Source organism: Vicia villosa, linkage group LG2 (genome assembly GCF_029867415.1).
Source record: "Vicia villosa cultivar HV-30 ecotype Madison, WI linkage group LG2, Vvil1.0, whole genome shotgun sequence".
NCBI classification, from domain to species: Eukaryota; Viridiplantae; Streptophyta; class Magnoliopsida; order Fabales; family Fabaceae; genus Vicia; species Vicia villosa.
Window position 1 is genome coordinate 198,827,155 of NC_081181.1, and position 72,089 is coordinate 198,899,243.

General features: G+C 33.7%; 3 protein-coding genes and 1 long non-coding RNA gene across 5 annotated transcripts; 2 read left to right on the forward strand and 2 right to left on the reverse strand.

The window, feature by feature from the left end:
- Positions 1-8,746: 8,746 nt before the first annotated feature.
- Positions 8,747-11,116, reverse strand: LOC131647896 (myb-related protein 2-like). Of its 2 annotated transcripts, none has more exons than XM_058917711.1 (6): positions 10,780-11,116; positions 10,606-10,682; positions 10,353-10,416; positions 10,159-10,261; positions 10,003-10,084; positions 8,747-9,696 (listed from the first exon to the last, which is right to left on the reverse strand). In XM_058917711.1, exons 1-6 carry the CDS (start codon positions 10,985-10,987, stop codon positions 8,947-8,949), a joined length of 1,284 nt encoding a protein of 427 aa, XP_058773694.1. In that variant the 5' UTR covers positions 10,988-11,116; the 3' UTR covers positions 8,747-8,946. The 2 variants fall into 2 exon arrangements, with proteins under 2 accessions (XP_058773694.1, XP_058773695.1); XM_058917712.1 differs by having other exon boundaries at positions 8,752-9,696; positions 10,003-10,072; positions 10,780-11,113.
- Positions 11,117-22,751: 11,635 nt separating this feature from the next.
- Positions 22,752-24,628, forward strand: LOC131647897 (uncharacterized). The gene is made up of 5 exons (XR_009297989.1): positions 22,752-23,136; positions 23,212-23,300; positions 23,395-23,545; positions 23,634-23,736; positions 24,103-24,628. It is a non-coding gene; the product is annotated as an uncharacterized LOC131647897 (long non-coding RNA).
- A 14,179-nt stretch (positions 24,629-38,807) lies between these two features.
- Positions 38,808-42,221, forward strand: LOC131647898 (putative calcium-transporting ATPase 13, plasma membrane-type). Its single transcript, XM_058917713.1, has 3 exons — positions 38,808-40,176; positions 40,275-40,961; positions 41,086-42,221. Exons 1-3 carry the CDS (start codon positions 38,862-38,864, stop codon positions 42,141-42,143), a joined length of 3,060 nt encoding a protein of 1,019 aa, XP_058773696.1. The 5' UTR covers positions 38,808-38,861; the 3' UTR covers positions 42,144-42,221.
- Positions 42,222-58,528: 16,307 nt separating this feature from the next.
- On the reverse strand, positions 58,529-63,251 carry LOC131653542 (transcription factor TGA9-like). The gene is made up of 13 exons (XM_058923716.1): positions 62,926-63,251; positions 62,710-62,811; positions 62,534-62,622; positions 62,116-62,192; positions 61,634-61,891; positions 60,922-60,966; positions 60,755-60,814; positions 60,568-60,645; positions 60,424-60,472; positions 59,891-60,162; positions 59,497-59,718; positions 58,960-59,102; positions 58,529-58,853 (listed from the first exon to the last, which is right to left on the reverse strand). Exons 2-13 carry the CDS (start codon positions 62,781-62,783, stop codon positions 58,766-58,768), a joined length of 1,455 nt encoding a protein of 484 aa, XP_058779699.1. The 5' UTR covers positions 62,784-62,811; positions 62,926-63,251; the 3' UTR covers positions 58,529-58,765.
- Between the last annotated feature and the right edge of the window lie 8,838 nt (positions 63,252-72,089).

Sequence of the window (72,089 nt, forward strand, 5' to 3'; positions counted from 1 at the left end):
AAGTTAAAAGTAATATGCATGCCTTGATACTATGAGTGTAAACACCGTAACCCGGAGAGATTTTGTGAGAATGTGAAAAGCTTGCAGGTGATAGACGTGCTCGAAGGTGGGAATGCCATGGATAGTCGGAAGAAGGGAACCTTACACTTGATTGCTAAGTGTAGGAACCTTGCGAAAAACCTGGTTGTGTTGTGGAGAAAAGAATCTTGTCGGTGACCTTTTGTTTTGACTCGATACATCACTTGAGGACAAGCAATGAGATAAGTGTGGGGTTGTGATCGGTCACCATTTCTAGTAAGTTTCCACACCTTTTTCCGATCAAAAGTTGTAATCTTGGTAATACAAAGTGGCATTGTTTTAAGTTTTTATATAAGTTCCTTAGTTTTTCGGTTGTTTGAGCTTTTACATTATTAGTGTGTTTAAGCTTCATAAAAATGCCATTTTATGCGTTGGTTGTTAGTATGTTGTTGGCCAGGTTAATCCCGAGAAAGATGGCACTCCGAGGCGAGAAAAAGGAGCTGAAAGAGCTAAAGAAGAGGCCAACACGGGCACCCGTGTGCACCCACACGGCCGTGTCAAAAGCTGCCTGGAAAGTGGATTCTGGAGAGCAAAACAGAGGTTTTACACGGGCACCCGTGTTCCTGCACACGGCCCGTGTGGAAAAGTGCCCAGAAAGTGAATTTTGAGGTGAGGGCCAGATGGACAACACGGGCACCCGTGTTCCTGCACACGGCCCGTGTTGTTGAGCGCGGGCAGATGTTCTAATTTTGATATTTTGGAAACCTTGGGCCTCATTAAGGGTATTTCGGTCATTCCGGATACGGAGTGAGTGAAGCAACACTACTAAAACCTAACAGGAATAGAAGAGAGGCATCTTGGATCATCGAGGAGAGAATTACAGAGAAAGAAGAGTCAAGGGTTTTGGAAGAAGATCTTCAAGAGCACTGGCGATTGGAGATCATATCAACCACTAATTTCTTGTAATGACTTCAATTACTCTTGTTGTTTTCTTTATCATTATGAGTAGCTAAACAACACTATGCTAGGGGTGATGTCCCTGAATCTTTTTATGTGATGAATTGTCACAACCGTTGTTGATGAATTTGATGTTTAATTATAAATTGAGTTTTTGATTCATTGTTCTTAATGCTTTATTATATTGGAAAGTATCTTATCGTTCTATGGTTAGGGTTTGGCGTGACAAACCTCCCTAATGCTTGTGAATCAAAACACTTCCGGCAAATCGCTTAGGAATAAGGATTGCACTTTAGTGATCATTCATTCTAGACTCTAATGCATAAAAGACCTAATACTAAATTCAGTTATTGAGGAATTGAGATTGTCTAATTAGTGTTAAGGGGTTCTTCACTAAGGAATTAGGGAGAACTATTTATATAATTGATACACAGTTATAATTAAATCATCTCATGAACACGGTGGTTTCAAGGAGTTACATAGGATTCATACATCTACCTTAGCATATCTGCTCATATTTGCACCAAGCTATCTTTTATTTAGTGTTTTATTTATTTCTAGTAATTCTAATTAATCAAACAAACCAAAACAACCCCCATGATATTTTTGTTCAATTGAATCATTGTGAAACTTGTAGTTTACACGCAGTCCGCGAGTTCGATACTGGGTATTTACCCTTCTTTACTACTACATCGAGGAAATAGTACACTTGCTATAATTTCCCGATCATTCATATATACATTACATCATTCAATACAATCAATCATCATCACCATCATTACAGAACATACATGTATTACACTAATCATCATCATCATCAATACTAAGCATGTTCATATATACATTACATCATTCAATACAATCAATCATCGTTGTACAATCCTCAACAACCATCACATAATCATGTTTTCAAAACGCGTCTTATATTGTCACATCTCATCACATATGTCAACAATATATCATCCATCAAACGAACAAAGTATTTAAATCATACTCATATTATCACATGAAATATCTCATGAGTTCCATTACAAAATCAAACAAGATCATCATACGAATCATGTTTAAAACATAGCATGTATTGTCATATCTCATCATATATATGTACAATACATCATTCATCAAACAATAAATTCATAATTCAAAATTAATTGAAATCTACACCTCATTTTATCATTTAAACTCATAGGTTATCTCATAAGGTTCATCATACTCGAAACGGCACTAAAAACGGAGTTACGGATCAAAAGTTACGCCTCATTGAACTTTCGAAGAAAATCACAAAAACAGAATTTTTACACACAGAACCCATACGAGTATGGCACCTCCCATACGCTCCCATACGCGTATGGCCCAAACCCATACGCGTATCAGCCATCCCATACGCGAATCAACAGAACTAATTTTACACTGAGAATTTCCATACGAGTATGAACACACCCATACGCGTATGGCCTCATCCATACGCTCCCATACGCGTATCACCAAATCTCATACGCATTTCACCAGTTTTCTCCAAAAATATGCAATTTCGCACCAGTACGTTTTCCACTCGTTTTCACTCATAACAGGATACGATTTTAAGTCTAAAACAACATCTTTTTACACATTAACATATGGTATTCATCCAATTTCATCAATCTATTATCCTATGTCAGTTTTACACATTAAAACCTAACTTTCTATCCAATTATTGGAAACCCATAACTCAGATTTAGTGTTTCATGGAAGAACACAACAACACAACAATTGATATAATACCCACAACACAAACATCAATTAACATACAATTCTATATAGAATTCACAGAGGTATTCATCAATTATTCAACTTCTATTAAAATTATTCCAAAACCTAACTCTGACATATGATCAAATTGACTCAACAACACAACCAAACATGCACTATCATCCATAATTACAATAAGAGATGGTAATTGGAAGAGTCCCCCCTTACCTTAGCCAAAGATTCTTGATTGGTCTTCTTCCTCTTTGGTTCCTCTTTACGTTCCTCAGCTCTTCTCTTCCACTTCTCATTTTTCACGTTCTGACTCTATTTCCTTATTTTCTTTATTTTATGAAAACATAAAATATTTAGTAATGGGCTTACTCACTTAGCACCCCCATACTACTAATCTCACTATCCGGCCCAATGGCCCTTAATCCATAATTCTCCAATAATTCAACAAAATACTAAATAATAATTTAATTTCCGATTAAATTAAAATTAGAAAATATGGGGTGTTACAATGAGGGCCTAAAACCTTGGCCCGCCCCACACAAAAGTGCGGGCAAAACGGGCATGCACAACGGGCCGGGTCCGTTTTGCCACCCCTAAATATAACCCATTGTGATGGTAATAATAGTCCTGTTCATGATGGTTTTTCTTTCTCTTATTTGAGAAGATTATGGAATATGTTTAGGGGAGATTTAAAGATTATATTTTAGTAATTTCATATTTTTTGCTTTATTACCTTGTAGTTTTGCGTCTTATTTTGTAACTAATTTGATCCCTAAGGTGAAATTCCTTGGGCAATTAAGTAATTTTAGGCATATTTATTTGGTCGGCTCTCTTTATAAGTTGGTGGTCAAGGTGTTGGCTATTAGACTTGGGATGGTGATGGATAAGCTTTTCTCTAAACTAATAAACTTTTCTTAAAGATAGATTGTTGGTGGATGGTGTGGTGGTTGTAAATGATGTGGTATGCTTGGCTAAGAGATCTAGAAAGTCTTGCCTTATTTATAAAGTAGATTTTGATAAAGTGTAAGATTCAATTAGTTGGGAGTTTCTAAATTACATGTTTGTCATATTCAGGTTTAATGAAAAATGGAGATCTTGGGTGAGGGCTTGTGTGTTTGAAGGGGACTTGGTTGTGTTAGTTAATGAATGTCCAACCAAAAAAAAAATTCAAAGGGGGGTTGAAACAAGGGGATCCTCTCGCCCCTTTTCTTTTCCTTCTAGTGGTTAAAGGTTTAAATGGCCAGCTCAATAGGGCAATAGATTTGGATCTCATCTCGGGTTTTAGGGTAGGAACCTCTAATCTGGTGTTTTCTCATCTTCACTATATGGATGATACTCTTATCTTATTTGACTTGTTAGTGAGAATCTTCGTAATATTAAGGCTATTCTTAGGGGTTTTGAGTTAGCTTCGGGACTTCATATGAATTTTTCTATGAGTAGTCTGATAGGGGTTAATGCAAATCCTATTTTTTTTGGATTTAACGAGGGACTTTCTTCACTGTAAGCTAGACTTCCTCCTGTTTAAATACTCAAGGTTGTCTGTAGGGGTTATTCTTAGCCAATAGGTAACTTGTGAGCCTCTTATTAATATGATATCTAAAAGACTTAATTCTTATAAGCACATGTATGTTAGCTTAGGGGACCAAATTATTTTGCTTAATTTTGTTATTAATGTTATCCTTATCTTCTTCCCGTGTTTTTGGAAATTACCAGTGACGATTTTGAGGAAGATTGTTAGGATCTAAAGAAGGTTTTTATGGGGAGGTGTGAAGGGAGAAACCAAAATCTCATGAGTAAAATGAGAAGATGTTTGTAAACCTAAGAGAAAAGGTAGTTTGGGGGCTATAAATCTTTGATTCATTAACCAAACTCTTGGTTAAATGGAGGTTGAGGTTCATTTTAGGAGCCTCAGGTCTTTGGACGAATATCATGGTTGCTAGATATAGTGACCTAGTTGTATCCTCTTTAAGGGAATAGTAGAGTTTCAAGCTTAAAAAACGCTTCCTCGTGGTGGAAATGCGTTTTATTCCTTGGCTCAAAATAGGAAAATCCCTCAAATTGTGGATGCCATTGCCAAGAAAATAGGATTAGAGGTCTCAAACTTATTTTTAGGAAGATCCTTGGTTTTGTAGTATCCCTCTTAGAAGTCGATTTCCTCAATTGTTTACAATTTGTGATTATTTTAAGGGGAGTGTTGGAGATATAAGTCGGTGGGTAGATGAGATCCTTACTAGGGATTTTAGTTATAGAAGGTTAATCTTCGTTCATGAGGAACCATCTATTGCAAACTCCGTTGCTTTACTTTAAGATTTTTCCTTGGATAGTGATTGATGGATTTGGAATTTTACAAAGGATTGTCCTTTCTCGGTGTCCTTTGAATATCATGCCCTGTTGAATATTTCTAATTCTCCTGACCTCTCATTCTCTTATGCCAACCTGATCATTCCCTTTATTTGGGGTAGTTAGGCCCCATTTGAGGTAATTGTTTTCTTTGGAAACTTTTACTTGATAGATTCGCTTCAAGAGAAAATTTGTGTTATTACATGTGATTGGCAGAAATTTGTAGGTAACATGTTATGAAAGACGTTCTAACATTATGTGAGACATTTTGTCTCGAGCTTTTTAATGGCCCAATTGTTCTAGGCAACGTGTTAAGTAAACTGTTATTATATTATACGAGATATCTTGTATCAAGTTGATTATCTGAAGTGAAAGTTTTAATGGATTGAATCTCTCGCTTTCATGATTTATTTCCTTTTAGTTCAATCAAAGATCTGATTTAAAGTGCGTTATAGTTTGGAAAATATTTATTCTGAATTCTTTCATGCAATATTGGAATTCCTATTCAAAATTTGTTTTAATATTTAATTGGAGTTGTTTTAATCAAGATTCATAATCATCATTATGAAGATTGATTTCTTGTGCGCTTTTTGGAATCCATCTGCATTCACGTCAAAACCCTACTAGGGTTTTATTGTCGGGTAATTGTTACTACCTAAGGAGGTGTTCTATGTATGTTGAGATTCAGGCCTTGTATTGTGAAGCTTTGCGCTTTTATTTGTTATTGAGTCTTTGTGTTTTGGGTTGTAATACTTTATTCTTGGGATATATTTCTAAGTTAGGAGAATATAATATTTCTGTTGTAATCGTGATTAATCACTTCATATATACTTTTGTAATTGTACAAACACTTGGGAGAGTGTTTGAGTAAAAGTGAGAGGGGAATCAAATTCATAGGGAGCCTGGATTGAAGTTCACGGGTAGTATTAGAAAAAAGCACTGAATTAGAAGAGTTCAGATGAAACCAACATGTACTATTGACTACTAAAAGTGACTTTACTTTCATTAGGTTGAAGCCCTCCAGACGTATATGACTTTGCACTAAATTGAGGTAACAATTACTTTTGCTATTTATTATATGCAATTATTTCCTTGTTACAAAATCTTGTTGTCATACACTTTGTTTCAATATTGTGTGTGACATTTTTTCATCGATACAACATGATTTCATTTGGCATCAAAGCAGACACCCTGTTATGATTGGGTGAGCTCCGTGGTTTTCTATACATCATGTTCATTATGGAAAATGCAAAAGATATAGTATCTGTGAATTGACCGCCAATTCTTGATGGTACAAACTATGATTATTAGAAGCCTCATATGATTGGTTTTCTCAAGTCAATGGAAAAAAAGACTTAGAAAGCCGTCATAAATGGATGGACTCCTCCAAAGGTCACAACTGATGATAACATTAAAACTTTGAAGCCTGAAAAGGATTGGCCAAAAAGAGAAGAAAATGATCACTTGGTAATTATCCCGCTCTTAATTCTAGTTACAATGGTGTTTTGATAACACGAAATTATATCATATATTCGACTTGAATCACATGCATTTTTAGTACCATTTTTTTTATTTATGTCTTGTTATGCCGGTATTATTGTCATATTTCAGGTACCTCAAGTAGAAATGGCTAAAAAGGATATTTGAGTAAAAAGGAAAAGAAATGAAGAAAAAGAAGAAAGTGCAAGAACAAGTACAAAGCAAGAAGAAACGAAGCAAAATTATTGAAGGTGGCCCCCACCACACAAGGGTGGCGCCCACCACACAACAACGTGGCCCCTGCTGTAACACCCATATTTAATATTTTGTATTTTATTATTTGTGAATTATGTGGATTAAGTGTGTATATGTGCTTATGTGGCTTTATGTTATTTATTGAATTTCACTAGTAAATGACATAAGTTGGTGATCAGATTAGTTATCGGGCCTATGATAGGATTATCATTAGAGAGATGTTAATTAGGGCCCATTAGCAATTAGAAGATAGTAAGGTTTAACAAAACAAGGGTTTTAGAGAAAAATAGAATTAGAAGCTCATTTGGGGATTTTGGAGAAAGAAGAGAAAAGAGAAGAGAAGAAGAGAAAGAGAGATTGAAGATTAGAGTTGGCTTCAATCCAAATTCCAAGGTTAGGGTGAGATTCTTTCATGCTAAAGGGATGTATGGTGATGTTTAGGGTGAGTTTGATCATATGTTGTTTCTCCATGAATGTGTGATTTGAAATTGATAGGGTTTGTGATAGAATCCTTTAGATTGTGCCATTAATCATGTTGTAGATATTTGTATGAGAACCCATGCCTAGAAACATGAGTAAGAACCCATAACATGTGGTAAAATGATGTTTGAAATGAGTTTGAATGGTTAAAATCGAATTTGGGATTGATGTTGGAAGTGCTGAAACGCACATACTTTTCTGGTTCTGGTGTAGAGCGTCGGGCGAGCGTTTTGCTTCGTCGGGCGAGTGTTGTTTTGTGGCATCCGTCGGGCGAGCGTGTTGCTTCGTTGAGCGAGCCAGCGCCTACATGGTTCCGTCGGACAAGTTGAGCGGGCGAGCGAGAGTTTTTGTGACCAAGTTACTGTCTCCGTATTGATGTAAAATGTAGAGAATATTCAAGAATTTTTGATATATATATATATATATATATATATATATATATATATATATATATATATATATATAGAGAGAGAGAGAGAGAGAGAGAGAGAGAGAGAGAGAGAGAGAGAGAGAGAGAGAGAGAGAGAGAGAGAGAGAGAGAGAGAGAGAGAGAGAGAGAGAGAGAGAGAGAGAGAGAGAGAGAGAGAGAGAGAGAGAGAGATTTTAAATGAAACATAAAAGAATATTTTTGTATTTTAAATAACTTGTATTATGTACAAAAGAGTATTTTTCACAATTTATATTGTAAATATTAATAAATGATAGAGATTTTAAATGAAACATAAAAGAATATTTTTGTATTTTAAATAACTTGTATTATGTACAAAAGATTATTTTTCACAATTTATATTGTAAATATTAATAAAGGATAGAGATAAAGAAAGAGAAAATATTTTTAATAGAACATAAAAAAGTATTTTTATATTTTAAATACTTTACATCAGGGGCGAAAAAAATATTTTTTCTTATTTTTATATTATAAATATTAATAGATAAGAGAGAAAGAAAGAGAATGCATTTTAAATAGAAATTAAAATGGTATTTTTGTATTTTAAATAACTTGTAATATGGACAAAAGAGTATTTTTGTATTTTTCTATTTAGAATAACTATGAGGAGTGAGAGAATATTTTTAGTAAAAAAAAAATATTATTTTTGTGTATTAAATAACTTGTACTCACAACTTCCGCAATAATCGTAACATCCCCAACTGCAACTATGCAATTTAAAATCATGAATAAGACAAATTGATGCTGTAATAAAAAAACGGTGGATTCTTATCTACCCAACATAAAAAGTTGGGTAGAGTTACCTTTAGTGTAAAATTTTTAAGAAACAACCAAATATATATTATTTAATAATTAATTAAATAAGATAAAATTAAATGATGCAATCTGATTGGTGGAATGTAAACTACCCAACTTTTTATGATGGGTAGAGAAGTTGTCTCCTAAAAAAACTAGTTCGTCATCTTAATGCCATTTTAATGATTAATATTTGAGTTGAAAACATGGAATTACGCTCGTGAATAAACAATGCATGTTACGTACTATATATGATATCAGATCATAAACTTAATTTGAATTATCTAGAATAAAATTGTATCAATATTATACAGGAGCTATCTCCTTCATAACATAATGGTTGATTACAAATTCATCATTGCTCTAAATTTGTTACATCAACTTATTATCATTTGGCTAAAATTCACTCTCTATATCCCTTCAATCTCATCATCTCAGTTCCAACTGAACCTATTCAAATCAAGTTGTTTACAGCTTGTAGCACCTTCATTATTATCTCCACGACTGTTTAGATCCAATCTTGAAGCTGAGAAGTAATTAGAAGGTTGTTGTTGAATCTTATTATTATTATTATTATTATCATCCACTGATTTCATTGTTTCTGTTCTTGCAGTGTTTCTGTGTTGAAACTCACCAACAACATCTGAGTGATTTTGTTCAACTCCAATGTTCATAGACAAGTTTCCATGGTTTCTTTCTAAAGGGGTGAGAAAATTACTGTTCTTTTTCACTTCATCAACACACCATTTTAGTACCTCAGTGTTTCTAAGGTTTTGCATAGAAGCCGCCGCTTCGGTTAATTGTTGTTCTTTTCTTTCCATGAACACATGACTGTTGTTGTTGTTGAAGTGTCTTAAACCAAACCCTCCTTTTTGAATGATCTCTTGTTCCTTTTGTGATCGTTCGCTCGATGTTAAGCAACTACTGTCCATCGAGCCGTCGTTTGGTTGGTTTGTGATTTGTATTTGTTGAGGACAAAAGCCTTGTAACTCCTTCATTTCTGAGAATGTTGAATTTAGACACTGTGAGGATACTTTTGATACAAGCTCTGAAAGTTGAACTTTTGCAGCTTCAAGTCCCACTATTCCTAAGTTCTGTCTACCAAGTGTTTCTTGAGCTTTCTCAAGCACTGATTGAAGGTATTTTCCTTGCGCCTCTATCCTAAGCTGCAAGTGTCTTTGTACCTGCACAAGGTTTACAAATTGTTTCTTACAATTCAAGAAACAAAAATTGAAGAGCCATTAATTGTCTAAAAGCAAAATTAATGTGTTTGGATCTAAGCTATTAGATACTATAAGATCTAACAGTTCTATAACCGTTGCAGAGGATCTGATATGATCCAATCCAACATGTTTTGATTCTCTGCAGCGGTTGAAGAACTATTAGATCTTAGATATAAAATATAAGATCAACAATTTTGCGGTCGTTGGAGAGGATCTTATATGATCTAAAATGAACATGCATATAATAGTTAAGTTGCAAGGACTTACCTCAAGTTGTTCATTGAGTCTTCTCTGAACCTCAATCTGCATTTGCAGCGCCTCGCTTATGTGTAAATCTCTACCAAAAGGGCTACAAAAGTTAGCATAAAATCTTAAACAAGATATCATGAAGAGTGTAATTAAAAAGAGTTTTGTTTTTCTCACTTGTTGTTGTTATTCGGTTGCGGTCCAAGGGTTAATTTATTGATGTGAGTTCCATTGGTTTGATCCGAAAGTCTCTCATCAGTTCCCGAAGCCGAATGCGTGTCTGATGAATATAAAAAGTATATGTTGTTATACAATAGCTCTCTGATTAATTAACTTTAGATTTGAAGAAATGAAAAAGATTGTTCTCTTACTTATTTTGTGTGTCACGTTATTATTGTTGCTTTGTCCATGCAGATTCTTGCTCAATCTGTACTTCTGAATAACAAAAACGATAACATGATCATTGATCAGTAATTGCACCATAGAAACTAAGATAAAATATGATTCTTAGTTTGTGGCTTTATCTATGAGACACTGACACAGACGCAGACATCAGACACGGATTATCTCTAACGACATATCATTAAATGGTTTTGATATGATAAAGTTCATTGATGTTTTTACCTGAAGATGGCTCTTTAGATGATATAAGGTAAGTCCCGGAATTCCCATGAGTTTCATCACTGTTTTTGGAGTAGCTTCTGCAATAGAAAGAAGGTAATTAAATTCCTCGAGATTTGTTGATCCACACCGTATGTATGTAGGTATGTATGTATGTATATATGTATGTATACTTACTGTCAGCTCCACCTAACTGGTTGACAGCTTCTATAAACCTTGCATGAAGATCGGGTGTCCATTTTAATCTAGGCTTAGCATCAGTTGAGAGAACAAGTCCAGAATCACTAGATCCATTCCCAGTTTGAAGAAACATGTGCCTCTCAGATGGAATTGACATTCTTGAAGAAGAGTGAAGATTTTTTGCTTGGTGATGATGATGATACATGCTGTATGGTAGATAGAGTAGAGCCTTGTTTTGAGTGTTTTTGTGGTTGATAGTATCCAATATATAAGAGAACTTTTGAATGTTTGTGTTGAGCTTGCTTGGTTCTTCTTTTCAGCAGAAGTCATGCTGAGACTTGTATTTATATACACAAGAGAGGTTGAGCCATGGAATCTTGAATAGAACCAATTGAAAATTTAAAGTTAATCCTTCTCTAAGGGGTGACCTTATTGAATAGATACTATTCCTTCCTACTTTTGTTCACTTGTGGGGGCCATTTCTCAACTTACACTTTCCATTCTTAGATAGTGCTCTCCATTTTAGCTTCAATAATTTCTCTCTCAAGTGTGAATTCATCCATTCGTTAGGTATACACTCCTAAAGCGGAGTCTCTTTCACCACCGTTGACTCTGATATATCAACGAAATAAGTAGCCTGACTACCTAATTTTTAGGACGACTTCAGATACAAGAATCTAGTCACCTTTAGTCGAACTATTGACTCTAATACCACAATTAGATAACAAGAGAAGCCTAAAGTTATTGGGTTAGTCACATTCGACTAAGAGCCACCACTCAAATAGTCTAGAAATCACGTCTTCACTCAAAAAATGAGCTCGTATTCGTATTCGCTGAACCCTTCTCATTTTCAAATTTTGAGGAGTCTTTTTAATGTTTGAAGTTTGAACTTAGCCTAATTGTCAAATTCTATGAGAAATCATTTTTATATATTTTTATATTTTTTATTTTCCTAACACAACTTTTATTCACACATATTATGGGTTTGAGGTGCATGAATTGTACATGAACTGAAATATTTATAATATAAAGAAAAGAAAGATATACGCAAATATCAATTTTCCAAACTGCATTAGGTTCCAGAATTGATCCTTGAAATTTTAACCCAATATGCATTCTTATTCTTTTGCCAGATAAAAGTGAGAATCATATGCTCAAATTTTGAAAGAGTATATATTTTTTTTCTTCTTTTTCATATTATAATAACTTGGTTCTCAAGAATCTGATATCCTCTCTACTTGGAACAGCCAAAACCCATCCTTTATTTTTGTTCTAGAGACGAAGATTCTAAGAACTTATAAGCCTACATATTTTGTTGTTAATCTTTCTGTCATTTTTACATGTACACATATCGATGAATAAATGTTATATGATCTATAGTAAAGTCTCAAGAAAAAGACACAATATATAAATTGGATTCTATTGACTAAACCACCATAACATGCAAGATTGGATATTAACAAAAGAAAAGATGCTTGCTATATTGGAGTGTTTGGAGGTAAAAGAATAGAATAAGAACACATTCTTTTTTGTCTCCTTCAATAAGTTTGGTACTTATTCAGCTTGCACCATTTAAAATATAAGTAAGATGGACCCTAAACTTTTAATTCTTTCTTTGGCACAAAAACACAGTCCCTATCCTTTGGAATCCTAAGCAGCCAGGACTTAATAAAAAAAGGAAAGAGAGAATTGTACTTGCTTTTATACTTTCATCATTTTGTTAAATACAGTACTAGTTCATGCATTTATAGGACCACTTATTACCTTGCATTTGACTTGTACCATAGTTAATGTTGCTGATTCTTAATGTAAGAATAAGTACTTTTGTCATTCAATTCCTTATTATGTTATATTATGTTATGTAATGTAACTATACTTATATATAAATTTAATTTTTTTTTGTATATAGATTTGTTCTTATCCTTAGACAAGTTCCACTAAATGGCATATACCATACTAAACCACACTATGAAAACAATTTTTAAAAAAATGTATTAGAATCTGATTCAGTTTTGTTTAAAACCATGCAATCTATAAGCATTGCATGTGTCAGTTGCATGCAAATCTTGATTATTATTCAATTTGAAAGATGTTATGAAATATTACACTGATTGATTAAAATTCTTCTTCCAATAATCTATCATCAGACACAACATATAGAAGTAGAGGGCTATTAACAAAACCATATCTGAATAAACATATTATATAGGTACAAAACTTTTATAATAAAAAAAAATACATGTAGCAAAAGATTCCTTGAACAGTATCTTGATATCACTTCTTCTTGTTGTTCTTGTTCTTGATTCTGATATTTGAGAATATTTAATGCTGCCAAAGGGAATCATGAGAGACTTTAGGCAAAGTTAAAGGTAAGTTCCTAAGTAGTTTTCTTGCATGTGGATTGGAATAATATGGGCAAGAGGATTGATTAATTTAGTACCTTTTTTTTTCCTTCTTCATATCGAATTTTCTCCTTAAATGGACTTGCTACAACCACTTGTCAAGAGCATTAATTCATAAATGTTGATACATAACAAGGTAGTTATTAGTTATTAGAAGAGAATAAAGAGAACTAATTAACCTTTGTGGTAAAGTAAAGTCCTAGTTTTAGCCTTGTCTGTTTAATTTTATATATCCTTGTTGACCATACAATTAGAGGCTTATTTTTGGGTGTGTTAATGACAACTACTTAGTATTTTCATCTAATCAAAATTAGCCATACATAATCTGGTCTTATTCTGTTTGGATTAATATAAAAAAGTTTTGGAAACCAAAACCATAAATGGAAGAAATTTTTTTGTGCAGGTTTGATACATAAATATATAATGTTGATGCTTTTAAAGAACAAAATTTCTCATATTAGTAGTCATCTTTTACTTTATGCTAGCAAACTGTCCTTCTACTTTCAAATCTTTAGCATCTTTAAAAGAGTGTGGGTTTGTACAGAATAGAGGGTTACTTATTTCTTTCTAGGAGAGTATCCAATTTGGCTTTACCTTCCAATGTAGTGGATGTCCCACCCTCTTCTCATATGGGATATATAATCTACTTTTTCTATTATATTTTGTTCCATGTATTTTTTTTTTAAAATTATATATATATATATATATATATATATATATATATATATATATATATATATATATATATATATTTTAAATTAATTATATATGATTTAAGTTTCAATTTTCATGGTGTATATTTTTATGTTTAATTCTGAATTAGAGAAAGAATAGTGTTAAAATCTATTTTATTATGGAACCAGAATTGATTTGACAACTCCAACGTCCAACATCCAAATTAGTATGTGAGTGAGATGAATGAACGCAGTTTAAATTTGAAATTGTTTACCGGAGAATGATACACTTTCATTTATATAGTGGAGTGGTTGTAACCACTTTTATTCATTAGGCGTAGGATACCGGGAATAGTTGGATGTATCTTGGACCTAAATCTGTTATGCTTTTTCCCAAGGTAATGCCCATACGTTGCAAGTGCCTAAACGAATTATTGCCTTCTCTAGGCCGCTGTCGTTGGTCCTTCTGGTCGGTCCAGAATAGTTGTCCCCAACTCTCAACTCTACTTGGCATTGCGAGGGCTTGTGCCGGATTCACCCTTTGTGTCGGTCACAACCCAATTGATATGGAAATTCGCGCCATTAATGTGCCTCATGCTACAAATGTCTTTTGTAGGTTATGTCATAATGGTCTTTGGAGACTGAAATACTCAAGTGCTTTCCTAAGGTGATTTGGAGTGTTGATAGTGCTTATTATTTTTTGGCAAGCCATTGCACAATCTCTCAAAAGTTAGTTTTTCATTTTCTTGAGACGTTACCTTTGCTTCTTTGTCACATGTATTTCTACAATGTATTGTCATCTTTCAATAATTGAAGAAAGTAGTGTCTATCACGAGTCAAAAATCAAAAGAAGATATTATTGCTTCTTGGGTTGATCCTGCCACTTCATATATTGTTTCTATCTTTGCTCGAGAGGGAAACCTTGATAGCACCTTTCTATATGTAGGTCTTTCTACGGATTAAGGTGTTTTGAAATAAAGGTTTTAAACAACTAGATGATCGCTCCTTCGCAGCTGCATCCTGTAAGTTAGGCGTAAAGTAAATTCTTCCAATACTTGTGTGAATATCTAGGGAAAGCCTTCTTTATCCCTTTTCTTCCACCTTTTTAGAATAAAATGTAGTTTTGTGAATCATATGCGGTTCTAGGGCTTGATTAATATCGTGTAGGTCATTCGCTGTTTCAGAACGTTTTTGAAAACCTTGAAGCATTTCGAAAATCAGTTCTTCTTGCTTGCTCCTCTCCACAAAGAGGCCTATTCAAGAGTATGTACCATAGGGACCGAGGTGGAAAATATGTGTACTGGTCTGTTTCACAAGTATTGGAAGAAAGATAATTTCTTGATAGGGAATAAGTCGTATGTCTATAAGGAGAACGATATGTCCTAGGATGATATTTATTTGAAGAAACGACTCATTACCTTTGTGAAAGAGTTGAGTCATGATAATGGTGTTACTTCCCAGGATGAAGCTTCAAAGAGACGTTTACAATGGCTTATTGAAACCCGCCTGTTGATGGACACTCGTACTAAAGAGGAGAGGAAGGTCATTTTCGGTGAGTTCCCAAAATTCTTGCCTTCCCCTACTACTAATTTGGCTGTCTATAATGCTTTTAAATTTTAGCTATCATTTTTTGAATATTCAATAAAGAACAAATATGCATTCTTCCAATTAAGACGGGGAATTAGAATCACCCCATCTGCTACTGCTCCTTCAAATGCTTCGATGTCGGTCGATGTTTCTCCTTTGTCGGGAAGAGAGAGGATTTTATCTCAGCCCTTTCAACCAAATTCTCGAGGGAAAACCTCCTCAGGGTCTCCTAGGGGTGTTTGTATCCTTGGCTATTCTCGACGGGATTCGTGCAAGACATGTCCTCGACTCCTATCATCTTGGCTAGACCAGATGTCTATTGCATATGAGGATTGCTCTTATCTTGCCAACCTGATCGACGAGGATCTCAGGGAGGATTGGTGGAATCTGGCCTATCATACCCAACGTGCTTCTTCCACCCTGGCCCTCAGTGGGCTGGTCGTTTGGAATCTTTCATGTCTAATCAACATCACAAGGAAAGAAGTTGTAAGAAGTATAAAAAGCTTTTATTTCTCTTACCAGGATAAATGATTCCTTGAGTTCCTCCAATCTCCCTGGATCGTTAGTCGATCAGGTAACACCCTGGGTGAGGGATGTAGTAAGTAAGGATAAAGTTATGACTTCTACACGAGCTACTTTCTCTACTACGAAGGCATCTCTTTTTAGTGTACAAGGAGACCTTTAAAACCCATGTCTTAAGAATGTCTCTCGGGCTTAGAAATTAAATGATTCATCCACCGCTGGTCTCCTAACTTCCTCACAGTCATTTGAGAACGCCTTACAGTAAGTCGAGCATTTTCACTTTCCTCAAATTATTTCTATGGAGCAATGTATCCCCATGTGTGAGTATTCGTATCTTTGAACGCTTGCAAGTCTAACCCTTCATATGGCCATAAATTTTCCTTCTTGAGGCCCATGTTTTCAAACAACTATGAATACATTATGTCACAAGAGATGCTGCCATCGACGAGTATCCACAACACGTTTAAATGGAAGACCATATCAGTTATGACCAGAGGGAAAACATCATTTGAGTTCCTTCGACTTTCTCATTATCTCAGAACCTGAGCATTGGTTGATCTAGAGTTTTTGTCGAGGTACTCCCATCCTTTTTATGGACGACCATCAATTCAACAATATTCCTCTTCATTATTGCTTTTAATGGGACATTCTCCCAAGACTCTCCTCTAGTGATGGCTGCAATATGTTGGTGTTTCCCTTGCTTGCTCCTTTATATTCATTATTGGTTCCCTCACCATTATCCACAACATCCACAATCTTGTAAGGGGACTTACCCTTATACGAATCTTCTTTATCTCTATTGCCCCCTTGGTATACTCGGATAAGAGACACCTCTTTATTAAACCCTCAATGGTATCCTTCAGTTGGATGTAATAATTAGTGGTGTGACCATGGCCCTTGTGAAAGTGACAATATTTTGTCTTGTTAGTTCTAGAAAATTCCCTGATAGGGAAAGGGTTTATGATCCCAACTTTATCAAATTTCGTGTTGGTACACTCTTGTTATATCTTCTCTCAAGAAGTGTTAAAAGGAGTGAACTTGTCAAACCGGCCACGGGTTCCGCAGTCGGATTCATCTCTCCACCTGTTGGAGTCCTTTCTGGATGACCGGTTGGACCCTATACATCTGCCACAACTGGGGTTTCAAATCGAGTAGTGAGTTTCTCTTTAAGGTTAATGAAAGGTTGTGATATGCTGAATAGTTCCTTCATATCATGGGCCTCCTTGTGCAATGATTTCTCCCTAAAGGAGCTATACTACCTCAAACCATTCTCAAAGATCCAACACAACCTTTTTCAGCTTCTTCTACCTCCATAGCTACTTGTGTAAAAAGGTCGATGTATGACCATAATCTCTCTTTTCCCCCCTGCTTTATCACGTAAGGGTAGATATTTTCATTAGTTGCCTTTTTCGGATGGTGAAATGAGTGGTGAAGGTCTCGCACAGATGACTCCACGACTCAGTTCTCTCGTTCGGTAGAGTTTTGAATAAGAGTCTCACAAATCCCGTCACTGATAGTGCAAATAACTTTCCCTTTATTACCTCGTCAGCATGGAAATAGTTTAAACGTTCATCAACGAGTTGTACATGCTTGTAGGGATCTACCTTTCTATCATAGTTCTTTATCTTTAGAGAGGATACTAGTGTCTAGGATACAACCACTGAGAGGATGCTTCTGCGAATTCTTTAATTTCACTTTCTCTACTTGTTCCTCAAGGGGAACGTGATTTCCTCGGCTTCCTCTAGGACTCTGAGAAGGAGTTTGATGTCTTTGTCTATTCTAGTAATAGGTCATAAAAAATATTTTTAAAAAAATTAAAAGGTGATAAAATATAGTTGCTAGGATTCGAAGATGTTTCCTCTAAATATTTTACCCCTCCGTTTTCATTAAAACAGAGGTAATAAGTCATTAAAAAAATTTTAAAAATTAAAAGGTGTTAAAATGTAGTTGTTGGGATTCAAAGGTGTGTACTCTAAATACTTTACCCCTTAATTGTCAGTTCAACTGAGGGAATATATAGTATTTTTTAAAAAAATATTAAAATGTAACGCGTTTATGGTTTACACCTCAATTTTTTGTTGGGTGAGGTGAAAGTTCCATCGTAAAATGTATTATTTGTAGTAGTGAAGTTACAAATTTGAAGATTTTGAAATTCGGAGTTGATATGCTACTAGAATATATCGAAAAAAGTGGATCTAAAATTCAATCTTTGAGACTCTGATTTATTAGGTTGAGGAAACTTTGAATTCGAGACTCTGATTTGTTAGGTTGAGAAAACTTCTAATTGATGAATTGGAATAGGAGTATTCAATTGTGGGAAAGTGGAAATCAGAAGTCGATCCTCATAGACAACGTCACTGTTCTGTTATGGAACCAAAATTGATAGGAGAACGGAGGTTGCGAGATGCAACAGTAGACTTGAGCTTCTGATGCGGTGAAAGAGGGACTGACATGCAAGGTTAACACTTCAACGCTCAAGTTAGTATATGTGTGAGATGAGTGAATGAAGTTTGGATATGAAATTTTGTTCATGGAGATTGACACACTTTCATTTATATAGTAGAGCGTTTGTAGTCACTTGCTATTTGTTAGGCATAGGTAACAGGGAGTCGTTGGATGTATCTTGGACCTGAATCTCCTATGCTCTTCCCTTGGGTAATGCTCCTACGCTACAAGTGCATGGACGGATTGTGGCCTTTGCTAGGTTGCGGCCGTTGACCCTTCTGGTCGACCCAAAACAAGATCAAATTTTGAATTAGGGAAATAATCGTGTATAATCATTATCGTGTAAATTTAATTTTTGAAATAATTGATTTCTAAGAATAAATTTGTCCGAAAAATGTAGAATTAAAAACCTAATTGATTAGACTAAAGTGTTGCTGAGGGTTGTGAATAGTTCCAAAAGCCTGAGATAAAATTTTGGATAAAACAATTTTTGGTCGGATTTTACTTATCGTGTACTCAAACTCAAGATTAAATTATAAGAGTTCATTTTTCTCTTATTGCTCCTTATAACTCGACAAGTGTTGAAGAGGTTGAATATATACTAGTTCTGTTTTAGGAAAATGTGTTTTAATATCAAATAATAATCATGATATCTACGCTCATACATTCTTTTTAATATTTATGGTTTTTGCTGCTAAACATGGGAGTTCTAAGTTTTTTTAAAATCCTTAATTTTTAGGTGGTTAGACCTAGGGGTGGACAACACAACACCACCCGACCGAACCGAATGAAAAATTAAGCACCGGGTCGGGTTGTAACGGGTCTGCGGGTTGGGCGGGTGAAAGGGGTGGTTATAGTAGGGTAAAGATGGTCGGGTTCGGATGGATAATTTGGGCCCGTCGGACCCCGAACCCGACCGAAGTTGTTTTTATTATTATTATTATTTAATAATAATTAATATCAATGGCCCATTAATATGTAAAAGGATAGGCCCATGCGCCCAGCAGCCCAATCCATTAACTCTTCTCTGTCCATTAACACAAAACTTTCTCTAACCCTAAAGTAAACACAATTACACAATACAACACAGCGCCGTTATCTCCAATTCTCCATCCATGGCTTCAAACCCTAGCCGCCGTCGCAGCCACCATCCACACACCGTCGCCACCACCATCCACACCTTTTCTTCCTCAACCTAACATTGTCACAACTCACAATAATCTCAAGCTTTCTCTTTCTAATTTCACGAAATCACAATCCTCTCAACCTCAACCTTTAAAGTCCAAAATCACGAAATCAACTTTCAAAATCACAACAATCATTCAACCACAAGCCTCAACCTTCAACATCCGGTTGTCAGCACCCATCGTTCATCGTTCATGTCAGCACCCATCTGTTTAGAGTAATGATTTTTCTTTTCGTTCTCTCCATTGGTGATTTAGAGTTTAATGTGTTATTTCTTATCATATTTTCAGATAAATCAAGAGAAGACATATTTTCGACGAACTTATGCAACTCAGGTGGTTAGTCTTAGCTTAATTTGTTATTTCTTAAGTGCTTCAGTAGTTGTAAGTTGTAACACATTAAACACATAAAATTATTACTGCTTGCACTACTTTATAACCTGAAATTTAACTGCTTTATGTGTGTTTAATGTGTTTGAACTACTGCTTGCTTACAATAAAATAGTTGGATTACTAACTTTCATAGAGAGCTTACTTGACTTTGTGGGGGGTGTTTTGGCAGGTCATAGGAGCTTTGAAGACTAAAGGAAGTAATATACAACATCAAACCTGATAAATTTTTTGTAAGTTATTGATCTTTAGACCATTTAACTCAGAATTTTCAATTGTACTGAATTACTTTATTGATATGCAGTGTTGTGTAATTAGTCAGTAATTTTTTTTTATATGCAAGGAGTTCGAGATATGCAAGGAGTGCGAGATATGCAAGGAGTTCATGAAAATACGCAAAATAACGGTATGTTTAGGCTAAGTTTTATTCATGAATAGGTGTATGTGAATTATGTGATGGTCTATCATTAAGTTCAACAAAGGACTTCAGTAAGAATAAGAATTCTTATAATAGAGAGGAAATACTCCCAGTGCCTCACGTTAATCATAAGAATATTAGAATATTAGCTTAAAGAATTCTTATAAGAATTCTTCAATATTTAACAAAGTGTTAGCATAAAGAATATTAGAGTGTTAGCATTATTCTTCAGTATAAGAATTCTTCAGTAAGCATAAAGAAGGAAAAATACTCCCAGTGCCTCACGTTAATCACTACCCTTAGAATATTAGCTTGTCTTGGATTATTTAAATATTTAAAAAAGTATTAGCTTGTCTTAGATTGTTAAAACAATAATTAAGTATATTAGAATAAGAAAATTCTATTGTCACTTTAACAGTGTTGTTTGGCACTTTAAGTTTCAGGTTGGTTTTTTAGCAGTGCGTTCCAAGTTGGTTTTTTTAGCAGTGAATTGTTGGAACAGCAGTATCTATTCAGTTTGAATTTATTAATCTATTCAGCATAACTTGACTACCCCTTTCTCCTTTATTAATTTATTTGTTTTGATATAACATGTATTTTGTTACCTATTTTTGAAATTGTTATCTATTCAGTTTGAACTTATTATGTATTTTGTTTCAGCTATGGAACAAGAACCTCCAGCAGCAACCACAACAGCAGCAACAACACCCATTGAGGTCTGCACAAATCAGCCTCCTATTGGTCGGAAGAGAAGAAGAGCTAATGCAAATGCTATTAGAAAGAGGTCTGAGGTATGGGACCATTTTAACCTTATTCCTGATAGTGATCCCGCTACTGCGGCATGTAAGTACTGCCATCAAAAGTATATGTGTGACTCTAAGAAACACAGAACGTCAAATTTAAAGAGTCACATGAAAACATGTCCTAAGTATCCGTTGAACCTTTCAACCGACCCTACCCAAACCGTATTGACATATTCAACAATTCCGGGGGTTGGGTTGGTTCCAACATCTTCTAGGTTTGATCCTGTAGGTTGTAGAAAGGGGTTGGCTTACTTTATTATTTTAGATGAGAAGCCCTTTAGAACAGTTGAAGGAGAGGGTTTCAAGTACTTTTGTTACCAAATGCAACCCCAATTTACAATACCATCAAGAAGAACCATAGCTAGGGATTGTTTTCAGATATATCTTGATGAGAAAGTGAGGTTGAGAGCATTATTTAGTTCTGATTGTAGTAGAGTGGCAATTACAACAGATTGTTGGACTTCCGTTCAAAATCTAAACTACCTGACCCTCACTGCTCATTTTATAGATAGGGATTGACAATACCAAAAAAGGATAATCAGCTTTGCGATTATACCAAATCACCGAGGTAAAACAGTTGGTAAGAAGGTTGAGGATGTGCTGAAGGAGTGGGGGCTGAGAAACGTTTCAACTATCACGGTAGATAACGCGGCATCAAATGATGTTGCTGTTAAGTATTTAGAGCAGAAGATAAGAAATATGAATGGACTTTTTATGGATGGATTTGGGTTTCACATGAGGTGCTGCGCACATATACTGAATTTGGTCGTGAGAGATGGATTAAAAGTAGCTAGCACCTCAATTTCAAGTGTTCGAAATGCGATAAGATATGTGAGATCTTCACCCCATAGAGCGTTAAAGTTCAATGAATGTGTGGGCTATGCCAATATTACATGCAAGAAGTCGGTATGTCTTGATGTTTCAACTCGTTGGAACTCGACGTATTTGATGTTAGATGCAGCTGAGAAGTATGAAACAGCTTTTGATAAGCTAGAAGATGAGGTTGAGGATTATAGGGATTTCTTTGAAGGTGATTCCCCCCTAGTAGTGAAGATTGGGAGAATGTTAGGGTATTTATTAAGTTTTTGAAGAATTATTATGAAGCGACAACTGTTTTTTCTGTTTCAACAAAAGCAAGTTTGCATACAGCTTTCCCTTTCCTGGCTGGAATTTACGTTGAGCTTAAGTCATTAAACTTGGACCTAAATGGACTGTTTGCTAGTGTGGCTAAGGAAATGTTGGATAAATTTAAGAAATATTGGATTGATATCACTAAGATGAACCAACTCCTCTATTTGGGTGTTATTTTTGATCCCCGGTATAAGTTACGATTTGTGGACTGGTGCTTTAGTGATATGTATGGACCACTTTCAGAAACTAAGAAATCTTTGTTAGAAGAGATCAATAACAATCTCTCAAAAATCTTCATGGTTTACAAACAAGCCTACGACAATGTCGAAGGACCTGTCCCAGCTATGGCAGCCACTGTTTCTAATGGGGAAACTGCTTCCAACGTCGAAGTACCGGCACATGTAGCTAGACAAAATGCTTTTCAGCAACATTTGAAGTCTATGGATTCGGTTGAAGAAGTAACTGAGCTTCAGAGCTATTTAAAAGAAAAATGCATAAGGTTTAATGAAAAGGATAAAGATAAGTTTGACATTCTAAGTTGGTGGAAACATAATGTTAGAGAATACCCAGTTCTGTCCCAAATTGTTAGAGATATAATGGCTACACCAGTTTCAACTGTGGCTTCTGAGAGTGCTTTTAGCACCGGTGGGAGGGTTTTAGAGGTATATAGAAGCTCTCTCAAACCTGAAATGGCCGAGGCTCTTATTTGTGCACAAAACTGGTTGAGGCCTTCATTAGATCAGTTCAAAGACTTGGAATTTACTGAAGATTATGAGATTTCTGAAGATGCTTTAAAAGGTATATTGTTTCTATTTGTCTTAAGTTTTAATTTTAATTTTGTTTTGTAATATTTTGCTAATTTCTTCTTTATAGGATTTGCTGAACTTTCACTCGGAAGTGGAGCATCGTCTTCATCTCAGACTCAGTCACAGCCTTCTGGCTGTGCCTAAACACTTTTTGAGGTTGAATTTATTTGATTCTGCTTCAAACACTGGTTGACACTTTTTGGTGCTTTAATGTATGTGTTATTTCTAATTTTTTGTATGATATTTGCAGCTACTTTTTTTGGAGTCATGGATGACTCGTTTTTTTGAAGCCGACATTAACACAACCAACACTTTTTGGAAGAATGTCAAAAACAGTCCTGCACAACCAACACTTTTTGAAAGAATATCAAAAACATCCCTACACAACCAACACACCTTCGGTAATTTACGTGTTATGCTAATTATAACCGAATCAATTATTCACTGAATTAGTTTGGTTTGTAATTGTGTGGATTTTGTGTATGTCAGTGTGATTGATGTTATTGTTGTTGAGGAAGTTAAAAAGAAAGAGACAAGTCCTAATGCTGCTGCTGGGAATGAGAAGAATTGTTGTTGCTGTTGTAGTTTAAAGGTAGGGTCATACCTCATTTTATTTAGCAAAAAACAGAATTCCATGTTCATGATATGATATTAGTTCGAATTTCCTTCTGAACCATGTGAGGCAGCACACAATAGAAACAATAATCATATGAGCAGCCCGTAATAAACTTCATGTATCTAGAAGTATCCAGTTAGTTAAGCTGCATATGGTCATGGACATTGTATAGTTGTATTTAGGTACATTTATTTGTGCACTCTGCTTAGTCTTACCATTGTGTACTGCTGCTTCTCTCTTTTTTTCCCTCTGGATTATTTTAATATGAATATTGATTTTTTGTTATTTGTTGTCCAAAAATATGCATGGCACATGTTGAACCTTTTTCCTCTCTAATGACAGATGCAAGGTGTGGTTAACTTTTCTGGCCGAATATCAATACTCATATACCAGAACACGCAGGCTTTCCATTTGTTCATGATTGCAATGCTCCAGGTTTGGTGTTTATCATTCTCTTGTGATTTATTTATTTGCTAATTGTGTATCCACCTCCTATGGTTTAAAGATTGAAATTAAAGTCAAAAAATGAAGTCGTATATATTCTATTTGTGTGTTGTGAATTGTGCATTTGTGTTGGTTGTGTGAACCTGTCTCAATTTAATATAATGGTTGCTTACTAATTCACTACTATCATTTGATTTATGATTTACTTGGTTTTAAATATTTACTATGCACATGATAAATTGTGTTATATACTTTGACAGATGTTTTATCCATTGTTTTTGTGTTAAGTAAACTCTTGCAAGTCTCCATGTGGAGTCTAAGACGATTTTATGAGGTTATGTAGGCCCCTGAGCTTGATTTTTAGTTTATTAAACAAATCAATTTCTCATATTGGAAAGTTGGTGAAAATGTTATCCTTTGGATATTATCAGGTAGCATAACTTCTGGTGTTAAATTATTTAAAAGGGATAGTTTTTGGACACAAATTTTTTGGATATAAATTGTATAATGCTAATTGAGGTTTGTGGAATCAATTTAAGAGAATCATTGAATCAAGAATAATTGTTCTTCTGATTGTATGTTGCTTTCAATGTTTTCTTTGAAAGATACTTCCTCTTCCTATCTAAAGAGACCAAGAAGAAGTTACAAGGAGAAATTGACGAGTTCTCAGACTCTTACTACTTGGATCTCAATCTTGAAGACATCAAACAGGTAAATTTTTTGTATATAATTCATTGAATGCTTATCCACTGTTATAATTCACTGAATTTTTTGTATATAATTCATTCAATGCTTATTTGTTCAAATGAATGCAGAGTTTGATGGAGCTAGAAGGAGGAGCTTGTCTTAAAGGGAAAAATGAAAGAATTTGATGCTGGACCAGGAAGTTGTGATGATGGACATGAATTAAAAGTTATGTTGATTGTGTTATTATGTAGCTTGTGAAGCTTATTTGTTAAATTGTAATGAACTTGATGTTAGATAATTTTAACCTCCTGAGTGTGTTGCTTGAACAATTGAACTTGATGCAGCAGAATTTGGTTCAGTTTTAAATTATGTGAAAACAGTCTTAAGTATGGTGAATTTGAATTTAATCAGAATGTCAAGTCTGAATTCAAATGTTTATGGCAATTTTTTTTTAAGTAAATTATTGTAAAGATAAGGCACACATTCATCTTAAAATTTAACAATAGATATGTGAAACAAATAAGGCCCAATTTAACAATTATAGATAGATTTTAAATCTGAATAAAAAATTATTGGATTTTGTTATTTGGGCTAGATTTTGAATTGGGCCAACAACAGTTGATATCCGAATTTACCCGGCCCAGTTACCCGATCCGGATGAAACCGAACCCGAACATAACCGATACAAATGTAGGATTGATATGGGCCACACTTTGTCACCCGAGGGTTGGGCCGGATTGGTGTTTTGGGCCCGAATCCGACCCTACCCGACCGCTTGTCCAGCCCTAGTTAGACCTTGATAAAAGACTAAGATCTAATATATTATTATAATTATGGATAGTTAACTTTAAATTTTATTTTGTTTCAAACACCTAATACGCAAATACCCACACCTAATAAAAGAAAAAAATATTCTTACATTCAATTTTAACACCTATACCAATACCATATAATTGCACATAATACCTATCAATTTTATTTTTTAATAATTTTATTTTTTTGATTTCCATTCAAAAATATTTTAACCTTGTTATTAGATACGTTGTGGTGGATACGGTGGAAGAAAAAATTGTCAAAATAGCACACTTCTAAATAAAAAAGAGAGATATTGCAGATTTGAACATGCACTCTAAACCTTAACACATCAAATGTCTACAATTTTTTACATTTTTTATTCTATTTTATAAAATATTTTGATTTCTTAATTTAATTACCCGAATCCTTTTAAAGATGAATAAATAGAATGATACATATTCAAACTTCCGTCTATGTAATTGATATCTCAGTACAGCTATCAACTGATTTGGTTACGCTACTTGTTAAAATTTCGTTATATATAGATTATTATTATTTACATGTTACATTATAGTTATTATTTACATGTTACATATTAGTTACACATATTCACTTTAAATGAGAAGAAGAAGACACAATGAGAATCGAGTTGTAGAGTAAGTGATTAATCATGAGCAAAAGCCATATGGCATTGTGATATTTGGTTGAGCACACATGATGGCATTGGTTGAAAAGAAAAGCAAGAAATGACCACGGAATGCTATTCCTCACGGGGAAAAGGTGAAAAAAAATAAAAATTAAAATAAAGGGAAAGTTTCAAAGATTCTATAGAATGAGAATATGAGAATTTTAACTTACATTAAAGCCCTATATATCATATTCTCAAGTAAAGAATTTTGTTATTCTTCTTCTTTTGAAACCACAAAAAATGGATTCTCTATTCCCCACCTATCTTTTTTTTCTTCTTTCTCTAATTGCAATCAGATGCTTTTTCATTATTCATTATGATTATCAAGTACTAAATAGTATTAACATAAATTCTTAGAGAATTGCTATGTTTAGATGTTGTTTATGATCTAATAATTATTTCCTTTTAACTTTTATTCCATCTGAGAAAGTGACTTGGTTGGTTGATATTTGGACTTTACTAGCTCATTGGTGTTTAGTTGTTTGTTCCCACTTGGATAACTCCACTACCTTTTCTGATGGCTAAGTCTTCAAATTTGATTATCAATAAGTGTATGATATTTAGTTTGATCATCTAATTCTATTTTTATCTTCTTAACATTGCAATCTATCATTGTTATAGTCTATGACTATGTTAGATTTGATTTGACTAGCTACTAATTTAATTGACAGGGCATGGTTTAAAAATGTCATGATAAATCTTTTAAGACTAGAATATGATTCTATGAAAGGGTTACTTAGAGTGACAACCAGTAGCATTTTTAAACTAATTGTCATGGGTAGCTATCAAGGGTATATAGTTGAGGAGTCCATTTTTCAAAATAAGAAATAAATAAATAATTCGTTACTATTGTGAGATATTTTACAAACAAAGACATGGAGGGAAAGAGAATTTAGGATGGTTATACTAGGAGGATTTGTGGGGGGAGGGTTGTAAGATATAGGAAAATTTCATGAAAGAAATTATGTTAATTAGGCATTGCCAATACTTGCAAAAACTCATCCCATTTTGATTCGATTGATTTTGTATATATTATAAACTTTAATCTCTTCTTAATAGAAAATATATTTTATTATTGTCTGAAAAATAATATCTTATTATAATTGTTCGGGTTTGTGTCGATGCTTACCTCATGAAGGCCCAACGGAGGAAATGATCTAGGTAATGAGAGACTAGATGTCTCGTGAAGCGATATGAACCGTCAAAACGAGACAAGCCAAGATCTGAGAATATTTGTCCCTTGAGACAGGTGTCTTCAAAGCAGAAGGTTCTAGGTCCTTAGGAATCCTATTATAAAAGCATAACGAAGACCATTCAAATACATATTACTCTAACCCTAAATAACTTTCACTTTCGAGCGTCAATGACTAGGACAAACACAAAATTAGTTATAGGAGTTCGTCATCAGATCTTAGTTTTTTTGTTTCACTTGTGAAATAGATAGGTTTTTCCGAGACTAATTGGTGTCGTTCATGGGAAACAATGTTTATACTCTCTTTCACTTTGATGACTAATTTCGGCGAATTCTTAACAAGAGGTTCACCCTAGAGAAAGAGCATAAAGGGTTTATTGGAGAACTCCTCAAAGAGCACCCTAAGTCGAACAAAGCCTCATCAAGACCAAGTTAACCATACCAAAGAAATAGAGCGGAAGATAAGGATGACATAACACCTACCTCCCCATATTCAACTCCCCGATGGGATTTTTAACCGTTGGGTAATATCCACACCATAGTCAGTGCCGCGCGACAGTTTTGCACTTCTTTGGAGGACCTGTCCATAAGCGTTCTGGCTAGGAACAAAGCAGAAAGCTAGACCCAATCATTTGGCATTTCTGGGGGTATTCCCCATCCAAAAAAAGAAACATATTATTCCCTTAAAAAGGAGCGTGAAGGAGGTGAATATTTAGAGAGATGAAGACCTCCCTTGTCTTTATATGATGAATGATCAACGACGTACCAAACAACCATATAATGATACTAATAAAGACGGTAATGGTCAGTTTTTGAGATATGTTGTGGGTTGGTAGATAAAGGGAACTCATATGACACCATGCATAGAAGCGTATAATAATTTAGGTTGGAGCAGGCGTTAAAACCCATTACAAAAAAAACCCTCTAGGATTTGTATGGCTCCAACGCAAAGCCTTTGTGGTACATTTAGTTACTGGTAACGGTCGGGGAAAATGATCATATGAGAGTCATCATAGTCAAATTTCTTATCATTGGGGTGTAAATTTGTTTAAAATTGCATCATGGGAGGACTAAGGTTTGCATGAATGTGTGCAATCTTTACAGAGATCCACCTGAAGGTAAAGTTTCACACCAACACCGTGAAATTTCAATCACCGTCAGTTTAACTTTAGTTTTGATGGTTTGTTAATTTGCGTGTATATGTAATATTTGACTTATCTTGTGTTTGTACTTTGTTCATTATATAAATTTATTTGCATTGTTGTTGTAATTCATTTGGAATAATAATTTTCATTCGTTCGCTTCAGCTATATCTAGTCTTTGTACCTCTGAGAAACCTCTCCATTCATTGTCTTAGTTATTGTATCCATGTTATTGTCTCCTTTTTAGCCTAGTAATTGGTTTTGTATCAATATATTGAGTATTGATTGAATCATAAGTTAGAATGCTTGAATCAAGACTACAAAGGTGTATGATTTGAATCAGAGTAATGAAGTCTCATGAAAGTTGAGATTTGGTTCTTCTTCATTTGAGTCGAATCAAGGAAGAGTGTGACTAGAATCACAATGGAACCATGACGTACATGTAGCGGTAGAAAATTTGAGATTAAGCTATTAATTAACTTAACTCACAAATAAGCAAGAGTCGTCACCAATCTTTATTATTTCCAAACGAATGGGAAAAGAATGAATAAAACTCACAGAAGTTTTAAAACCAAGCCAATAAAAAGAGAGATCAAGGTATGGAGTTGGTTATGCAAGAGGAAAGTGTTAGCACCCATCACATATATGCTACTCCATAAGAACCTCTTGAAAATCTATTTAGCTTAAAATTTGATTGTTTGCAAAAAAGATTATGGAGATAAGAAAAGAATTATTTTTATGTACATTCGGCAAGACGTCACATTCTGTGTCTACATACCCTTTTTGTGCAATAGATAAATTGCATATAATCTAAAATTTACAGAAAATTCTACCGGTCACATATTTTTGCAGCAAATTTCCAAACAAAAAATCAAAGAGTTACAATATTATTAAAAAATGATTTTTTTTATAAAATTTGGCACCCCACATATATATATATATATATATATATATATATATATATATATATATATATATATATATATATATATATATATATATATATATATATATATATATATATATATAATTGGATATTTTAAACAATTTGATAAGTTTTTCAAATCAAATGGTATTATGATCTATTCAGGGTTATGTGGGGGGTGTTATCAGGACTAATTAAAAGGGTGCAGTTAAAATTCTCCATCCGCTTCATTGTGGGCTAATTGAGGTTAATCCAAATACGGTTATCCAGCCCAATTTGAGTTTGTAATATGTGTAAGGACATTTTGGGAATAAAAGTAATAGAGGGGAAAAAGAATTGGCATATAAAAAGAACACAAAACCTAAGTTAGACCTAAACACTACTTGATCTTATCTGAGCAGAGAAGCCGCGGCACATTTTAAATCTTCAATCTCACTCTTGTCGGAGACGTTGACGGCGGAGCCTCCGTTTTCGTCTGACTCTGCCCCGTATCCATCCCGAGTGTGAGACGGTAGATCGTTTTGCCGTAGGAACTCTGCGATGAAGACTGCCCGCGGTCAGAGCCCCTTTCGTTTTCAATACGTTGGGGCAGTGATGGCCACGCGGGCTGCCCAAATATCATGTTCCTTAATTTCTTTCTGCTTTTTTTTTTTTTAATGAATTAGAATAAGAATATACCGACACCTTTCAAGTGTGCTTATTAATTTTTAAGTTTTTTATTTGTTTTTGTTTTGATTTTTTTGATAATCACACAAATGCAAGTTTGTTGCTCTTTTGTTTTTGCAGGTTAACATGCTGTCTGGTAAAATAACTTGAAAAGAGACCATTGGAATTTGAAGCACTGGGCAGAGGTCGTGTGCTCACAAATACATGCTTTAATCTTTGTCTGTCAAACTTAATAGTAGTTGTTTGTGTTTATTCCAAATACTGGCTGTATCTGTACTCTTTGAAAATTAAGAGAAAAAATGCATTTGGTATAAGTTTTATAAATAAGGTTTGGGTTAGATATGGATTATTTTATTCCGGTTCGGGCTCAATGTTGTTGGAAAATTGGTACTACATTACATCTACCAGAAACAGATCATATATTATCATCTCAAAGAAAAGTTTCGAAATTTAAAGTAATGAAATTGATTTAGCAGAATGTTGGTATACAACAAGTAAAATAGTTTGATTTGATGAGTAAAGAAGTAGGGGTATGCATAACTAACTTAGGATTTACTTGCCTTGATTAAAAAATTCATCTATAGAATAGAAGACGAGTTTGGTAAATAGGGAAGCTAGTTATTTTTTGCAATACTTGAAAAAAATCGGTTGAAAATCCTTGACGTCGAATCAAAACTATCGAAGTGTTTTGGGTAAATGCAAGGATGATAATTGATTACATTTATTTTGGTGATGTGGTTTCTCTTCATTCAACATATTGTACAAATAGTTTGTAATATTTTCAAGATTTAACCATCATTGAAGAGCATAATCATATTTGGGGCAGCATAATCATATTTGGGGCAGCATTATTATATGACAAACAGCTGAGTCTTTCAAGTGGCTATTTGAGAAATTTTAGAGGACATAATCAAAAACCTCCCCAAATCATTAGCCAAGTCTTTCAAGTGGCTATTTGAGAAAATTTTAGAGGACATAATCAAAAACCTCCCCAAATCATTTTTAGAGATCAAGAACATTCCGTGGCAAAAACACTTGTTGAGGTTATGCCAAAAATTTACCACAACCTAAGTACATGGCACCTGATGTAAAATGGAATGAAGTACTGATACTCCTTGAAACGAACAATGTTAAGAAAACCCGTTATACTCCTTGAAACGAACAATGTTAAGAAAACCCGTTGGTTGCAGAGAGTGTATGAATAAGTATGAATGCATATATTAAAAGTTTTATGAGCGTTGACTTGAATATCAAAGTTTTTTAAGCGTTTTTAAGTTGTTGTAGAAGAAAAGCATTATAACGAATTAAGGTGTGAATATGAAATGTGCCAACAAACACCAAAACTAAAATCTCATATTCTAATGTCTTGCAACAAGTGTGTGGATTTTATACGCCCACCCATCTTTGATCTATTTCAACATGAGTATGAGTTGTTTTAACATGTTTTGTGAAAAGCATGAATATACAAACATCACCATTTAAGTTTGTTATTTCTATTGCAAGAGATTTGGGAGAGTGTTGATTTGGATAAAAATTTAATTTGTTATTCTTGTTGTAAGTTTGAGAGATTTAGTATACTTTGTTGTCACTGCTTAAATTTTTTTATTAATTTGGATGTCGGATCAGTGTTCGATCACTATATCTTGAAGAGGTGGACAAAGATAGAAAGCAAGAGAGCTTTACCATCTATTGGTATTTATGATGTGGCTGAATGTGTGGATGTATCCCCAACAAAATGTTTTAAGGAGATTTACCCTCACTTTTATTAGAATAATCACTGAGACATGTAGAAGTCCATAAACATTCATATTTCTTAGCGAAGTTGCTGATGAATTGGATAAACAAATGCTAATGTTTCAAAAATAATTACAGTATTACTCAAGTGAATGAGATCTCTAACAAAGTTAAAGGGGGTGCAGTTACCGTGCATAGATAAAAATCTATGCACCATGCATAGATTATTATGGACCCTTGGATCATTGGATCAAATTCTAGACATCAATTGTTATTACTCAATACTCACCACTCAATACTCAATACTGGATTAAAAACATGATCCAATGGCTTATGTGGGCTTATGCATGGTGCATAAGTAAAATCCTTATGCATATTAGCCAAAGCCGTTAAAGGGATATCAAGCGATAATGATGATTTAACAGAAGTAAAGGGATTTAAGACTTTTTAATTTGTAACACCCGTACTACATTAAAACAATTAACAACTGAAATTTGTAACATTTGTAAATTGTTTCTCCAAAAGTGTAACATGTACGAGTATGAGCACTTACATACCCAAAAGGCACGTGTACGGGTGCTAAAGTTGTTACCCGAGTAAGTATAGGCTCGGGTAGGGGAATTTTTTCCATCCGCGGGTATAAGGATGATTACTATAGTACTCTACCCATTATCAAGCGATAATGATGATTCAACACAAGTAAAGGGATTTAAGACTTTTTAATTTGTAACACCCGTACTACATCAAAACACTTAACAATTGAAATTTGTAACATTTGTAAATTGTTTCTCCAAAAGTGTAACATGTACGAGTATGAACACTTACATACCCAAAAGGCACGTGTATGGGTGCTAAAGTTGTTACCCGAGCGAGTATAGTCATAAACAAATACTCAGAGTAAACATGCATATAAACAAGGGGCGTCACAAGAATATTTTCAAAAACTAAAAGCTTTTAAATACTCATGCATTGTGTAAATGATTCATGTTCCATACCATGATCATATCACAAATATTATCCAAGACAGAAATCATAACATCATATCCAAAATACTTGGCACTAAGGCCTCCCGCAACAACAAATAAACATCATAAGAAACATAAGATAGTATCAAGATACCAAAAACCAAATCAAACATGAGTTCAACACACCAATCCTATCCCAGTGTTACATGACCAGAGCATCGACTCACTACCTAATCCAAATAAAGACTCGGAGCTCCTCGGCTAAATCCTCGGACAAGCAACTACTCGTCTGAACCTGCACGTTACCAACAAAGGACAACATTCAAACAAAAGGGTGAGAATTCAAATTATCATAGAAAATATAATAATGGAAAATGCAACATAAACAAGCATACATTTTACAATTCATCACTCTTCATAAAACATGCATATCCATCAAATTTCCATCCACACATTCATATCACATAATCACACATAATAACATTTCACACCGACACGTGCGACTCAAGTGTAACTCTATGTAATATGCATGGGGATCCCCCGTTATCATTTCCGGTCATGCCGATTGTCATTCTCTCTAGACTAGATAACCACCTCAAAGCCCCATACTCGTTATGTTTTCAAACCCCATACTCGTTAGGTTTGGGACAAGTAAATAACCTTCACGAGATTACCCAACACTGCCACTTTCAAAGACTCATGCTTGTGTATATGTGCAACAAAACAAGACCCATGCATTTAAGACGATCACACTATCTCTTCAACTACACAATCACATCTTTACAACTTTTCACAACACTACACAACATGGCACTCAATCCAATCTCAATCATCAATTAGCATTTAGCAATCAATCACATAATTCATGATTATCATACCATGTACTACATCCATGAACATTGATCATAAACAACTCATCCATAACATACATTCATAATTACATGATATTCTCAACTAACATCATAATTAATTAAACAAGTGCCAACCAATTATATTATATCATATAGACAATCACATTAGCTTCAACATGCTTCAAACGACACTTAAAAAAGAGTTACGGATCAAAAGATACAACATTTCAAAGTTTAGAAAAAGTTCCACAAAGCAGTGTCCGCTCAGCGACCGTCAAGCGGAACTATGCAGTAACTTCAATTTTCGCAGCTCCGCTTAGCGAGTCAAGGGCCGCTTAGCGGACCTGCGATTTCTCAGAAAAACACAGCAACGTTCAGAACTGCGAAATGCACAATCCACTATTCCAAATCACTTCCAAACATCAATAAACATCAAATACAACCAGTATTAATCATTATTGAACAACATTCATCATCAAAACCATGCCTAATCATGTAAATCCATAGAAATTAGCACAAAAGTTAGGGTTCATACATTTTCATGAAATCTCAAAGATTGAAGACAACACATACACAAACACATTACCCAATCATAGATTCTACAAGAATTTGGATTCTAACCTTTACCTCTAGCTCTTAATCCACCCTCTTCAAGAAATCTACAAATCCCCTTTTTCTTCTCTTCTATGTTCTTCCTCTCTTCTTTCTATCTTTTTCCTTTTTTCTTTCTAATTAGGTTATGACACATAGTTCTCTCCTCATTCTCATTATTTCATTGGGCCTAACCCATCCAATACTCTTTCTCACTCAACTAAGCCCATTTAGCTAATTTCTAATAAAACTCTACTATTTATTAATTAGCATAAATAACATATCACCACACAATTAATTAATTATCACTCAAACAATAATTAAATAAAACACACAAAAAATTATCAAATATCAAATAATCCTAATTAAATAAATCTAATAAAATAGGGTGTTACATTTACGGGTGCTAAAGTTGTTACTCGAGCGAGTATAGGCTCGGGTAGGGGAATTTTTTCCATCTGCGGGTATAAGGATGAGTACTATAGTACTCTACCCATTGCCATCTCTAACTTGAATGTTAATAACTTCAATTTTTTTACATTTATTCTTTACTATTTGCCATTTTTTAAAAAGAGATCAGTTATCATAATTTTTGATAGAAAGTTGGTTTTCGTATAAATAGATATATCGAGAGGAGGTGAGGGAGGGAATTCTTGTGTGCGTGGACTAAAAAAAACAAACAAACAGATATATTTATCACAAAGTTACAAAAAAGTTTATATTTTGACCTGTGTGCGTACTAAAAAAAGCTAACAAACCGTGTCCATAATTTGGACGCTAGTGTATGAGAGTGAGGATAAAAGTAGCTGCCCTAGCATTTTTTTACTCAATTTATAGATTTCAAAATTAGATTTTAAGTTTAAATAGATTTCAAAGCAAATAATGATAATATTAAATACAAATCAAAACAAATTAATGTGGTTTATTTCTAATTAAAATGATTTTTTTTTGGATTTTTTTGTTTATTAATATTTCAAAAGAAAGATAATGTTTTTGGATTTTTTTTATATTTAATTTTTCTTATTTTATAAAATAAATGATTTTTTAGATTTTGTGATTAAAATAAGTAAAATATGAAAAATCAAATTAAGAAAAAAATAATACTATTTTTTTGGATTTTTTTAAATGAGTAAAATGCATAAAGTGTGTAAGAACGAATAGAATGAAAAATTGGAATTAGAATGAAATGGATCGATTACATTATCTTGGAAGAGGAAAATTGTGATCTAGCTAATGGTGAGAAGTGAAAGAGAGTGAGAAGTAAAAACCTTAGAGCAATAGCCCAATACTGGATGCAATGTATCCCCATCCCCGAGGGTGTGATCAAGAAAATAGAAGAGATTTGCAGAAGATTTATTTGGACTGGAACTCAAAACATGAAAAGTAACAAGAGCCCTGTGACTTGGAACAGGGTCTGCAGCAGTTTTAAGCAAGGGTGACTGCAGATTACTAATCTCTAATGCTAGAATTCTTCTCTTTTGTATGATGGGTAAACTGTTATTATCTTAAAGGAAAGTCCATTTTAGAGTATAATGTGAAACTGCACAATAGCTGGATGTTCAAGGGTATTCTAAAACAAAGAGTGAACATTGTGAATATACAACAGGTTTGAGACAAGGCCCTGCAGCAGAACAAATTTAAAGTCACCAATTTCTACAATTGTATGATTGATGATGGGAATAGAGTTCCTTCGTGTAATATGGTGCAATACAACAAGGCTAGGCCCCGAGCAGTTGTGTGCCTCTGGATGGCATGCCATGGCAAGCTACCCACGAGAGAAAGATTGAAACAGTTTGGTACTATACATGATATTAGCTGTGTGCTCTACAATCTTAGCCCATTTGGAAGGAGATTCTTAACTGGTTGGAGGTGGATCATAGACCTCAACAGTGGGAGGAGGAATTAGGCTGGCTTATCACAATCACTACGGGCAAGGGCTGGAAAGCCACTCCACTTAAAATGGGCATTGCTGAAACTTTATACTATGTATGGAGAATGCACAATAGTATATGCTTTAAAGAGGATTTTGATATTACTTGTATAGCTGATAGAATTAAAGATAACATTGTTTATAGGGCTTGGCAAAATATCAAGATTAGGCACCATCTTGCTAGAATAATGATGTAAGTTTGGGTCGTGTGGTCTGTTTGGTTGGATCTGTTAATCACCATGGGTTTGTACTATTTTTTGAATTAAATATCAATATATATTCTTTTAAAAACCTTAGAGACGAGGTTCATTGGTTATTAAGAAATCCACAAATATGTCAATTCATGTTAAGGGATTCCTTTCGCGCCACTAACCGTTAATTTTCACAACAACAATTTTCAATGTTTGTAACAAATAAAATTAGAAATTCAAATAAATGAATTTTGAAGTAAAATAAAGAGCAAGATTGTAAACCTCTATTGAGCCATGGTGACAAGAACATAAGGGTCATTGTTGTTTGTAATAGAACTTACAAAATAATGAACAATAGCAAAGTAATAGAATTTAGTGTTTATAACCGTTTTTCACGATCAGATCCTTTACAGTTTTTCTTGTGCTGCCCTTTGTCCAGCCATAACTCTATCCTTTAGATTCTATTTTATGCCAAGCTGTCTTTTACATTTTTATTCTTTTCATGCTTTTCAGCCATTGGATTTGGAGCTGGATAAAAACTGAAGAGAAAAAATAGAAGAGGATCCATTCTCGTTTTTCACACTTCACTGAAGGAATAAAATATTTTAAGGCAACTTTTCGAGAATTTAACTTTGCACCCCCCAAAATGAATGAAATGACCTAAATATCCAAAAAAAATTCATTACCACATTTTAGGAAATTTACGTGAAACACTTGATTTTTCAAATCTTTGGACGATACCGAAAATTTGGAAAGCGTATAAGAAATTTGGCGAAAACAAGTAAGTTTCCGGTAGATTTTATGAAATTTCAGGTAGTTTGTACCGAAAATTGTGAAACTTATGGCATTTTCTATCGAAAATTTTGAAATATCCGGTATATTTTACTAGAAATTTCACAAATGTATTGGTGCAATTAGGACTCTCCAAAAGTGTCGGCAAAATCTTAACCGTTTAAAAAACCAAAAATTGAAAGATACCAGAAATTTAGTTAATTTGAAAATTCCGGTATACCGGAGATTTGAAAATTCCGGTATACTGGAAATTTGAAAATTCTGGTATACCGGAAATTTCAAATTAACTAAATTTCCGATATGTTGTACCGGAAATTTCCTTCTAACTGAAATTTCAGGTATTTTGTACCGGAAATCTTGAAGTGCATACCGGAAATTTGTTTCGGAAATTCTTAGTTTCTCAATTTTTTTTAACAAGAGTAAAATTGGGTTAAGAAAAAATGAGGGGTGACAAGTATAAAAAAGAGGGTGGCACGTAGATTCTTCAAATTTTCGAAAGAATGTGGGCTTTATGCCCAACTTTTTCTTTTAAATTTGTAATATTTAATTTTAAATACATATTTATACTTTTAAATTTGTAACATTTAGTTTTTAAATACATATTTATAAAAAAAATAATTAAAACTATTAAAAAAAATTATTATTAAAAAAAACATTTTAAAAAATAAAATAATAAAATTTTAAATATTTTTAATGACGTGCAACATTAAAAAAAAATACTAACTCACATATTTTAATGCTGAAAGTGAAAATGAAGTTATTTTTTCATAGAGGGCCATCAAAAAATATAAAATTTAATACTAAGGGATTATAAAGTTGTTTTTTTTTTTAAAATGGAGACCAAAAAGTTACCAAAATAAATATAGGAATCAAAACTGTGTTTAAGCTAAATTTTTAAAAAAATATAAAATTAAAGTATTTTTATTTAAAACCTTTATAAACTAGAAATAAGCATGGTCAAGATTTTTTACTTGACAGTCTTAAATGGAGATTCCTGTTCGGAATGCTCTAAGAAAGTTACATTCATTTTCCATGAGTTCTAGGATTGGGTTACACTTGAAATTTCTCATAAAATACTACTGTGAATTTTCAAAATATTTTATGACCAATCCGTTATATTGGGAATAATAGCATTTAATGTAAAATCATAAAATACAATTATAAAGTAACTTTAAATTGACTACTTGTCAAAAAAAAGAAGAAACGCAGCTTCATCGTTGCTGACTATGTTGTCAAACATGTCCCACCACTTCCTAGCAACATCCTTCTTCCTTAAAACAAGAACAAAATAAACACGTTGTAATCCTATCTATATCTATATATACTTACCTTACCTGTTAAGGAGTATATTTGATTTTATTTATCGATAAGTTACCGCGTAAATTGATACGTTAATCATCTTTATTTAATATCTTACACCATCAATCCTACTTTCACAATTCATTCATTTTCTTCTATCATTCATCATAATTCCTTGTTATCAAACAAATCACATTGTTCTTGAAATCATGACTTTGACCTTGTTCACTAACATGAACCATATTGACACGCTTCTCAATGCACCAAAAACCAAACACAACAAAAGATGGCATAATGCTTTCATCACAATCTATTGTTCTAGAGCTTTCAACTCACATTTTACCAACAAACCTAAAATCACACCCATCCCATCTTTCACTGTCCTTGATATCAACTCACCTCACTCTTTCACCATTGATCAACAAACTCTTATTCATCTTGTCAAAGACAAAAACATTGAAACCCTTCATACACATGCTGGAGGACTTGAAGGTATTGCTTCATCTCTTCAAACCAACACTCAGTTTGGTATCAATCATGACTCTGAACACATTGCAATTAGAAAACAAGTGTTTGGTTCCAACACATACAATAAACCACCTTCTAAAAGTTTCATTCATTTTGTTCTTGAAGCATTTAAGGATGTCACAATTCTAATCCTTTTGGTTTGTGCTTCTCTTTCACTTGGCTTTGGCATCAAGGAACATGGAATCAAAGAAGGTTGGTATGATGGTGGTAGCATTTTTCTAGCTGTTTTCATTGTTATTTCAATGTCATCCATAAGTAACTTCAAACAAAACAAACAATTTGATAAATTGTCTCAAGTTAGCAATGATATTCAAATTGATTTGGTTCGAAGTGGTCGCAGACAAAAGGTGTCAATCTTTGAGATTGTTGTTGGTGATATTGTTTGTTTGAAGATTGGTGATCAAGTACCTGCCGATGGATTGTTCGTAGATGGACATTCACTCAGAGTTGATGAATCCAGCATGACAGGTGAGAGCGATCATGTAGAGATTAGTAAACACCATCATCCTTTTTTGTTTTCCGGAACAAAAGTTGCTGACGGATATGCGAAAATGCTAGTTACATCGGTCGGTATGAACACAACATGGGGACAAATGATGAGTTCTATAAGCAATGACAATGATGAAGAAACACCTTTGCAGACAAGGTTGAATAAGCTAACATCATCCATCGGAAAGGGTGGTTTGGCCGTGGCGTTTTTAGTTCTTGTTGTATTGCTCATTCGATATTTCACCGGGAATACAGAGACTGATAACGGAGTTCGAGAATTCAACGGAAGAAAGACTAGTTTTGATGAAGTGATGAATGCAGTGATTGGTATTATTTCGGATGCTGTTACTATTGTTGTTGTTGCTATCCCGGAGGGTTTGCCATTAGCTGTGACATTGACTCTTGCTTACTCAATGAAGAAAATGATGGCTGATCAAGCTATGGTCAGAAAACTTTCTGCATGTGAGACTATGGGATCTGCTACTACTATTTGCACTGATAAAACAGGTACTGTTAAGAAATATATAAGTTAGTTGCAGTTTGTTAATAGGTAGTTAGTTATCGATTATCGGTTACCTAAACCTATTTTGTGTGATTTGTAACAGGCACACTCACTTTGAATCAGATGAAGGTGACAAAATTTTGGCTTGGTCTAGAACCATTGGAAGAGGGTGCATATTTAAATGTTGATCCATTTGTTCTTCAATTGATCAAAGAAGGAGTTGCTAATAATACAACTGGTGCTGTTCATGAATCTAAATCAGACTCTGATTCAAAATTTGAGTTTTCTGGTAGTCCAACAGAAAAGGCAATATTATCTTGGGCTGTTTTGGAATTGAATGTGGAAATGGAAACTTTGACAAAAAGTTGTTCTATTATTCAAGTTGAGACTTTCAACTCAAAGAAGAAAAGAAGTGGAGTTTTGTTGAAAAGAAATATTGACAACAAAGTGAATGCACATTGGAAAGGAGCAGCAGAGATGGTACTAAGAATGTGTTCAAAATACTATGATGCTAATGGTATTGTGAAAAATCTTGATGATGAAACCATGTCGAAATTTGAAAGCATTATTCAAGGTATGGCAGCTAGTAGTCTTCGTTGTATCGCTTTCGCATATGCTGAAGTTGAAGTTCAAGAGCTAGGCGATGAAGGAGAAAACAGCAAGATAGTGGTAAAAGACAATGGTTTAACATTGTTAGGACTTGTTGGTATTAAGGATCCGTGTCGTCCGGGGGTGAAGACAGCGGTGGAAGCTTGCCAACATGCTGGTGTGAATGTCAAAATGATTACAGGTATTTCTGAAACATCCCATTTATTGATAACTTGCTCAACAGTTATAATAGTCCAGTTTTAACGATTTGTTGTTACAGCTTAGTCCATTAACTTAATATTAACTAACTTTATCTCTAATGACAGGTGACAATATTTTCACTGCAAAAGCTATAGCATTTGAATGCGGAATTCTTCGAGTTAATCAAGACACAGATGAAACCGTGATTGAAGGCGAACAATTTCGCAACTTCACGCACGAAGAAAGGTTAGAGAAAGTTGAAAAAATCAGTATGATGGCAAGATCATCTCCATTTGACAAACTTCTAATGGTTCAATGCTTAAAAGAAAAAGGGCATGTAGTTGCTGTAACAGGAGATGGTACAAACGATGCACCGGCATTGAAAGAAGCTGATATTGGACTTTCAATGGGAATTCAAGGTACAGAAGTTGCAAACGAGAGTTCAGATATTGTTATATTAGATGACAATTTTGCATCTATAGTAACAGTTTTGAATTGGGGAAGATGTGTTTACAACAACATTCAAAAATTCATTCAATTTCAGTTAACAGTGAATGTGGCTGCACTTGTTATCAATTTTGTAGCAGCAGTATCAGCAGGTGAAGTTCCATTAACAGCAGTTCAGTTATTATGGGTCAATTTGATTATGGATACATTAGGTGCTTTGGCTCTTGCAACTGAAAAACCTACTAAGGAATTAATGGATCAAAAACCTGTTGGTAGAACAAAACCTCTTATTACCAACATTATGTGGAGGAATCTTCTGTCACAAGCTTTCTACCAAATAGTAATTTTGCTGACTCTTCAGTTCAAAGGGGAGGCTATTTTTGGTGTGACATCAAAGGTGAATGACACATTGATTTTCAATACATTTGTTCTTTGTCAAGTGTTTAATGAGTTCAATGCAAGGAAGTTGGAGAAGAAGAATGTTTTTGAAGGGATATTTAAAAGCAAACTGTTTATCGGAATAGTTGGTGTGACATTGGTGCTTCAAGTAGTGATGGTTGAGTTTTTGAAGAAATTTGCTGATACAGAAAGGTTGAATTGGAGAGAATGGATTATTTGTATTGGTCTTGCTTCTGCTTCTTGGCCAATTGGTTTTGTTGTGAAGTTGATACCGGTTTCAGATAAACCATTACTTGATTTTCTGAGTTTGAGGAAGAGACTATATGAAGATTATTAGTCCATATTGTTAAGATGGAATCTAGTTAGTTTTTGTGTTTATAATTAGTTAGATTAATTTCTTATTTTATATCTTGTCAGTTAGGTGTGGTTTCCTCTTATGTAAGGAACCAACTATATGTATTTTTATATTCATTCATTCAATAATAATGGATCTCTCTTTCTATTTAATAGATGTGTAATTTGGTATTAGTAGATTACACTTTTTAAATCACTTTTGTAAATAAATTTTACTTTGTGTAGTTCTACAATAAATTTTTGCACCACACCACTTAACTTAATTTCACTACAATTGCACCCATATTTTCATAGAGAGAGATTGAAGAAAGATGTGGGTAGTTAGGATATGGAGGTATCCAATTCCTTATCATTTTGGAGGTTTATCATTTTTGAATTTTTAGTTGTTCTAATTTTTGTGGCATTAGTGATTGTGTCTGCTCATACAGAAAACATGTTTCTCACTTCTCAGTCATCAAATGAAGGTACAGAAAACATTTTGTCCATTAGAGATTTGGCAGACATTAATTTGATGTTACCAATGACATTAAATCTGCATGGAGAATACAAAATTGAAGAACATAAGAGACAACAACTCAAGATATTTAACCAATTCACAATCTTATTTCACACGGCTTATTAAAAAGAACACAATAAAAAAATAGGGTTAGTCGTCATTCTAAATATCTCATATTTCACTTTTAGTCCCTTAAAATATATTTCAGACCATCAAAACCGTTAGACTAAAACTTGAATTATATTGATGGATTAGGCTTTTGACTACCGCCGGGTTCCTACCACTACAACGAATAACATTTTTTTATGACAAAACTTTCATCTCGAACTTCTTAAAAGTCGAGAGTATATGTCTTGGGAGTGCCATGCATGTTTGACTTTCTTAATAAAATAAACAACATTTTACCTCGTTGTTATAAATAAAAATAATAATAAACCTATTCTCTCGATTTTTTTGAAGAACCGAGGTAATATATAAGGTATCTCGCTTCAAATCCCATTTACCGCATTAAAAAAAATTTCAACGATTTATAACTTGGCATCTTTTCCATATTCCATATTTTTCTTTGTTAATTAGTATTCTCAAAATCTTTGTTATCAATAAACAAGAATAGGCAATAATAGAAAAAAGAAATACTTCATTGATAATTAAAAAACAAGACAAAAGAGAAAACTATTCCACGTATTCAAACTTCTCAGTCCACTCAACTTCAACATTATGCCTAACTATCCCTAACTTAGAGAAAAGTTCAAAAATAACTCTTCCATATGGTATGAGGAAAGTCATTTCCTTCCGAGAAATTCTTATCATTTCCTTCAAAAAGTTGAAAATAGTAAGAGAAAGATTAACTTTGACGTTGTAGGTGAGAAAATACAAGATATGCTTGTCATACTAAGTAAGCGTTTCTAGTTGTTTCTCTCTTGTACGAAGATTTGCCACTAGAAGTTGAAACCAAAATTTTGCAATAAGGAGTAGAGAAGCAGGATTGGTGGGCTTATCTTGGTTGGCATAAATTCGGCGAAGGTGGGTTGAGTAAACATTGTTGAATTTATAATGTTCAACACAACTAGCTGTCTCTTGACAGTTGATTGTCATAGCAATCAATGATGGAGTAATGAAGAAATGAGAGCCATTGACATAGAATTCGATGACTTCATCATGACCAGCTGGCACAAGGGAGGCATTCATCCAGAAATCTTTAACAAGATTAATGTATATGGACCATGTAGAATGTGAAAGTAACCATTCAACTTTTGTTTGTTAACAACTTTCCTTGGTTCAAAATGATCGAAATAATTGAAATCAACAAACTTTTCATTGATAACGAAAAAAAATATTTGCATCCATTTTTGAATAAAAAAATACTTTGAAAAAAGGAATCAAGACACAGAGAGTTTGAAATGAGACGTTGAAAATACGAAAAGACTTTGAAACAAGGTTTGAAAACACAAAGAGTTGGAAATGAGACGTTTCAATAGCTCAAAAGCCTCATTGAAAATCCAAAAGAGATGTTACGACTTGAATATGATGATCATTTATATTCTAGAGATATAATTCCAATGCATGCGAGCCACGTTTTAATTAGTTTTTAAAACAACATATTACCTCAGTTTTTTGCATAAACGAGAGGACAAACAAAACCAAAACCTCTCTTTTTATTATATTTTTATTTGTAAATTAAATGATCTAACCCGTTAGTTTCTTAATAACCGAGGGGTAAAAAAATCATATTTTACTATAAAAACACTCCTTAAATAGATTTTACCTTAATCCTAACTCGTACATATCATTCGTTGGGATAAATGCTTATCATTTCCTTTAAGAAGCTTGAAAAAGAAATCTATGATGGATTGTAAGTGCAGAAAAACATTTTTCAATGGTTGGAACAGACATCTTCTTCAGAAGTTGGATGCATTCAACCCATATAACATTTTCCAATGTTTGGAATAGGTAACTCCTCACAGCTAAGAAGTTGGATATGTTTCAATATTGTGTTTTAATATTTTTTGTAAATAATGTAACTTTAAAATAAAAAAATTTGCACCTCGCTTTTCCTAAAAACCAAGGGGATAATTTAGAGTTAAAATTGAGGATATTTATCACCGTATTTAATCTAATCCCGCCGTCCATTTCATGACTCTCAATGCTCAAGACACTATCATTAGTGATCCACGTGAAACATAAATAACTTCCATTATAAAAGCATTATGAATATAAAAAATTTATAATGAAACATCATGAAGCACTTGAAACTATCTTCCACTTTAAGGTTTGCAAGAGTGTTTGCCATGAAGAGTTCTCTATGATGGATTGCAAGAGGAGAATATTATGCATCCATCATTTGATCTTCCCCATAATTATATGATTTGAAGATCTAAAATCTATATATTGGAGAAATTATTTTTTCTGTGTACACAATGTAATATTCTATAGGTAAACAATGTTGTTTGTAAACAAATTATTTTATGATTTTTCTGTATAAATAATGTAACGAGTTTTAATTAAAAAAAACTAACTTACTCCATGGTTTTATTGATAATCCGAGATGTATGAGGTGCTAATATTGTAAATAATAAAAGTGTAGATGACGGGGTTCGAACCCATGCGCAAATAATTTTGTTAATTCTCTTTGTTTTGGTTGACATTATGTTTGATAAAACTAACTTATGGATACTTGTTGAACAAGATGTTCTATTCATTTCAACTGAAGAAGACATGTCGAGAAAGATGTCCTATGCAGGATCCATTCGACATCATGTCTGTTAAGTTACAACTGGATCTGTTGCAGTCGGTTTTATGTACATGTGCATAATATTTTGGAATATTATGCAATCCTATGTGGAGCTTGATTTAGGGATAAGATATTGTCTATGTTTTCAGGATATTTGATTGGTTTTTAAATATGGAGAATATTTAGGAAACTAATTATTTGAAGCCCTATCTTTATGGAGAAGATTGTTGAGTATTTTCTAGAGTGCCTTGCAGCAATTTGAAGCCCATGTCTAGTCAAGAAGATTGTTTTAAATAGAAAGCATCAAACCTAGTATTTGTGTGGAACTCACATTGTTGTGTGTGTTAGGGTTTGTGCAATCTTGTCTATTATAAGCCTCTCCAATATCATCTTGATAGAAGATTTCGGTGTTTTCATTGAGTTGTAAGTTTTGTGTTCATTCATAATCTTTTAAGAATTGAGTGACTGGTTTTTGGAAGTGTGTCTTCTAATATTTTTTAATTGATCATCACGATTGTGATTGAGGAGAGTCTCATACCTAGGCGAGTCTTAACTAAAATTATAGCACAGGTAGTGATTAAGTGAGAAGGCTGTAAACCGGAGGTTGTTTACGTGTGAACCAGAGGTTGTTTGCATAGTACTTCGAATTGATACTATCATATTCGACTTATCCTTGGCTTGGTAGCCCCCAAAGTAGGTATTATTGATACCGAACTAGGTGAACAATTACTTGTATTCTTTAAAATTTCTGCACGTCACTTTTATATACCTTGTCATTGTGTGTTGTTTAGAGATTATTGTCTCGACATCTCTTAGGACATCTGAGATCTAAACACCAGAATTTTAATTGGTATTAGAGAAGGCATCCTGCTTTGACTTTGAGTGAGATTCAGGGAAGATACATTTTGGTACAATGGATAAGGAATGATGAGTGTTATTGAATAGACCACCTATTCTTGATGGAACCAACTATGACTATTGGAAAGCTCGCATGGTGGCTTTTATTAAGTCCATAGACGGCAAGGCCTGAAGAGCGGTTGGAGTCCTCCCCGTGGTTAAAGACAAGGACGATAATGTTACTACCAAGGAGGAGGCGGACTGGGATGAAGAAGATGATAAAGACGCTCTGGAAAACTCCAAAGCATTGAATGCCCTATTCAATGGAGTGGACAAGAACATTTTCAGACTGATAAGTGTCTGTGCTATTGTCAAAGATGCTTGTGAAATTTTGAAGACTACACTTGAAGGAACCTTAAGGTAAAAATGTCAAGACTTCAACTTCTTACCACTAATTTTGAGAACTTAAGAATGAAAGAAGATGAGAGTATTAACGACTTTCACTTGAATATTGTGGAAATTGCTAATGCCTCTTGTGCACTTGGAGAGAAAATGTCTAATGCCAAACTGCTCAGAAAAATTCTCAGATCTCAACCTAAGAGGTTTGACACGAAGGTAACTGCTATTGAGGAAGCCCAAGATATAAACACCATGAAGGTTGATGTTCTTATGGGATCTCTTTAAACCTTTGAGTTGGGACTTAGTGAAAAGTATGATAAGAAGAAGAGTGTATCGTTTGTATCCAATGCTGGAATTTTAGAAGAAAAAGGTAAAGATCTATCTGAAGACCTTGTGCTATTTGGTTGAGAGTTTACTAAGGTTTTTAATAAGATAGACTGAAAGTCAAGACCAAATGTCAAGAAAAAGTCTCTCGACATCACCAATAATCAGGATGTTGGGAGAAGATCCAAAATTGATGAACAATCCTACCAACGAAAGGAGTTCAGTGTCATGAATGTGAAGGGTATGGACACATAAAGGGTGACATAAAGGGTATGGACCAAATTGAAGACCCACTTTTCTCAAGAGGAATAAGAAGGGACTAATTGTATCCTGGTTAGAAGATGAGTTTGAAAATGACACTGAAACTGCCAAACATGTTACAACATTATTTGGAATTTGTGATGAAGAATAAGATTGTGAAGAGCTAAAGTTTGAAGAGCTTTCCATAGCATACAAAGAAATGTTCCTTAGAAGTGTGGAATCTGGCCAACAAGTTGAGGATCAGAAGAAGACTAGTGCACAATTTCAGAGTAAGAAATTAAAGCATATTTCCAACATTTATGAATTGAAAGGAGAGGTTATGTTGCTCAACTCAAAATTGGACAATATGACTAAGTATGTTATAATGCTCAACAGTAGTTCTAATGTTCTGGATAAGATCCTTCAAATTGAGAAGAATGCTGGAAATAACAAATGCATTGGGTATACTCATCAAGGAAAACCCAAAAATAAAGTGGCAGAAGTTAAGTTTGTTCAAGCTGGAGGAAAACAAAAAATTTCAAATCATAGGCTTCAACATCTGCAAATACATTAGAAGAATTTCACAGGAAGAAAGAATCACAGATGTAATCACTGTGGAAGGTTTGGTCACATTAAAGCTTCCTGTTTTAAATTATATGGATATCCCAGGATTGTTTCTCAGCCCATAAAGGAATGAATTGGTGTTAAAACAAAGAAGACATGGATTCCCAAAAAAACTGTGACCGCCCTCATTGCTCACACTTCTCTCAGAGCTTCTACAAGAGAGAACTGATATTTTGATAGTTGGTGTTCTAAACACATGACCATTATCCAAGAATTCTTGGTTGATGTCAAGCCTCGGTCTATCAACTATGTCACCTTTGGAGATGGATCAAGTCAAAATAATTCTGAAATATGTTAATGGTACATATGACTATGGGATACTCTGTATTCAAATAAATCAAACTCTACTCTATTGGGCTATTGTGATGCTGATTGGGCTGAAAGTGCTGATGATAGGAAGAGTACCTCTGGAGGATGTTTCTTTTTAGGAAACAACTTGATCTCATGGTTCAGCAAGAAGAAAAAATTTGTATCTCTCTCCAGGGGTGTTTGCGGTGCGGTTTGGGCGGTTTTGACGAAAAAAATCATCTGAACCGCAAGAGAAAGAATCGTGCGGTTCGGTTCGGTTCGGTTCGGTTCGGTTGGCTTTTAGAAAAAAATTGAACCAAACCAAACCAATGCGGTTTGGTTCGGTTTGGTTGCTTCGATTTTTTACAAATATTTTATAAAGTCATACATACACATATAGATGATAACATAACTTTGTATTTAAACATTCATACGCTATCAAATAGCAACAAAACTCATCATATTTTGACAACTACTTTCCATTTAATATGTAAAAATTAAATTAGACAAAAATGGATAATAAACATAAGATAATAGCATAAACAATATAAAAGTTATTATAATGAAACAAAAAAATAGAAGAGACGAGACGAGAGATTAGTGAAGATGAAAAAGAAAAAACAAAAGAGTTGAGAGATTAGAGAAGAAAATGTGTGATAAAAACGAAACTAAAATAGAGAACATTTGCATAAAAATGAGAAGGTGAAAAAGAAAGAATATAAGAGAGTAGAGATTAGAGAAGAAGAGGGAAGATGTATGTGACAAAGAATGTGTGATAATGCTATTAGAGATTTGAGAAGATCGGGATTTAAATCATATGTGTAAGGATGAGAAAATTGTTAGTAATCATAAGGCTAAGGTATAATAGTTTTAAATTTGGGTTGGATGTGAGTTAAGTAAAAGTTAGGCTGTAACATAATGCGGTTTGATTCGGTTTGGTTCGGTTTACAAAATACAAACCGCAAACCAAACTGAACTGTGCATTTTGTTAAATGATGACCCAAACAAATCCGAACCAAATGCGGTTTTTTGCGGTTTCGATTTGGTTTGGTTTGGTTTGCGGTTTTCTATTGGGTTGGTTTGGTTTTGAACACCGCTATCTCTCTCCATAGTTGAAGCTGAGTATATAGAAGCTTGTAGAAGTTGCTCTTAACTTGTGTGGATGAAGAAAATATTGTTTGAATACAATGTCACATAAGATGTTATGACATAGTTCTATGACAATCTGAGCGCTATACATATTTCCAAAAATCCTATTCAACATCGTAGGACTAAGCACATTGACATTAGGCATCATTTCATTAGAGACCTTGTTGAAGACAAATTCATAGCTCTCGTGCATGTGAAAACGGAAAATCAGCTTGCTGATATTTTTACAGAGGTTTTGGATGCAGTTTAGTTTGAACAATTAAGGAGCAAACTGGGCGCCTATGTGTGTAAAGAGTTATAGAAATTACTGACTGGGCTGCAATCAAACACTGAAGAGAAAGAAAGAAGATCAAAACAATGTCTCTCCCCTAACGAGACTTGTGCAACTTCAGTGAGGATTCAGATATCTTATTACTATTAAGGGTTTTCGTTTGATCCAGGAATTTCAGTGCAGCTTGCTGGTGTTGGCCCAAGATTTGTTTAGCATTATTAACTATATACTAATGTTTGTGTGTGGTTTTTATTTGTTGGTTACTTACTTACCTTTGCTTTGTCCTATTATGACTAAAAAAGAGGAGTAATATTGTGTGATTTTACGCTAACCACTAACCATTGTCTGAGGGGGAGATATTTATTTTTTCTCTCTGGTGTGTTGCTGATGAGCTGCTGTTGAGGGGAAGTGTTCTATCTTTCTTTAACAATTGTGAAGAGAAGCTGAATTGGCATGTGTGCAGAGATGTTAGACAAAATGTCTTGACATCATACTGACTGGTTAGGAAATTGCATATCTCAACTAATGTGTGCAGATTCCACTGACTACTAACAAGTCTTGCATGCTCATTTTTCTGCTGCATCTCTGATTGTGGAATTTTTGTTGTGTATTCTCTACATGGCCGAGAATTACCTTTATGTTTGATTTATTTTCAAACATTAGGTTGTTAAGTTGTTTTAGCCAAAATAAGCCAAAGGGGGAGATTGTAAGTTCTCTTTGTTTTGGTTGGCATTATGTTAGGTAAAACTAACTTATGGGTACATGTTGAACAAAATGTTCTATTCACTTCAACTGAAGAAGACATGTCGAGAAAGATGTCCTATGCAGGATCCATTCGACATCGTGTTTGTTAAGTTACAGCTGGATCTGTTGAAGTTGGTTTTATGTACAGATATTTTGGAATATTATGAAATCCTACGTGGTGCTTGATTTAGGGATAAGAGATTGTCTCTATTATTAAGATATTTGATTGGTTTCTAAATATGGAGAATATTTAGGAAACTAATGATTTGAAGCCCTATCTCCATGGAGAAGATTATGGAGTATTTTCTAGAGTGCCCTGCTGTGATTTGAAGCCCAAGTCCAGTCCAGAAGATTCTTTTAAATAGCAAGCATCAAACCTAGTATTTGTGTGGAACTTACATTGTAGTGTGTGTTACGGTTTGTGCAGTCTTGTCTATTGTAAGCCTCTCTAATATCATCTTGATAGAAGAGCTTGGTGTTTTCATTGAGTTGTAAGTTATGTGTTCATTCATACACTTTTACGCATTGAGCGACTGTGTTTTGGAAGTGTGTCTTCTAATATTTTGGAAGGGCCTCATACCTAGGTGAGTCTTAAGTAGAAGTATAGCACGAGTAGTGATTAAGTGAGAAGACTGTAAACCGGAGGTTGTTTACGTGTGATACGGATGTTGTTTGCATAATACTTTGAATTGATACTATCATAGTGGACTTATCCCTGGCTTGGTTGCCCCCAGAGTAGGTATTATTAATATCGAGTTGGGTGAACAATTACTTGTGTTCTTTAAAGTTTCTGCACTGCACTTTTATATACCTTGTCATTGTGTGTTGTTTAGAGATCATTGTGTTAACATCTCTTAGGACATATGAGATATAAACACCAGAATTTCAAATTTTACCCCTCGGTGTTTTAAAAACCAAGGTGTTAAATCGTTACTTTTTTTACGCCCTTTGTTACCTCAGTTTTATAGTCGATGTAAAATGCATTTCACATCCGAGGTTAAAAGCACTTTTGTAGTAGTGTACATAAAAGTGGTAATCGCCAAGTCGACATTACATACCAAATCACTCATTGAAATTTTCATACTCTTAGGAGAGCTCGATTTCGAGCCAACAGAGGGAGGGATGGTAGAGCCTTGGGGCTCGAAGTCTTTTAAGGGATTCTTTCCTAGCATCTACTTTCCTTTTCTTGATGGTCCGGGTTTGGATGCTCGACAAATTAGTCTTAGCAGCAGATTGCTCTCCTTGCCTCGCCCTCACCTCAGCCATCAACTTCTTTTGTTCCTTCAATTTTAGGCTCGTCATTTTTGCTGAAAAAAGGGGAAAAGAAAGGATTCAACAGGTCGATATATATAAATAAATAAAATATGTTAAATATATATAAGTGTCATACCCTAATTTTTGACCCCCCTGAGATGACATATCTTCAGGATTTTCATCAAGTCAAAGCAAGTACCCAAAGCAGCCTGACATTCAATCGAGGGTATTCAAAGACAAGAAAACTCAGGCAAAGGATCAATCAATAGAGGGATTAGTCTCTAATACAATCATAAGACTCAAAAGCCTCATTATTACACCTATGATTGATTAAGACACCCAGTCATCTAAGCACAGGATTACTCAGATCAACAGACTAGGGTTTGGAGCCTATCAAGGACTAAAATCAGGGATCACTTTTGGGAAACCCTAAAAAGCCCCAGGGAACCATTCAAAGACATCAATCATCTTCAAATAACTCATATGACAAGATCCACTGGACATTACATCTCAGTTCAAAGTCTACAGTCATCATTGTCCTCTGGTCGATAATTAGGGTTTTTGACCTAATTCACCAAGATAGTTGACTTTTAATCAGGGCATGAATCCAAAACTCAAGACATGATTCAAAAATCTCTACTACCTCAATATAATCCATTTACATCATTCATTTGAGGAGAAGATCTTGTTTCTACACAAAAGCCCAAAAATTCACTTTGTCAGGGAAAAGTCAACTGTGAAGGATCATCATTGACTTTTAAGGTTTTTGGTCAAAAAATGACTTTCAAAGATCAATATCATCAATATATGGATATTAAAGTCATTTGACCAAAGAAATTCAAAGAAATTCATCAAGGAGCAAAAAGTCGGGAATTAGGGTTTTTGAGGGCATAGTGAGAACTCAAAATTTCACCTACACAACTCAAAAAACTTCCAACATGAAAGTTGTAGATCTTGCAAAATAAAACAACATCTTACAAAGGAACTTTTTTCAAAAGATCAACCATTTATGAAGTTTTGGAAATTTTGAAGTTTAGGTCATAAACACTTAGAAATTTTTCTAAGTGTTTTAACCTAGTTTTCATCCAACTTTGGGCTCATTTTTCACAAATTTCCCAAATGATTCTGAAGAAGACATAAACTAATGATTTAAAGTAGATGTTTAGGGCTTTCCAAATTGTGTTCAACCTTCTCCAAATTCAATTTGAGCTAAGAGTTATGCTTGTTCAAAGTTGGCCTCATGAAGTAAAATTATAGGTCATGGACACTTTTGGACTTTGCAAATTTTGTGCAAATAACCTCTCTTATGGATGCTACACGACCCATAACACATCTGAAACCATGCCATGCATTCATTTTCACCATGCCATAAGAATTGAAGAAGATTCTAAAAACAAGAACATGTGATTATGTAATGATTACATTTGTGAATTTATGGCAAATTGATGAATCACCCAAGGAATCTTCTCACCAACCAATTAGAGCTCATTTCTGGCTCAGAATTGTCCCCTAAGATTAAACAAAATCGAGGGCTAGGGGATTGATCAAATGGAATCAAAATTCTCATCATTGCATAAGAGATACTTGCAAACTTCCTTCATGGCTAAGAAAGCAAATCAACTTCACTAAGGAAGCTCACTCCTCTGCAGCTATACTGATCCATTTGCCTATAAATACAGATGCATTCCTCATTCAAAAACACACCAAAGCAACCATATTCCTTGCTTTCTCTTTCTCTTCTCATGTTCATTGTTTTTCAAAGTTCTTTGGCAAGAAGAATCGATTTCTTCAAACCAGAGCTCATCTTTGGGAAGTGAACATTCTAACATCTCAAGGGAGGTCATTTGAGGTGATCCAAGCACCTGGATCACTTCTGTAAATGGAGGAACACCATTGTTGCTCTCACTTTGGAGCATTTGCAGTTGGAGGTCCATGGAGTAATTCAGGAGGTTCTGAACCAAGCCAATCATCCAGGCACACTCCTCAGGTCATAGTGAAGCTAACCAGATGGCTGCAGCTCATCTGTAACTCAAGAATCAACACCCTCCATGTTCACTTGAAGCTGAAATCGAGGGAGGTCCATAGAACAATTCAGAAGGATTCAGGCTGTAATAAGCATTCAGTTAGCATCATTGAGTCTCAGGGAAGCTATTGAGATCATTCATTCAAGCCCAGGTGCTCTCCATCATCCTCACGACCTCCATTTTCAGAGGTAAGTTTCTGAACTCCACCTCTTTAATTTAAGTACTCTTAGTGATAAAGCTCGATTCTATCTTGTTCAGCATCATCAGAGGATTGAAAACCCTCTATCATCATTCATTTATTCATCTTGTGCATCATTTAATTTTAAAATTAGGGTTTATGTGTTCTTCGTGTTCATAATGAAATTCGTTAGTTACACTTAGAATAAATGAATTCTGAGCCCATAATCATGTTCCTTGTCCAAAAACGAGTGAGATTGATGTTTACATCATGCCATTTAGTTGAGAAACCAGAGAGTTAGGAATTTGAAAATCTGAAGCTCGAGGAAGAAGATGAACATGGCGCGCGTAAAATTTGAATTTCCTGGCTTATCTGAAAATATAATATATTGAGGGTATATAGTTAACAAGTTGCGCGCGCAGCTCAGTTGGTTAAGTTTTGAAATGTGATCATGAAGGGCGTGGGTTCGAACCTCTCTAGGGCCAAACCAATTTTTTAACATCCATTTTCATTCTTTTTTTATACAAACTTCACACAATTAATAAACTTATCAAATTAACTCATTTTCATTTCATTTTTCACACACTTGCTATTTAATATACCTACTTTGTGAATAATCAAAAAATCATAAAAAATATTATTTATTTCATGTATTTTAATTAGGTTTAAAATAGTATGTTTTAAATGTTTTCTTAAATACTTTAAAATATATATATTCATTTTGTTTAAACCTAATTACTTTGTGAAGAATTTTATGATAAAACCCTAATTATTTAGGTCTTAATTGGGTATAGATTTCATCTTTGCCTTAATTAAGTTGACTTTTTGTCAATATTCAAAATTGTTTTCAATCTCTGATTAAACGGATGATTAGGGTTTTCAAACAACAAAACCTTGCATCATTCCAAATCATTTTTTTTCAAATTGCTTTTACACCAGTACTGTAAAGTACTGGGCCTCTAATAGAGTGTAAGTCCCAAAAACCTTCTCTTCTTAGCTTGTTTTCAAAACTGTATTTTCAAAATCTTCTTTCTGTTTTCAAAACATTCTTCTGGTATTTGAAGGGCATTATTCCCGGTGAAACTCTTCAGATACCTATGTGACCTTTGTCCATCTTCACTTCTTCTGTTTTCAAAAACCATTAACTGTTTATCATATAAATATTCAACTGTTATCAACAAAACAACAAAAATACTGTTGAGGCTCTGTACATACTTCTTCAAAGGCCTCCACTCCATCCAGGTTAGGCTTTACAAGCTTTCAATTTACAGTCTTTATTTAAATTACTGTCAAATATAAATTGTGCATATATTAGTTTAGAACTACGTTTGAGTATAAACCTTAGGACAGTTAAACTATATATATATTATAGGAATATGGCCTAGGATTGAGAATGTCTTCCCGGTGAAGGCTCTTTCCTAATTAGAGATCTGTAGTTCAAACCCCCAAGATGAATTATTCCCGGTGAAACATCTTGGCAAAAACCTTAGAATCCAAAAAAATAGGACACATCCACCCAAAGAGGAATTATTCCCGGTGAAACCTCTTACCCATTTGCTTAGAGCCAAAATAAGTTCAAAACTACATAGCTTTCTCTTGTGCTATAACAAGGACCCTCGATTAGCCTCCTCTTGGGCTTTGTACAAGGACCCACAGGCTTCTTAAAAGCATTTCCAGCTTCCTCTTGAGCTTGTATACAAGGACCCATCAGGTTTCTTATAAACATAGGAACAGGTCTTTAGCCACCTTTTAGCCTACCCTGGTGAGTTTCTTCCAATTTAAACCAGACTTTAAACAAGCTAAGTTTGTCTCAATTTTACATTGAGTACATTTTTGGAATGAGAGACATGGACAGTCTCTGTCACCCTTATCTTTATCAATCTTCCTTAGCAGAGTCTAGGATCCAAGTTTATTTCTCCTCAGCATGTGTCAGCCTTCATCTTGGGCTTTAAACAAGAAGTCTCCATTAGATAATCTTTCTGCCATTCATTTTAATCAAAATCCCTGGAAAGGGTTAGCTTCCACACATTCTTTCATTTTATTCAAATTCCCAGGAAAGGGTTAGCCTCCAAAGTCAATTAAAATCAATCCATCATTTCAACAAAACCCCTGGAAAGGGTTAGCCTCCAAAGTCAATTAATAAATAATGTCATTTCTCTTAGGAGATAATTTCCCCAAAAGAGTCAAAACCCCTGGAAAGGGTCAGCCTCCAAAAATATGATAAAAGTCAGTCTTTTAATAGACAAATTCACCAGCTGAGTCAAAATCCCTGGAAAGGGTTAGCTTCCAAAGAAAAACAGTCTTTTAATAAATAAAATCTCCTCAGTAGAGTCAAAACCAACAAAAACAGTTAGCCTCAACCTTGGGCTTCATACAAGGCACCAAACAATAAAACTCCCCTGTCAAGAGTCAGCCTCAACCTTGGGCATTGTACAAGGCAGATAATAGAGTCTCCCCAGTGAGTTCTTCATCATTCAGTAGCCACAACCTTGGGCTTTGTACAAGGCAGATAAACCATACTTTCATGTGTCAAAGATTCCTAACACATAGGATCTTTTCCCTATAAAGTCATCCATACTCAGTTTATTTAAGAGTCCGCCACAACCTTGGGCTTTGTACAAGGCAGAAAATAATGTTTTCCCTAGCAACAGTTAGCCACAACCTTGGGCTTTGTACAAGGCACATAAATAGAGTCTCCCTAAGTAGAGTCAGCCTCAATTCTGGGCTTTGTACAGAACACTAAAATACCCTGTAATTAATCCTCAATGGAGTCATCTCCCAGAGTCAATAATAATTAATTAATCAATCAAAAAGCCTCAAGCTTGGGCCTCATACAAGCCAGCTAAATTCAAATCTTTTATACAGTAGATAGACATAGCTTATCTCTATAGAGAGATATTTTTACTACTCTACCACATTCAAACAAACAAACATTTCAATTTCAATTTCAATCAAAGTCTCCCATTTAGGACTCTGAAAGACATGCTCTGGCACATCCCCAGACTTGTACACTTTCCCTAATTTGGATGAGCATCTTTCTTTCATTTTAGAGGCACGATGGCTGTCATACTTGATCAACCAAGTAGACTCCCCTCTTAATGAAACATCATTTTTTTAACTTTTCTGTCACTTTTAAATGTTTGTGGTAGAATAGTACAAATACCTCTCTGTAAAGATGATTTCATGTCTCTTTACTGTAAACTGAGATTTAATTCCAAGCTTCAACCTTGAGCTTCAAGCAAGGCACCAAAAACAATTAATTTCCCTAGTTAGTTCCCCGAACTACATTAAGCTCTGACTTCCACTAGGGATATGTAGGCATGAGGTTCACAAGGAATCTCAGCGAGCTAATAAAATACCAAAAATAGTCAGTCTGTCTATATGTCTGTCTTTCTTTAAATCAATTCAATTCTCTCTCCTAACACAAAGGAGAAACTTTCCCAATCATTAGCAGCAAACACAATCACAATGACACAGAGAAGGTTCCTGTAGAGTACTACAGATATGTAGGGTGTTTAAACACTTCCCTATGTATAACCGACCTCCCGGACTCCAGAATTTCTAGTCTAGGTGAAATCCCCACACTTAGCAAACTCCTAGGGTTTAGTTGAGATCTTTTTTCCCCTTTCCTACTCGTAGGACAAATAAGAAAGTTCGTGTGATATCGTAGGAAGAACTGAAATAAAATTCATCCCACCACGGGCGCATTCTCCTTCCAAATTTCGCGTGAAGGGTTTAGCGTGCCGTCCTCCCAAGTGAAACGGGGAGGTAAAAGAAAACGACACCACAATAAGTATTACCCAAAAGTTAAAGATTTGTTCTGGATCTTCAGCCATTCCCGAGATATATCTTCTTCTGGTGAAGGCTGAGCGTCAGAATTCTGGAGTCATGCCTTTGTATCTCGTACCTGGGTAGACGTCAGATATTCGATTTGGTAGCCCGGCGTAACAGTTTAAAGGCACTCCCAGAGTCGCATGTACGTTACGAAATTTATGGAGTAGCCGTTATGGAACATGATTAACAACAGTTATGGCAACGACAAGCGTTATCTCAAGCATTTAAGCATGAAAAACGAAGAGGCGGCTCATTATAGTCTAGAGGTCGAAAATTGAGGCTATTTAAAGGACACCATGGCAAATGAGAAAAGACAGAGTATAAATACGATGATAACAAGTATATTTCCTGACAATTGTGACCTTGCTAACTAGCATAACCAGAAAAAATGAGATGTATTTTTATATTAAAATTAAAATATTCAGGAAGACGTCACTTTTAATGAAATAAAATATAATTTGAAATTGCAGGAATTCAAAACATGTACTCTGAAATTATACCTCGATTTTTCGATATGTGAGGTACTATCGTCAAAAAATAGTTTTTTTGATATTGCAATAATTATTAAAAAAATTAATACTACCACCAATTTTAGTCATTGATGTTTATATTTAGAGACGTAGGTACAATTTATACCTAATGCAAGAATTCATTTCTCTCTTTTTAAGTACAACAAATGATGCCCTAAAGACCCAAAAGAAAAAACAAAAACAAAATTCTAACAAATATGAAGAAAGAGGCCACAAATTTAGCTTGACCCAAGTCTCATCAGGATGATTCAAACAAATATCCATTATTTTCAATTATAAATGATTGATATTATGCTTAAGTGGTTGCTCTTTTTGATCTCCCTTTCTCTATTCACTCAATTTGTGACACAACTTTTTGTTGTTAATTTTTGTCACTACTTCAACTTTTTAATCAATGAATGATTTTTCAATAAAATATTATCAAAAAGTGCTAAGAATTCTAAAGTTTGATGATTAAAGTTAACTGCAAGATTATATTTTATGGATACTTTAGCAGGCACCTTTTCATAAACTGTTTCTCTATTTTTCTTTAGCTAAAGTTAAGCTTCCTCACCACCATGCACATAAAGCTCAATTAACTTACATTTACAATAAAACATAAAGGCACCAGAACATAGAATTGAAAATAAAAATAAATAAATCACTTTTTTTTCTAAAGCATCCCAACAAAATCCACCTATAATCAGAAACTTGAGAAATGATTCTGAGAAGGTTGAACCATTTGCATGTCTGTGGTTGTTTGGCATGAGTTATCATCACTCATCATGGTCCTGTTTCAATATTCCAAAACAAAGTTGATTAAAAAAATTAAGCATAATTTAAACTTTTTTTCAAAATAATTAATGTAAACATATAATTAAGAGTAATTTGACTTACTCTCGTGGTCTTGATGCCCAAAGAGAACTAAGAGCTCGAAGTCGTCCATAATATTCTCCGATAACAAGAAAAGCGCGCGCAGCTTGACGAAGTGTCAATAATCGACACAATTGGTGAAGAGTTTGTTGCCTCAAATTATCAGCCTTCAATTGAAAAACATGAATAAACTAGTAAGTTAATGATTATGACAATCACTTTCTTAAGCTAACTTTTGAATGAAACATTTTAAAATGGAAATATTACATCAAGCTTATAACCTAACTTTTTGAGAAACATGATTGAACAATTTGTAACAAAGCAAATTCATTAAATAAACTAAAGTATCATGCATGATATTAGCAGCATAATTGGAAAGATTGATTTGATAACAAAGTAGTGGTAGAGGATATTTAATATCAACCTATCTAGTTACTTTTAATACAAACACAAAAAAAAAATCATAATAAAAAACAAATGCCATTTGGAATAAATCAGATAAGATATAACTCATATTATTGTCTGTGTAAATAAATTAAATTCTGCGGTCGGATAATATACCTGACGAAGAAATCCTTCGAGATTAGAAAGCTTGCCCATGGCGACGACCATTTGTTGAACACCATCAACAAGTGGTCCTCCAGCAATGGTGTCAACAAGAGATTGTTGCAACTGATCAAGTCCTTGAGAGAGAGCTTCCTCAGCTTGTTGTGAAGAATGTCTCAGTCCATACATTCCCATTATTTGCTGCTCAGCTAGTGGTTCCAATTGTTGAATCAACATCTATCATGACCAAATAATAATCAACATTAATCAACACACTATTATTATTATTAATGTTAATACTAATTAGTGTGTATTACCACTAAACTCAGTAGCACAGACACCTGAAAAAAGGTGTGTCCGTACCGTGTTTTTGGTGTCCGTGCTTCATAGACTATTACTAATTACTAACCGTGATAATTTCAGAGGGTCTAAAGCCACCAATCCAAAGGAAACAACGTTCAGCTTGAGAAGTCCACATGCCATTGATAAGATGAAACACATCTGTTTTTGCAGTGATTCCTTTCACTCTAAATATTTGATCATAATGACATAAATACCCATCAACCATTACTCTCATTTCATTTTCTGTTAAAGCGGTTTGTAATCCGTTTCTTAACTCCGTTAATAAACGGTTGTCATCTTCTAACCATCTCCCATATTCCATGTCAAACATTGCTCCTCCTACATATTCAATATCAAATATACTTTAATATATATCTTGGAAAATGACATTCTTTTTTTAATATTACTACATTTTAGATAAGCTCCTACTCTTCAACATTAAAATATATTAACATCATACAATTCAAACATTGGACTATTCAATTTTTTTATATAATTCAAACACGAGTTATTTATTCATTCACAGATTTTGAAATGTGCACCAAAATCATGTTTTGACTTTTACTTTGTCATTTAAAATATATAAAATGAAAAACTCACCGGAGCTAATATTGCCACCAACACCTCCACTCCAATCCATGAACATACCCTTTAAATCAAAAGTTAAATACTAGAAATCAGTAAAAAAATAGTAATTTATTTTTAAGAAAAACTATATTATATAAGAATATTTGAATTTAGAACCTGAGATCTTGCTCTTTGAAGGTCTTGTTCCAATTGTGTAAGCTTTAATCTACTTGACTCTAGTTGCTGAACATAAGCCTGTAAAAAAAATCAATAAATATTTTCAATATTTTTCATTTTTACTTACTATATATATTTTTCTAGAACTATATATGTATATATCTATATGTATATAGGACACACAAACCTTTTTCCTTAGACGACTTTTCCTTGCAGCTTCCCTGTTTTGTGCTAAACGTCTCAATGTCTAAGGACAGTACAAATTTTTTGACTTAGCTCAAAATTTTCACAGAATCATAAAAGAGACAAAAGAAAGAAAATTTGAACTTTAATGTATAAAAATTAAATTAAAACCTTTGCATCTAGTGGCTTATCTGAAGTTGAACCACCTCCCTTTTTCTGCAACTCAAAAAAAAAAAATTCAAAAATTTTATTCAAAAGAAAATAAAAAGATACACACAAATTTTAAGTTCAATAAAGAAGAAAAGATGGAATGAATGATATTAGAGTTTGCTCACTGAATTTCTTTGTAGCATTTCAGAATGTTGAAGTCCATTAGACCATTTTTCAAGAGGAATGCAATCATCTTCAATGTGATATGGATAGCAAAAGGCATCATTTTCAGACATTTGTGTGTGTGTGAGAGTTTTGGTTTGGATTTGTAAACACTCACTCCAAATTTGACTTGTGAGAGAGAAACACAAGTTTTCACTAAATTAAGAGAGGAGGGTCACTTTTAAATGTGTGAAAAAAACTTTGATAAGTACTGAAAAGATTCTCCCTTTGTTTTTTTGTTAGTACAACATAACATAATATCCTTCTCTCTCTCTTTCTCTCTCTATCATGTTTTCATGTCAGAAAATCGTTCAGGAATCAGGAAAACTCTGTGTTCTTTTGATTTTCTGAAATCTGTTGGGATCTGTGCTGTTTTTATTTGAACAAGATATATGCAAAGTGATAGTACAGATTCAAAACAGTAGTAATAAAAAAAGGCTAAACTTTCCCTTAGTTTTGGGGATATGGAAAAAAAGAACAATGAGTTAAGTGATTATATTAACACTTTAACCTTTTCTTTGCCTGCTTCTGCTGATTGATTCTGTGATGAAGAGGCTGTTCTTATACCATCATTTCCTATCATCTTCTGTTGTTGTTGTAGTAGCTGCAGATTCTGCTCTTCAAAAATCTGATTATGATTATTATTATTATTATCCGATGAAAATGATGTTCCTTTTTTACAACTTAATGGTGATTCTTCCTCAAATGGATTCTCATTTTTGCTCGATAGCGCTGAATTACTGCTTTCCCCTCCTGATTTGTTTCCTCCCTGTATTATTCATCCAAATAATTTCTCTTCAAAATTAAAAAATTGTCTAATATAAAGTAAAATATTTTTTAAACGAATCGAAACGACAAGGACTCAAAATATATATTTATACATGTTTGGTATCACGGCCGACTATACTGAAACCAGCCTTGATACCAAACATTGAAGTATAGAACTAACAAGAAGCATAATTAATAATTGATGGGTCAAAGATAGAGTATTACTGTAGAGTTTTGATGGAATCTCATTGGCCAAGAAGGGAACATTTCCAGTGTAGCAGAAGGTCTAGCCGTGAAAAAAGCTGCAAAGAATCACAAAAGAAAAATCTGAGAGGATCAACAAAAAATAAAAGGCTTTAAATTTTTTCACCAAAATTAATTATTGAAGAAAGAAGAAGCTAATCTAACAACTTTTTCAGCAGTTAAGGAGTCAGTAAAATGATGTAAAAGGAAAATGAGGTTCCCATGTCTATTGCCTCAGAATCATTATGGTATTGGAAATAGTAAAACTCCTATCTATGCATTCTTTAGAAATATTCAAACTATTGCTTTATATTTTTCTTTCTCTCTGCTTTTAGAAAGAGTTGGTTATGCTTATCTCATGTCAGAAAAAGTTTCATTTGATACAAAAGGAAATACTTACATGCTTTTGTTTCATCATTTCTACTCTTAACTCCTTGCAGAACTATTGCTTCTTCTAGCTCCCCAAAATCAAAACCAGATCCTTCATTCCTAACAAACAAACAAAAAAAAACAATGAAACAGTACTACTTTTTTTATCATCAATGACACAAATTAATTATTGAAGAAAGCTATTACATTAAACTTGATGAAGAGTTGTTAATCCTATGATTAATTCCATAAGGGACATGTTGATGTTGAGCTGAATCCATGCAAAGAATTTTAGACCATTCTCACTTCCTATAAACCAAAATTAATTTACATAAACAAACAAAGTAATGACATAATATATCATACATATATTATATATAGTTACTGCAATTAATGATATATGATGCCATGTGTAAAGCTTACCTTATAGATATATTTTTTGGAATTGTAAGAATAATGAATAATTAGAGCTGTATAAAGAAAAAGGATCTAAGAGAAGCAAAGAAAAGTTGTAGGGTGTGACAGAAAGAGGGTTCAGTCTTTTTCTTCAGATATGATCCTCTTTGCAACTTTTTTTTTAATCTATCATGGGGGTGTCTATATCAATTTCTTTTCTCCTTCTCTATGAAGAAACCTTATTGATTAGTCTATATCACACACACTGTCCCTAGTTGAATATATTTAGTATTAACACAAAACTCATTCTTTGATACACAAGATATTGTCTTTGCATAATTTTGGACTTGTGGGGCTTCTTCAATGGTGGCTCAAATAAATTAAAATTAAATCAATAAGTCCTTAGAAAAGTTGATTTGAGTTTTAAAAAAATTAAATTAAAAATTTTAATTAAAAATTCAATAGAAACAAAATTAATATATTATTTATTATAAAATTGAACAGGTGGGGTATGTTGCAGGAACCCACTAGAATCATTGACTACTACTCCACTTTCTCTCTCATGTAACCGCCTGAATTTTCTTATTGGTTCACTTTTGTGGGGCTAAAAATATGTACTTGAAAAAAATTCAAACAAAACAAAATGAAAATTAAAAACTTTAGTCATGTATATTTTTTATCTTGGAAATGGGAATACAATAAATTCAGTATGAGTTCAACTTGAGTTTTCTTTCTCATTGAAGTTGGCAAAAATAAAAGAGAAAAAGTAGAAAGATAAAGTTGGTTTTGTTATAGATAGAAACAAAAAACTTAGGCTCATACCGTTTCAACCAAAACATTACTAGAATATAATAATTATAAATTTATAATAGTCCACAAGTATATATAACAACTATGTGTATTTAAATCCTAGTTTTGAGATGGATTTGTTTGGTATTATCCTCTTTGTTGATGGGTCAACATCCACTCTCTGTCTTCACCTAAACCATGCCACCTTAAGATTCTTTTCTCCTTATAGAAATCAAAATCTTGTTGCAGATAGCAAATTCATGAAATATGTAGTACATACTTTAGGTAATCATGAAATACAAATATATATACATAGTAAACTCATTTCTTTTTCCATCATTATACTTTTTTTTAATCTAGTAATTTAATATCTTGAAATTTTCAACTTTTAAAGAGAAATAAGTTGGATGTTCATGCTCAAATTAACATATTTACTATTTGATGTCTTGCACAATTATTAATTAAGAGTGGTAAAATAGATTTGGTCTATTACGTAGTAGTATGTCTGTTTTGCTAATATTTTTTCAGACTAGATTAAAGTTTTAAATCCGCACTTTTTAGTATTTCCGTCTCTTTTTTCTGCAAGTTGGCATGAAAATTTACACAACTTTTTTACAATTTTTAAATTAATAAAGTGCAATGCTCGCGGATCCGTCCGGCCTCATTCTCATATATTTGTGAGGCGGAACAAGATTTTAAATTAGTACTTTACACAATATCTGTTCCACCTTATTTTTCACGGGTATTTGTGAGACGAACAGGCACCCCGAATATCAACTTAACCGACTTAACCAAATGTGCCTAACAGTCATAAGTTACACATTATTCTAATTTAGTTTGAATATGAATAATGACTATTATCATCTTAACTCTCCAAATCTTATTATAAATTTCAAAGTTGGACTAACATTATTGAACATATAAAAATGTGATATTTATATAATTATATAATAAGAAAGATATAGAAAGGTAAGAGAGAAAGAGTAGAGGGATAAAGAAGACTTTTAGGTAATGGACCCATGAATGGACTTTATATATATCATAAAGAAACAATACCTATTATTATTGCAGGTATAATATGCCTCCTACTAATTATTCCTTTACAATGTCAATCATTGGTTTTAGAAATATTGTTTGCCTCAAAATATATACACACTCCAACAGGTTAGGTCAAATTATATTGTTAGGTATATTAAATAATATGAATATGTTATAACTTTGTTCCCAATATACCTTACAGTTTGTTCTTCGTATTGGGGTGTCTTTAAGAAGATTTGGTTTTACCTTTAGAGAATATAGGTCATTCCTTGGTCCGTAATTCTTTGAGGTTTCTTTGTCTAGAAAGGTGATTGGTCTGAATCATATCTCAAAGTTGATTATGTTAAACTAATTTGTTAAGTCATTGTACGTGTCGATAAAGTGTGTAACTAAAAGTGCATTTTTTTGTGTAGAAAATTTACTGGTCTAAATTTACATGAAAGAAACATTGAACTGTTGTGAACATTGTCTTTTGATTTTTTATAGGTGAACGGTCTTTGGTAGATCAAGTGGAGATGTCGTGTATAGGAGTTAACATTGGAATAACAATTCATATATATTGACAAAAAATAAGGTAATCAATGATTGGCAATGGACCCAAGATGCCTCCAGTTAGCAATGTTGTAAAGTTGTACTGGTGACACTGCTTATTAGAGGAATATGACAAATTTCCTCACTTTAATTTATATAAATTGGTTGTTAAATATGAAATTAGACAATTAGCAATTGAGAAATGTACAAAATAGCTTAGTTTTTTTCCCCACATGATTTGAATGGTCAGATTGGGACAGAGGTTAATTTTTTTTTTTTTTACTTCCAAGTGGAAATTTATGATCTAGTAGCTTCTTACCTTCAATATGCATAGGGCACTTAATTTTAGAAAAATAGATAGATTGATAATTGTAGGGTTATTAATCAATTCTCGAAGTTTTTGAGGTTCACTATTAAAAAACACATTTAATCTCGGATGTGAAAGAGTTTTAACCTCGATTACAGAGACGAGGTGTCGTGGCGCGAAAATACCCGAACGTATCGAACGCTCGAAATACAACATAGTTGTCACAAAAGTTTATTTATTTCAAAAAGAAAGGGAAAATATCGATAAAATTCTAAAAGAATGACAAAATAGTCATCGCAACCAAAATCGGGTTGGGAATCAGTTATGTGAAGGAAAGGTATTAGCATCCCCACGTCCATTGTACTCAACGGGAACATTTAGTTAGTTTTGCGAATTAGAGTGTTAGCATGATGTTATTTGTTTCCTATAATTATGCATAATTCTAAGTAAAGAAAGAGGGTGTCTGACTAGACGTTGAATCTCGCTCATACATATCCTCAGGTGCGATGGGAAACTTAAGACTACGTAGTTCTGGGTAGCAAATATTTGTTGGTTGGTTAATTTTAGTGAAAGGTACTTAGTTGCATTCGAACAGAAAACATTGTTTGCTACCTAAAACATGGAGAAGTGAACATTTGCATCACATCAAAACAGACAACATAATCTAGATTATTACAGATTTATGTTCTCGTTGCATTCGAGTGGAAAATATTACTTGTTACTCGCACATAGTAGCAACGAAGCGTTGTTTGCATTATCTCGGAATGGACAAAGCATCTTTCGTTTATGAAGAATTTGACGCCGCGCTAAGGCGGAAAAAGACATTTGATTGTTTGGATTGTTTTTAGGTAGACGAGTATTCGAACAGTAAACTCTACAACTAGTATTCAAATATTCGGGGAAGAAAGAGGCCTACGGCCAATTAATCATTTTTCACCCAATTTTATTGTAAAATATGTGAGGCGAGTAGAGTCACGATTCCTTAATGAAAGACCATTATTCGAACAGTAAGCTTTACAAATAGTATCCAAGTACTTAGGGAAGGAAGAGGCCTGCGTCCAATCAATCCTTTTTTCATCCACGAAATAACGAACTAAACTCCGTTAGCTATTTTTTTTTTGGTTAGGAAGACGAGTATTCGAATAGTAAGCTCTATAGCTAGTATCCAAATACTTGGGGAAGGAAGAGGCTTAGGCCAATCAATCCTTTTTCGTCCGATTTATTTGAGAAAAGATTTTGAAACGCTTTTGATTGAGTTTGAAAAACGACTTGATGAGTATCAAGCGTTTGATTCACGCTTCTGAATTGAAAATGATTTAAGAGCGTAACAGTTTTAAAAAAGGGTTTGATGTTGATCAACCAATTTGATTTGCGTTTGTTGGAATTGATTTGAAAAAGTTTTTTGAATTAACGATGAAATTATTGTAGAATTGAACGAGGGTTGATGAAAATTTTGAAAGTCGCTTGATGCTGATCAAACATTTTTGTTTTTAGAAAGAATGATTTTAATGGTCATTAATTAATTTAATTAAATTAAATAAAGTTAATCTAACTATAAAAAATAATAGAATAAAAATGGTGTGTGTGGTAATAAAAAAACACCTGGTGGGCTTGGCTCAAACGAATAACAAAAACTAAACAAACAAAATAGTAAAAACAATTGCATGGGCCAAAAAATGGAAGGCCCAATCTCCTTTCTTACACCAATAAACGGTGTGAGAAGGAGGAGATGCGTGTTAGATAGAAAAGGTCAAAAGCCCAATACGTAGAAGCCTAAAGACAACTTTGTTAACTCAAGGAGGGGCGTGGGATTAGCATACGATGGGGTCAAGGATAAAATCTAATGGCCAAAAAGGAGGTTACATGACAACCAGGTGGGGCTCCCTATATAGGGGCCCCACATTCAATCAAAAGGTAAGTTGAAAGGAGGGCCAAAATGCTGCCACATGGGCAGGTGTGGCCACAAATAGAAAGAGATAAAAAGAAGAGAACTCGACCTTCCACTCTCATTTCTCACTTTCATTTTCTCTTCCTCCAATTCTCTCACTCGCTCTCCTATCTACCTTCATGATCTCTGCCTCGCCTCAACCCTAAACCACCCCTAGCTCCACCTCACTACCCAGAAAATACCGCACCGCCCACCATGTTCATCATAAAACTTAGCTACACTTAAGGAAGCACTACTATGGAAATTGGATTTCACCTCATTTGCAATAAGGCTTTTATCACGGTTGAAAGAGCGAGGTAACATAGTGTGTCATAGAAAATGGTAACTTTTCCCCTTGGGCCACTGACAAGCGAAATAATATGTTGCTTTGGTCATGGGCTCGATTCCCAACAATAACATTTTCAAAATGGCGCATGTTGTTTTCCTCCTGTGTTAGGTGTTCAAACTGAGGTGATATATAGTATGCCCCCTTTTCCCCTCGATTGAAATTTTATCTGAGTCATAGAAAATGGTAACTTTTCCCCTTGGGCCACTGACAAGCGAAATAATATGTTGCTTTGGTCATGGGCTCGATTCCCAACAATAACATTTTCAAAATGGCGCATGTTGTTTTCCTCCTGTGTTAGGTGTTCAAACTGAGGTGATATATAGTATGCCCCCTTTTCCCCTCGATTGAAATTTTATCTGAGTAGGGATAAATTTTCCCCTCAGTTCAGACATTGAACCTAGAAGAAATGCAATGTATCTTCTGTCACTTTTACTGTGCTCTTTACATGTTGGGCTGAATGATATTTTTTTTTAAAAGTATAAACATTTGTTTTATTATTAATATATGTATATCATAAAAACATAATCATTCGTTCAACAAAGAAGAAATCGCATCGTCTATGGAAGAATTGCAATCCAAAAATAGAATGGTTAAATGTAAAAATTTGAAAAGGAAACATCTAGTTGTATTACAGCAACACAACTTAATATTTCTAAGTTGTATTGTTGGAACATAACTTGATACTTCCTTTTCAAAGTTTTGCATCTGTTAAACAATTATTGGACAAATAATTGCATATGTTAAACAATTATTGGACAAACAATTGCAACTGAAATATCTGCCAGTTGAGATGTTTTTTAGGCTTTGAAATTACAAGAACCACTTCAAGCATATTTTTCAATCAGAGGCACTATACTCTTGAGATGCTACAATACACATGGCACCTTGCCTTTAAACCTTTTCTTATCCCATTTGATATATCTTTTAAACCTTTTATGCATCAGAAGGTTCTCATCTCCATGACCATACATCTTATAGAAGACTAATTGAGAGTTTGGTTTACCTAACCAATACTAGACCAAGCATCTCCTTTGTAGTTCCACATCTAATCCAACTTGTCTCTAATTATTTCCTACCTTATTCTAATGCAACCAATTGCATTCTACGATACTTCATATCTTCTCTTGCAAGTGGTATTTTCTTATGCTTTTGCTGACCCTCTTTGTGTTAGAACAAGATTTAGTTCTGCATTCAATCTTTGGTTTTGATGATAACAATACATATATTTGTTCTATAACAATTTTGTACTCTAATAGTTTCTTAAGTGTGCAGATTTACTATTTTGGTTAATTAAGGATTATTGTCCCGGAAATCATCAGAATCAGCGTAGCCCATATTAGAAGAACTATTCATCCATTTCTAAAGCGACATCAGCAGCTCTGAAGAATTTTGAATGACTCATCAGATAACGGATTTACAAATGTTTCTAAAGCTAAAGCTACTATTCAATATCAGAAATCAAGAATGCGTTGTTCAAATAAGCAATTGCTTTCAATTCTGAAGACTTCTTTCTGGCTCTAGAATATTTTTCTTGGGACGTCTACATTACTTGATCTCTTCCATGCGTTCTCTACTTCAGAACAGAAATACATCTCAAAGAAGAATGATAAGATAACTTGCACTAAATGAAATATGGTATAACATTACATCAACTTTTTCCAGTACTGCAAGACAAATTTTACGAACCCGTTTTGGTGTGCTCTTTCTCCCCCACGACCTTTTGGAGCCGTTACATCAAGCTACAAGGAAAGTTTAAAACTTATCTTTCACAATGGTCATTTTTATGGGACTATACATATGAGACACTCTCTTTTGAAGAAGCAGAGAATTCAGAAGTGAAAAATTCATGCACTCCTAAAGAAATATTTTCAAACTCAACAAATAAACTTAGAGAAATTGTACTAAAATTCCATTGTGAGAAATCCAATTTTTGAGAATCTCTAGAACACAAGAGTTGTTGCTCATTATATTGTGTTATCATTAGTGCTTAAATTTTTTGTTTTAATCTACTTATTAAGAAGCATTATCTTGTAAGTCTGTATACTTGAGAGGGCTAAGATGTCTTTCTAGACTCTTAGAGGTTGTTTGTAGTTTTTCAAGATTTGTATTCCTCAAGTGACTAGGTTGTTAGTTTGTATACTTGAGAGGGCTAAGGTGTCTTTCTAGATTCTTAGAGGTTGTTTGTAATCTTTTAAGATTAGTGGATTAAGTTTTTTTCTAAGACGAAATTACCTTGGCGGGTGGACAAGATTAACCTTTACTAAGGTGAACTTGTATAACCGAACATGTTCTTTTTCTTCTCCCTCTTAACTATTTCATTGATTATTGTGAATAGTCTTTCTAAGAAGAAAATCTTATAGAAAACCCAATTCAAACCCCCTTTCTTGTGTTTTTCTCTACCTTCAAATTGGGCCAAATGCCCTGGCACAAGGAGATCTATCTCATGTTCTTGTGTACTTTATGGTTCTTCTCTGATTAGCTAAAAATCGAAGAAACAACATAATGTATCGAAGTCTTCCACCGAAGCAGAGTACAAGTCATTAGCTACTATAACATATGAATTATAATGGCTTCAACATCTCTTCAAATACCTTCACGTCTAAATTTTACAACTACCATTTATTTACTGTGTGACAGTAAATCGGTAATCTATCTGGTCCATAATCCCATATTTCATGAGAAGAGCAATTATATTGAGCTTAACTGTCATGTAATTCGAGAGAAGATTCATCCAAAGCTCCTGAACTTAATTACTTATTGTCTCTAGCATAAACCAGTTGGTAGACATGTTTAATAAACCTCTCCACTCATCAACTTTGCTTTCTATCTTATCCAAGTTAAGAATTTGTACCATACAAAGTCCAATTTGAGAAAAGGTGTTAAATAAAATAGGAGAATTTCTCATTGCACTCATATATGGTGAAAAATACATCTGAAAACCCTAAAATACCCTTCAGATATGCATATCCGAAGGCACCCTTTTCACATTTTAAGATGTTTCGGATATGCATATCCAAAAACACCTTCTTCAAATGTTTTTTTATTTAAACGTTGAATTTAAAATGTCAGAGAATTTTTCGGATATGCATATCCAAAAAAACCCAAAAAAAATTGAGAAATTTGGAATATTGGTTAATTCGGATATACATCTCCGAATTAATCAATATCTAAATTTTCTTTTTATTTTACTTTAAAAAGATATTTATTTATAATATAGTTATAATATAATTAAAGTGAGTTATTATTAATAAAGAATAACTTAAATACAAATTGTTATAAATAAGGAATAAAGAGATTAAATAAAATTTTAATTTTGTAATAATTTATTTGCCTTAATTTTTTTTAAATTATAAAATTAATTATTTTTTAAATGACTACAACATTATGAATTATAAATTATGAAATTATCATGTTAAAAATATCCTCCTATTAACATTATATTTTTAAATTTATATTAGTTTTTTTTGTTTACATATATTAGCTTTTTATATGAAAATAATGTGTTAATTTAAATATTTAATAGGTTGATATTATTATTAAATCTTGATTATAATGATATATATTTAATTATATATTTTGGTTAGTAAAATTAATTATACTATTAATTGTAAAATACTGTATTTGGTTTTAATTTTAACAAATACTGAATTATTTCGGATACGCATATCCGAAAAATCCCAACATAAAAAATTGAGTTATTTCGGATATGTATCTCCGAAAACTTAAAAAAATTATAAACTTGGTGCGTTCGGAGATGTATCTCCGAATTCTGAAAACAAAAAAGGAATTTCGCCAGAGGTTCCTAAGAAGATACTCCCTATGATAAAAGGAATTTTGTTATATATTATTCTTGTAATAATGTATATATATATATATATATATATATATATATATATATATATATATATATATATATATATATATATATATATATATATATATATATATATATATATATATATATATATATATATATATATATATATATATAGAGAGAGGAGGGATCAAATTACACCCGAAGAGTTACACCACGAGTTACACTCATTCAATAACTACATTTTGAATTAATATTTTTTAAATTCAACCGTTGGATTGAAACATAATATCATATAGATCATACCTATAAAGTTTGAGCTTAATCTATAATGCTTTACTATGTCATTGAATTACATCAAAATTAACGTTATATGAAAGCTCATTTTGACGTTAATCTTTGGATATCTTGATCGTATAGTAAATCATTATAGATT

Bases quoted from the DNA above. Each gene is read 5' to 3' on its own strand.
- LOC131647896 (XM_058917711.1), bottom strand. From the start codon at position 10,987: ATGTATCATCATCATCACCAAGCAAAAAATCTTCACTCTTCTTCAAGA. The intron at 10,417-10,605 runs GTAAAAACATCA...TTTGTTATTCAG, and splicing joins ATCTAAAGAGCCATCTTCAG to AAGTACAGATTGAGCAAGAA. The intron at 10,085-10,158 runs GTGAGAAAAACA...TAACTTTTGTAG, and splicing joins CAACCGAATAACAACAACAA to CCCTTTTGGTAGAGATTTAC.
- LOC131653542 (XM_058923716.1), bottom strand. From the start codon at position 62,783: ATGGATTCAGCTCAACATCAACATGTCCCTTATGGAATTAATCATAGG. The intron at 60,967-61,633 runs GTTAAAGTGTTA...TTTGAGTTGCAG, and splicing joins CAGAAGCAGGCAAAGAAAAG to AAAAAGGGAGGTGGTTCAAC. The intron at 59,719-59,890 runs GTTAGTAATTAG...TGGTCATGATAG, and splicing joins GACCCTCTGAAATTATCACG to ATGTTGATTCAACAATTGGA.
- LOC131647898 (XM_058917713.1), top strand. From the start codon at position 38,862: ATGACTTTGACCTTGTTCACTAACATGAACCATATTGACACGCTTCTC. The intron at 40,177-40,274 runs GTACTGTTAAGA...GATTTGTAACAG, and splicing joins TATTTGCACTGATAAAACAG to GCACACTCACTTTGAATCAG. The intron at 40,962-41,085 runs GTATTTCTGAAA...CTCTAATGACAG, and splicing joins GAATGTCAAAATGATTACAG to GTGACAATATTTTCACTGCA.